Here is a 60,948-nt window from a genome sequence, read left to right as displayed (position 1 = left end):
CCTTCTGCTGCTACGAGTGTCCATGGGTGACAGTGCATGATCGCTTTCCATCAGGCGATCTGTCTGCTCGTTTGCCTTCTATTATAAAAAGATAAAGTGGCAAGAGATAAATGCCCGCATTATTGGAATTTAGGTGTTCACGGTAGGCCCTCGCTTTTGCGACATAGGTGACAGTGTAGACATTTTCAGAGTACTTCCTATAGCCTTATAAACATGTTGATATCACCACAGTGAAGTCGCTATCTCATGTATCGCGGTGGCTAACATGTCTACAAATATCATCAAAGCTTTCCTTTCGCCTGTGGCGAGACCTGGCACTGGCGGGCGAGCATGGTCGCGCGACGTGCTATCGGTTCTGAATCGGCCGTTATTTTTCTTAACGTCTTGGTCATTCTTTAATTACACATTTTGACAAGTCACAAATAAAAGGCTATCACGACTTTATAGTGCATGCTTAAATAGTTTATTTCCTTGAGCACCTTGACACGACTACATTATATTTGATGGCGACTGTACCTAGGTATCAGTAGAAATTTGCTATTACATACATACATACATACAATCACGCCTGTATCCCATAAAGGCGTAGGCAGAGCACATGAACTACTCAAGTTTTGCCACTCTTGGCAAAAAGAGGTTGAAGGAAAACTAAAATTGTGACAAATTGTGTAAATTTGCTATTAATATGTCAAAATCAGTTATACTCTGACACGCTCCACTTTGTCGGTAGAAAAAAGACGTGAAAAACACATTGTCATTGAGATGTTAACTCTGCGTGCAGGTATACTTTTGAGCAATTTTGGCAAAGTGGGTGCGCCAGACTATATATTGTATATTTCTATAGTTACTTACAAGAAATAAAAATATTTATTCATTCATTTGCCAAGACATGGTCATGTATATTAAAAAATAGAACTATAGGTATCGTCACGACACAGACGCGCAGTTCTATTTTTAAATACTTATGTAAGTAAATACGACATGTTTTCACAGAAAGTATACATGTCTAGTAAAGTACGTAAATGTCACAACCTACTAGAGCTATGTAAGACAGGGATGAAATTAAATAATGTTTACATTTATTATGTCTTTAATTTAGGATACCTACCGAGCTACCAGGGGCCCAATTCTCGAAGCTACAATTTACAAGTGGTTTACATTGACTAGGTATCATGCACTTGTAAATTGTAGCTTCGAGAAATGGGCCCCACTACTACTGGGCACTACACTACTTGCGAGCATACCTACTACGTACAAAGTGCTACGAAAATATAAAGTGCAATATCCCACCAAATATCCCAACTGTGTTGTAAAATTATACAGGATGTATATTTTGATAGCGTCAGTGAGGGCAGCTGTCAGATCCCGTGCTGCCAGGCGAAAATGGTTCTTCCTTTGATTTGGAATTAATGAATTGACGTTTACAGATTTTGGAAAAATCATACAGGGTGCGAGAAAAAGGTTGGTTTGACGAACGTTTTTTGATGCTAATCGATCCCATTCCTATTCAGGATCAAAAGTTTTTATGGGACCTAAGAAAAATTCCTAGCTAGAAAAGGCACAAATCGAGATTTTTTTCCCCTTACAATTTGAAAGAACTGCCCCAGTACCCAGTGTCAATTTCACTTTGGTCTGTTCCATCCAACCCAGATCACAAAACTGCACTTTGAAACTGAATCTCTTCAGGTTATACCTAAGACATTTATTATTCCCAAAAGAAATATACATTTCACGTATTGAGACTTACAAAATAGTATATTACATACATGACATGCAGTTTTGCCCATGAGTGTTGAGTTTATAATTATATTAGTAAATTTACGTTAATAAAATTTAGGTATATTAAAATTTAAAACTTACATATATCACAATAACAAAGTTGACACAAAAAACAATTCTCTTCAAATCAGAATAAGTACCAGAAAGGCCTATTCTTTCCGTTACGGGTAGAGTAAACATCACCGCATTTGAAGTGCATTGTTAAAAAATAATAAATCTTATTGTTAGTTAGCACGTGTCAGCGTGGTGATGCCGCGCCACTGACGCAGCGCCCACGCAGCCGCGGAGGTCAACGCATCCCATGAATATTCATCGTTTCAGAGCCAGTAACGTAATGCATATATTACCACAACAGTCAAGAGCGTCTCGATCAAAGCTTGGCGTAGGGTGCCGTAGTTGCCCGACAATTGTATTCATGTTCACCACCCGCTTTCCTTCAGTGGGTGTTGTAGGACTCGACTGATGGGTTAAATTGTGGTGTTAGCGACGAGCAACCTGTCACTGCAATGCTCGTATCACGATTTCGTTTTCTTCAACCCCTTAATTGCCAAGAGAACTTGAACACTAGCTGAAAACAATCACTGAGTTAAGACACATGTGGATGCGCTGCGCACGACTAGGTAGCACTTTAAAGACGCGGAGTAAACGCAAAGGTCCGCATCCGCACTGCGGCAAGCGGCTAATCAAGTCTGTGCTTACGCAGGCTAAAGGTTCCTCTCCATAGTTGACAACAGAACCCTAAAATTAGTACTATGGACAATGACTTGCTGAAAAAATCTGTCAATCGATCCATTTTGAGAGCAATCTCCAATCTGAAGAGTCTGTGCAGGTGCGAGTGTTGACAGCCGAAGGGCAGTGAAATTCTTCATCCGCTGCCTAATGGTTCTTGGTCATAATTGATTACGGAATCCTAAAGTAAGCATTTTTGAGAATTATCTGAAACGTTTTGGTTATCGATCCATTTCGAGGGCAATCATCGACCTGATAAGTCTCTGTGTGCCGACGCGAGTGTTGACAGCCGGAGAGAAGGGAACCTCGAGGATGCTGTGGCAGCTGGTGGTGGTGGCGTTAGTGTTGATGGGGGTGCACTACCGCTGGCGCCGGCGCGCCATCTACCGCCTGCACGCGGCACTCGCCGCCGACCTGCCCTGCAACCCGCTCGTGGGCCACGCTACCATGCTCATTGGCTCTGATGAAGGTGGGTAATAGACGACTTCTTCTTTCTTTCGTCATCCCGGCTAATTGTACAGCTCATGAGAGCTGAAGCACGCATTCGCAACTTATTCCAAGATTTAGCATATCATTGCATAATCATGAAACTCAAAAATCAAAATATATAGGCCCTGGGATTAACGGTTTCCTCACGATGTTTTCGTTCACCGAAAAGCGACTAGCAAAAATCAAAAAGTACTTCATACATGCACTCCGAAAACTCATTGGTCCAAGCCGGAGAACCCGCATCCTTCGGATTGACCACGCTTTTACCGCTTGGCTAGGGCTTTTAGCCAGGAGTCCAATTATTGACGCTTCGTAGCGTGCCGTACGTAACCTCTCCAATGCTCTTCGGTATTAGTGTGACAGAGTAGGTTGCGTACCGTTCGCCACGGAGGTTCAGCGTCTCTCGGCTAGAGGCCTAGCAGTTCTTGTGCACGCTGATGATAAAGCGAATGTCTTTGGTTCGCAGACCGGATGAAGGCGTTCCAGCTGTTCGGGCGCATAGCGCTGCAGCGAGGCGGGCTGACCGCCGCCTGGATGCTCAACCGACTCTATGTGGGTAAGACGAAATTTTCTACTAAATACGGTATATATTCCTCAACAGATCTTTCAATGAGATCAGACATTTAAAGGGCACATCGTTAGCATAGGATTTGATGTGTCTGTAAACCTAGCATATCAAGTGTTAGCATCTCAAGTTTTTTTTAGAGTTCTAGTAGCATCCCTAATAGTTCTACAGTTCTAGGTAGTTATTTTAAATAGTTCTATTAATTTACGCGAAAAAACTGGAATTTAAAAATGAGATGCTAACTTCACATTTTGACACTCCAGAATCCCAGCCGTTATCCACATACATGTGTCTGTACATAAATGTGTCTTTTATCTTATGTCCTGTCCTGTTTTTTATCTACTAACCATAGCTGCTATAATTATTTATTACTAATTACTAACACATGTTTTGTTTTGTACATTTTGTGAATTTTTTGTATATTTTAAATGTATATGGACCTGGTCTGAAATAAATGATATTATTATTATTATTACTACACAGTCTTGTAATAACATTTAAATATTATAACATTTCTAAACGATACATAATGAGTATCAAAACTGTATTTTTTTTTTGTATGTATGGGGTATGGGGCAGGTACAACCATTATACGATATTGCTAAGTTCTGAGCTCAACATCCCAGCCACTGCTGGTCGGATGCCCAGCATCTCAGGAGTTCTGGATAGCCTACTCCCTAATGCATTAGAATACACAGTTTTATCTTCTAGAACGAAATCAAGCAGAGTTCTAAAAGAATATGTCTAAGTTAGTACCAAAATCAAGAAATTGCTAAGTTCTGAGCATGGCATCCCAGAGTAAGCAATTAATGTACCCGGCATCTCAGCAGTTCTGTATATCAAGCACTTCAGTGCATTAGAAAACACACAGTTTTATCTTCTAGAACGAAAATCTTCTAGAAAAAAAGGCTAGTCTCATTTAAAAGTACCCCACGATTTTTCTGATGTCATTTACCCAATGAGCCCAATGATATATAATGTATATCAATCAAAATCTCTGAAATTGAGACCTCCTTGAAAGAAGTCTCTGAATGGGGTCGAATTAACTTAGTCCGATTTAACCCCACCAAGACACAGGTTTACGCGTTTACCGCAAAAAAGTTAGAGTTTGTCGCATCACCCTTTTTTGAGAGCACTCCCCTCACTGTCACAGCCAGTATAGGAATTCTTGGCGTTGACATTTCGAGTGCAGTCCAGTTTCGCGGTCATTTAGAAGGTAAGGCCAAACTGGCCTCAAAAAGCTGGGTGTGCTCAATAGATCGAGACAGTATTTCACACCGGCCCACCGCCTTCAGCTCTATAAGGCGCAGGTTCGCCCACACATGGAGTACTGTTCTCATCTATGGGCAGGGGCACCTCAGTACCAGCTTCTCCCTCTGGACCGCATCCAACGACGAGCGACTCGAATTGTCAACTGCCAGCATATCTCCGATCGGCTTGACCCCTTGGCGCTGCGTAGAGATGTGGCCTCGCTCTGCATTTTCTATCGCATGTATAACGGGGAGTGCTCCGAGGAATTGTTCGGATTAATCCCTACCGCTTCTTTCCGCCATCGCCCTACGCGACAACATTTCCATCGTCATCATCTAGATGGCTGGCAGTCCTCAACTGTGCGTTTCTCCAGACACTTCCTGCCCCGCACAGCTAAACTGTGGAATGAATTGTCGCCTGCGGTATTTCCGGACCGATACGACCTTCAAATCTTCAAGAAAAGAGCGTATACCCATCTTAAAGGCCGGCAACGCACCTCCAACACCTCTGGTGTTTCGGGTGTCCATGGGCGGCGGTGATCGCTTACCATCAGACGACCTGTCTGCTCGTTTGCCTCCTATCCCATAAAATATATACATATATATGTATATATATATAAGATACTAGATGCAGATGCCTCTTGCGTCCGAAATCGGCCACCAAACAGAAGGCCGTGAATTACATAACGAAATACTTCGTCCGATCGCGGCGTCTTAGCTAAGTATAATTTGTGTCGTTTCGTTGTTGGCCTAGCACTGTACGTGTACCTACTTTTTATATTGGCAGTGATAGCGGACGCGACGGCAGCGGGCGTGGTGACGCGGCGCTGCCTCGACAAGGACGAGGCCACCATGGGCTTCATCCGCACGTTGCTAGGCAACGGCAGCATCTTCGCGCCAGGTACACTAGCGTGTGTGTGTGTGTGTGTGTGTGTATGTGTGTGCCTCTATGATCTTCATTCTTCACATACCTACATCAAATTATTGAATGGTGGTGATAGGTGGTGAAAAAACGCGTGGTGACATGTTTGTTTGACATTACCTACTCGAACAATAGGCCAATGAACTTGATAGAAATAAATAATAAAATGTGCAATGGCACACACAGATTTACAAAGAAAGACAAAAGAGTTAAGTGAGCAGTTGTTTGAATTTCGATGATGTAATCGGTCGGGTCACCGGGTTAAGACGCTGCGACCATATTTATTTGCGATTTTTTTACTTTAAATTATATTTATTTTAATATTAGTTAATATAAACAAACCTATACAGTCATGTGTACATAATATACGTACATTACGTAATTTTATGTGAAGTAAGTACCTACAAATTTTATTTTGATATTTTTACTGGCTTGAGTAGATCGGGTGCTGTCATTGCCCCAGTAGTAGGTACATTAAGTAGAGGTGACAACGGCAACGGAGAGCATTAGAATGTGGCGCACTAGTCCGTTTATACCTTACCTTAGCTATTTCATTTCGTTTTATTCAAATTATATATTATATGTATTGCGCTGCATATTTCTACAGCTATTATAAACTCAATCCCGTCCGTACCTCGTAAGCTTCTCTTGCTTTGAATGTACGAAAACGTCGAAAATCTTGATTAGGTAGATATATAAACAAAAACAGCAAGGTTGAACCGAATTTACCCTTAACTCTCTCTCTTTGTCTCCATCTCTGGTCACTAATACGTATTTAATCAATTAATCACTTACATCTGTCCAATAATATATGCCTTAAAATAAAGCCTAAACGCACTGAAACACTCTTTCAACACCTATCTATAACACACACACACACACATACACACACACACACGCGCACACACACACACACACACACACACACACACACACACACACACACACACACACACACACACACACACACACTGCACACAACTAGCACGTTAGTTTTTCTTGTATAAACTGTTCGCAAAAGCGTTGCACATTTTATATTAAGGTACTGGCAGAATACCAGCGATGTGGCTTGCCGCATCACGACGCTGAGTCAGCGCCTTTTCTCTGCCACGATGCATGGCATAGGTATTAGTTAAAATAATGTTACTAGTTAAGTTTGCATGTAACTCTTTTACTGTTTTTTGTTTTAATTTTTTTTTTTTGGATGTTAAATTGTCAATGCCATGTATGTTGTGGGTATGAATAAAGAATATATCTATCTATCTATCTATCTATATCATCGTGGTTATCATCAAGTGTCTATTAATTAAAGAAAAAGGACTTCCGGTGCGAACGCCATCTTAGCGGTATCATGTTGTGAATAATTTATTTTTCTTTTGCTCATTAATGTTGTTTAAAGTGTAATATCGATAGCTTATTAAACAGTAAACTAATGTTCTAGTGAGAAGCTGAAGAAGAATTAATCTCGAAACGCGTATAGTCACTTTTTTGTCGTCAACGGCCGGTAGTCCACGTGCTCTTGTAAAATCTAGCTATCAATTTACAAGTGCTAATTCACCGTACACTGTCGTAATTACCGTACAAAAAATATTAATAATTAGCTCATATCACCTTGACACTGGCGAAATAGTCCCAATGGACTGAAGCCATTTAATTTTAAAAACTGAACTGAACTGAATTAAAGAAAAACACAATTCTCGATTGAAGCTCGCCCTTTGAAATGCAACCTTTATGTTTTACCTATCAGTGGAGATTTGGCGCCCTCGGCGCAAGACCCTGGCGCCGGTGTTCGCCGTGCGGCGCGTGGCGGCGTTTGTCGGCTTGTTCGACCGTCACGCCGCCGCCGCCGTCGAGCAACTCCGCGCACACGCCGGAAAGGGCGACTTCTCGCTCTGGGATACGCTCAGCGCGTACACATTCGACGCCGTTTGTGGTAACTATTCCAGCTCTGTAGGCCGACGTGTTAGATCATCATCATACATCGGGGTTTTCGGAGCGGGAACGTTTGACATTAGCCAAAGAGTAGGTATTTACTTAAAAACAGATCGTACTCTAGCAGGTTTCTACCGAATGAATAATTGATTGAAAAACAAATAAAGATTAATCATACATATAGGTACATATTTTATAATGGCCATTCATTATCAACCTCTTCAGTTAAGTCTATTCATTTATAAATAAGAAAATGCTTCATAGTTTATTCTGAAAATCGTGTCAACTATTAAATTTACAGCAGGTAATTAATTAAAGTTATTTTTATTGTTATCTTATAAGCAGAGATCGCATTTTAAATTGTGCGTCATCTCATACTAAAAGTCATTAAAATGACTAAGAATGTCGCAAATCCGTCCGATCTCTGCTTAAAAGTTATAAGACTTATACGGAAATTAAAATAAAACTTTGTCACAAATTGTAAACAACTCGCAGAGAGGTAGTTATTCATTAGGCATAATATGATATTTTCTTAGACTAACATATCTGTTTATCTTTACTCTATCTCAAATCATTCCCGCTCCGAAAACCCCGATGTATGATCATCATGCCGCCGTCGCGTAATTATGCGAGCACGCCGGCACGGGAGACTTCTCGCTGTAGAACACGCTCAGCGCATACACATTCGACGCCGTCTGCGGTAACTATAGTTATTAGTTTATTTTACATGAGCAGTTGTTGATGAGCAGTTGGCTGAGGGCCTTAGGGCCGATTTAGACGGTACGAGAACTCGCATACGAGTTTTATTACATTGCTGTATTTGATGGCTGTGCAAAATTGTATAACCTCAACAGCCCGCAATGTAACTAAAATCGTATGTGAGTTCGCACGCCGTTTAAATCAGGCCTTAATACCTAAGTTTGTTTCTAATATGAATGTTTACTCATACCTACCTACCTCACATGCATACATTGGGACCCAAAAGTTTTGTTCCGATTCGCAGAGACATCGCTAGGCGTGCAGTTTCGGTCGCAGGGCGGCACGCCGCACCCGTTCCTGCGCGCGTTCGCGGGCGCACAGCGCGAGCTGGCGCGCCGCATGTGTGCGCCCTGGCTCTACCCCGACGTAGTCTACCGCGCGCTGCCGCCCTACCGCCGCTTTGTGCGCAGCCGCCGCTATATACACACCTTCATCGACGAGGTAACACTTAACCTACTTGACTGCGGCGTATCACTTGTCTTGCTGCTGATCACTGGATGCCACAGAGATGGTTGAAACATAATTCGACAAGAGTGTGTTACACTTCACAAACGTAATTTCCTTCAAGCCGTACTTATGATTATTATAATCAACCTTTTTAGGGTTCCGTAGTCAACTAGGAACCCTTATAGTTTCGCCATGTCTGTCTGTCCGTCCGTCCGTCCGTCCGTCCGTCCGTCCGTCCGCGGATAATCTCAGTAACCGTTAGCACTAGAAAGCTGAAATTTGGTACCAATATGTATATCAATCACGCCAACAAAGTGCAAAAATAAAAAATGGAAAAAAATGTTTTATTAGGGTACCCCCCCTACATGTAAAGTGGGGGCTGACATTTTTTTCATTCCAACCCCAACGTGTGATATATTGTTGGATAGGTATTTAAAAATGAATAAGGGTTTACTAATATTGTTTTTTGATAATATTTATATTTTCGGAAATAATCGCTCCTAAAGGAAAAAAAAGTGCGTCCCCCCCCTCTAACTTTTGAACCATATGTTTAAAAAATATGAAAAAAATCACAAAAGTAGAACTTTATAAAGACTTTCTAGGAAAATTATTTTGAACTTGATAGGTTCAGTAGTTTTTGAGAAAAATACGAAAAACTACGGAACCCTACACTGAGCGTGGCCCGACACGCTCTTGGCCGATTTTTTAAAAATGTTTTTCTTTTGTTGGCAGATAATAAGAGAGAAGCAAAAGGAAATGTCAATATCAGAAAGTAAAGGCAAGTTGAGTCTTGAGAGTAATTTGTTTAAGAATGACATTGTTGAGTTGTTGAATGTAATTCCCTAGTTCAGTCTTATATCCCGTACGAGCAGCATCTTTAGTGCGTTTTCACATTATCCGATCAGAAATCGAATGTAGGACATTTAAGCCGCCATCTTTGATTTCTGCCTTTGAAATCCTTCCTACATCTGATATCGGATCGGATAATGTGAAAACGGACTTACTGTTTGCAGAGTCGTCGAGCTCGGATGCGGACAGCGGGCACAAGAGCTTCCTCGAGCTGATGCTGGAGAGCGGCGAGTACTCGTCGCTGGAGCTGCGCGAGGAGGTGATGGTGCTGGTGATGGCCGGCTCCGACACCACCGCCGTCGGCGCCGCCTTCGCGCTGCTGCTGCTGGCGGCCCACCCCGCCGTGCAGCGCCGCGCGCGCCAGGAGTAACTACCCTGAGTATACTGGTGATGGGCTGGTGCTGGCTCCGACACACCGCCTCTGCTGCTGCAGGTGGCACCCGCGCCAGGAGTAACCGCCCTGAGTATACTGGTGATGGGCTGGTGCTGGCTCCGACACACCGCCTCTGCTGCTGCAGGTGGCACCAGCGCCAGGAGTAACTACCCTAAGTACACTGGTGATGGTGTGATGATGGCTCGTGTAGGTCCAAGACTAACTTGACCGACTGGCAATTTTTCCAGGTAGTTGCTACTACTAGGCTACCAGCCAACTTGCCAGGTAAGTATATCTCGATCCCGATACAATAAGGCAGCTGTCGAAAGTTCAGTTTGAGCAAGTGCTTGTAAATATGTCTACATGGATGAATTATTAAGATTTGTGCCCAACAGGTTGGTGGAGGTGCTGGGTGACGGATCGGGCGCGATGACGGCGGCGTCGCTGGCGCGGCTCAAGTACCTGGAGGCCGTGGTGCGCGAGGCGCTGCGCCTGTACCCGCCCGTGCCCGTCACCGTGCGCGAGGTGCGCGAGCCCCTACAACTGTGTAAGTTTACTATGTTTGTCTTGCAACTAGAAACCTGTAGCTATTTTATTACTTACTTTATGTCCATTATTGGTCCAGCCTGCGGGCTGGTGCTGCCGGCGGGCGTGGGCGTGCTGCTGAACACGTGGGCGACGCACCGCAGCCCCGCGTACTGGGGCGCGGACGCCGAGCTGTTCCGTCCCGAGCGCTTCCTGCAGCCGCTGCGCCACCCCGCGCAGTTCATGCCCTTCGGCCACTCCACCAGGAACTGCCTCGGTAACTACCTATTGTCCTGTCACTCCTGTCTCCGGACTGGGGCGCCGGTTACACAGCCCTAACCTCCGCACAAGGGCGTCGTTAACTCCTGACCTACCCACTGCACTGGGGCGCGACGCCGAGCAGTCCCGTCCCGACGCCAAAGTCTTCAACTGCCTACCTTAATATATGGCGCAGTCGGTAGGATACGTAGTTACGAACCCGGAAGGGATTCTGATTTCAATTCAAATATCTAGGGTACTAAATGATTTCATTTCATAATCTTATACAAAAAATAGTATTTTGAGAAAGTCACTTCTTAAAGACGTTCTTATTAATAATTAACGATATTTAAAATTCTGAATAAAATATTTCTGTAATATGTTTGTTTGCAGGTTCCCAGTACGCGATGTTAGCGATGAAGACGGTGCTGGCACGCACGCTGCTGCAGCTACGTGTCTTGCCGGCGACTGACACGCCCGCCGCTGCCGTCACCGCTGCCGCCGACACAAATCACGCCGACGCCGCAACATATCACGCCGACGCCGCTACAAAACACGCCGCCGCTGACACAAATAACGCCGACGCCGGCACGAATAACGCCGCCGCTGATACAAATGACGCCGCCGCCGACACCACCGCCCCCGCTGACGACACCTCCCCGCCGCTGCGAGTCAAGTTCGACATCGCCATGAAGCACGTCGACAACTACATGGTTCGAATGGAACTACTGGAATAGATCAATAATCGTAGTTAGCCTCGTACCTGCTGGCTTGGTGCGATACAGCGACATCTCAGTGAAGCTTTAACTGTGCCTTAACGATGACGTCGAGGTTATCTTAAGGGAAGTTCTTATAAGTTATGTTATTAAATGATTCTGAAATAGGAACTTATGTTGTCATTTAGGCATGCTATTCAATCTATATACTAGTGCCCAAAAAATAACATACCTATAGTATTTTTAATCTGGTTACCTGCCACTTTAAAGGTCGGTTGCACCAAACAGCCTGTCATAGAATTTAGCTCCGCTAGCGTCCGCTAAATTTTGTGGCACGGGAATTCCTATAGACTTCTACTGCGTAACGTGTCTGTTAGCTTAGCTGTCGTTGATGCAACTGGCCTTTAATTGTATTTAACTGCCCAAAACAAGTCGAAACATTCAAAATATAAATCGAGGGTTTACTGGTAAAACCCGATAAATCGAGATAATTTGTCCTTGAAATAACAACATTGTGGAAATTACACATAGTTCGAATTTCAAAAAGCAGTCAACTTATCGGGTTTCACCAGTAAACCCTCGAAATACTCTTTATTGTATACCTCTATACAGAAAAACAATCATCATCATTATTAAGAGGGCCTCACCCTCTGTCGTTGCAGCATTTTCCAATCGTGCCTATTCTCGGCCTTCGTCTTGACTTCTTGGTATGTGTGGCTACAGCACCATTCCTTAACTTGCGCCATGTATGGCTTTCTAGGTCTTCCTCTGCCTCTCTTCGCCTCGATTTTTCCCTCCAGGATGGTTGTGTTGAGTCCTTCGTGTCTGAGTATGTGGCCTATGCATTTAGCTCTACGTTTTTCTATAACGGACATTAGGTTTCTCTTCTCTTTGGCCTTATCTAGAACCTCTTTGTTGGTACGTTTTTCCGTCCAGCTGATCTTCAGCATCCTGCGCCAACACCACATTTCAAATGCCTCCAAGCGCTGGCGGTCCTTATTTGTAATGTTCCAGCTTTCACAACCGTACAGAACCGTGCTCCAGATATAGGTTTTTATCAATTTTTTCCTTATGTTGATATGTATCTTGCCGTTGTACACATGCCTATTTGTGGTAAATGCCTTTTTTGCCATTGCTATTCTTGTTCTTATCTCCTTCTCGCTTCTCCCTTTCTCTTCGACAATACTTCCTAGGTAGGTGAATGACTTGACTTGTTCCAGCTTCTCAGAATTGAGCGTAATATTTACTTTAGGAGACTGCTTTTTGCTCGTTACCATGACTTTGGTCTTCTTGATGTTTACTTTGAGGTTGTATTTTCGGAATATTTCATCCATCTTTTGTATATTTGACTGAAGCGCATTTTCAGTTTCCGCAACTAGGGCAATGTCGTCGGCAAATCTGATCCAGTGTATGTTCTTTCCGTTGAATCGTATCCCCGTGGTGTGTTGTTTAATTTCTTCCATAGCCTCTTCTATATACAAGTTAAATAGCAGTGGCGATAGGCTGCACCCTTGTCTTACTCCCTTTTTTATTTTGGCGGTCTTTGTAATGTCACCCACTGTCACTTCCGTCTGCTGGTTCCTATACATTGACAAGATTAATCTTCTGTCTCTCCAATCCACATTTTTGCGTTTCAGTAGATCAAGGAGTTGATTCCATTCGACATTGTCGAACGCCTTTTCTAAATCTACAAAGCTGATATATGTAGTTTTGTTAACTTCAAGGCGTCTTTCGATAATGTTACGTATCGCCAAAATGGCCTCTCTCGTACCTTTATTCCGTCTGAACCCAAATTGGTCGTCGCTAAGGTTTTCTTCGACTTTAGTGGATAGCCTACTCTGCACGATTTTTAGAAGAATCTTGGAAGCATGTGACAGCAGACTTATAGTTCGGTAGTTGCCACACTCTACTGCGTTGCCTTTCTTAGGAATAGTAATAGTTTTACTCGTGTAAAATTCCTCTGGTACTTGCCCTTTGTTGTATATGTGTGTTATTAAATTGAAAAGCTTATGCTTTGTTTTAGGACCGCAGCATTTGAGTAGTTCTGCTGTTATGTTGTCTTTGCCTGGTGCTTTCTTTTCTGTTAATGTCTCCAGTGCGTTCTCAAATTCTCCCCAAATTATTTCTGGGCCTTTGAAGTCTTCTGAAACGTCAGATTCTTCCTCCAGTATATCGTCAGAGAGATCAGCTCCTTTGTATAGTTCTTCTATGTATTCGACCCATCTATCGACTATATCCATGCTATCATACAATAGTTTGCCATCTCTGTTTCTTATAATCTTGCTGTTTGTTCTTTTATTTTCTTGTAGTGATTTGACTAAATTATAACCCTTTTCCAATAACCCTCTCTTCATACAGAAGTCTATCTTGGAGCACTGAGCGTCTAACCAGTTCTCTTTATGATGGATACATAGTGTTTGAATTCTGTTTTTATAGACTTTATACAGTTTTTGACCTTCCGCAGACTTACTGTCCCTGTACTTATTTCTAAGTATTATTAAATCCAGAATTTCCTGTGTTATCCAGTTTTTCCTGGGTGCTCTTTTCGTTTTGTCTAGTACAGAAGTGGCTGCCTTTTCCACAGTGTGAGTAATAGATTTCCATATCCTCTCCGAGCTGTCTTCGGCCGTTGTCTCATCTGTTAGCATCTTATCAGTTTCATTCTTGTATTCCTTTCTGTATTCTGGGTCCTTCAGTCTTTCTACGTTTATATTATTTAGTCTATTAGTCTTGCCCTTCGGATTTTTGGGCCATTCCAGTTCGCATTTTGCCATAACTAGGTTGTGATCGCTGTCGATGTTTGCTCCTGGGTATGTGTGACTGGAGCGTATGTTATTTTTGTTATTTGATCTAGCTAAGATGTAGTCTATCTGATATCGTGCTACGTCTCCCGGCATCTTCCAGGTATATATCCGTCTTTTAGGCACCTCGAACATGGTATTGGTTATGCTTAAATCGTACTGTTTGCAGAAGCTAATAAGCCGCTCCCCTCTCTCGTTTTTATTGCCTAGGCCCCATTTACCCATGACATCGGATACTTTTTGATCTCCTACTATAGCATTGAAGTCGCCCATAATGTACAAAGTATCTTCCGCTTTTACAGACCTGAGAACTTCGTCTAGCTGTTCGTACATTTCTTCAATTTCATCATCCTTATGTGCTGAAGTAGGCATATAAACTTGTATAAGCACAGTTGTTGGTTTGGTATCTAGAACCACCATCATCATCCTGTCATTTATGTGGAGGGTATTAATCACTCTCTTTCCTATGCTTTTGTTCAGCAATATGGCCACTCCGTTCTTTCCCTGCTTTTCGCCGCTAAAAATGATTCTGTAGTCATCATACCAGTAATCCCCATTACCCCGCCATCGATGCTCGCATACTCCTAGAATGTCTATGTTGCTCTTGTCCATTACATGCAGGAGTTCCTCCAGTCGTCCTGGTTTAAGAAGCGATCTTACGTTCCACGTCCCTATTTTGCAAGGGTTTCGTATGTTGACGACAGAGGCAGCCTTGCGTCTGGCTCCGACATTCGCCTTTGATCGCATTGCTTCGGAAGGATTTTGCCCGCTGACGACCGATGCAGCCTTCTCACTACATCTGCCGGACTCTTGCCTCATATGAGGCCGTCTGTCTGAACTTTTCTTGTTTCTTTTGTACATTTCATGCTGCTTTTTTTGGAGAATATTAATGTGGTAGTTCCCCCTTGCTTTCCACATCGCAGTACCTCAGCCTTTACGTTGCTGCAACTTTGCCCGAGGGTTATCTGTTCAGGAGCCTTTTTGGTGGTGTCCACCTCTTCAGCCTTCTGCCAGTACTAGCACCACTGCTGCCTAGTGCTAGGGGTATGCTTATTGAATGGCGGCAATATTCGCCATGTCATAAGGCCGTCCATGGGCTTTTGTAGCATTTTCTAGGTAAGTCTTTCCCACTAGACTTTCCACTACGCCCTGATAGCCCTACCGCTGCTTGGTCGGGGACTGCTTATTCATTATATTCGCAGCTAACCACCATATCTAGTGGCCATTCACCATCCGCCACCTGTGACCCCAGTAGTAGCCTGCAGCTAAGCCCTACCAAGAAAAACAATACAGTACCTAATTATAATTATACAGATATAATAATTATGCACCTAACTTGCTCGGCTTATCTTGCATATTAACCGCCTATCTTATCATTTTGTTTGTTTCCATTCAATGAGTTATGTATTGTCATTACGCCATTAAGATAAAGTGACTTTATCTTCATGTTTTTGACGACCGGTCTGGCGCAGTCGGTAGTGACCCTGCCTGCTGCGCCGCGGTCCCGGGTTCGAATCCCGGTAAGGGCATTTATTTGTGTGATGAGCACAGATATTTGTTCCTGAGTCATGGATGTTTTCTATGTATAATATAAGTATTTATTTATATTATATACATATATCGTTGTCTGAGTACCCACAACACAAGCCTTCTTGAGCTTACCGTGGGCCTCAGTCAATCTGTGTAAGAATGTCCTATAATATTTATTTATTTATTTATTTATTTATTTATGTAGGCGTAATGATGAAGTTCACGGATCAATATTATTATCTAAACAATTATTGACTTTATGTTTATTAAAAACACGAAAGTGAAATGAATGAAACCTCAGCAGTTTCCGTGAAAAGGTGCCCTTGGACATTGATGGTGGAATTCAAGCTAGATTACTATGTCAGCAATTCCCGTTAAGTTTGTACGTTTGGATCACGTCTCCGATTTTGATAAAAATTGGTAGGCTGATGGACTCTTCCATGATGCTGAGCAAGATCCACTAGGTTTCCCAAAATGTCCTGGGTTGATTGTATGAAACTTTCCTTTTTTGTTACCGAAAATGTATAGAAATCTGGTAACAAAAAAGTAAGGTTTCATACAAACTACATAGGAAATTTTGGGAAACCTAGTGGATCTTGCTCAGCATCATGGACTCTATCAGCCTACCAATTTTTATCAAAATTGGAGACGTGATCCAAATATACAAACTTAACGGGAATTGCTCATGTTATCGTTAGGTACTTAATTAATTATAATTAATTAGATAATATAGACAGCTACTTCTAATCGTTGTCCATTATTTATTTCTAGTTTACAAAAGTAAGTTTGAAAATGTTAGTAAATATTTCTGCTCAACCGTTCAACTGTTCGTAGTTAACAGGTTGTTAGGTATATAGGTAATGTTTACAATCTCGCAATGAGATACACATTTTAGTCTTAATCAATGGTTTGCAATTTAAATGAGATATCATCAATATCATCATAACCATGACACTGAAAAAATAACTTATAAATAAATTATTTATTTATTTTGTGAGGTTAATTAGATAGGTACATATAACCAAAGCACTCCATTAGGATTACACTTATGCAAGTTTAGAATTAATAAATTGCTTTAGATCCTCAACACCCTTGGCGTTGCACTTTTGAACGGCTGGTAGTTTCTCCAAGGCCTTCAGCCACGCTTGCGTTTTCGGGTATCTGTGAAATACAACAAGTCTTACTTAACATTGTCTTCGGTTACCGCGATAGTAATTCATGAAATAAAACTGTAGAAACGGATTAAATCGCGTATATTTAATTCACAATTCATCCCCTTGAATGAAAAATTTCCTTCCTTGGGGGAGAAACACAAAAGATATGGATCCCGAGTCGGTGAAAGAGAGGTGCCTATTACAGATATATTTCTAGCTGAACGCTGGCTTCTCACACTGCTACACTACGCGCGGCGATAAAAGCTATCAGCTTATCAACGACAAAACTCGCTTAGCTATACTTGCCAAGATAATCGGAATAGTTGGAGGCTAATTTACACAATGTGTCATGTCATGGAATTGTTTACTTACTATTTGAGAATGTCGATGTTGCCATCGTTATTCGAATTGTATATGTACATGTAGAATAGGAAATATGTTCAAACACAACACACGACTTACTCGTAGTGCGTTTTCACATTATCCGATCTGATATCGGACGTGGGAAGGATTTCAAAGGCAAAAATCAAAATTGGCGGCTTAAATTATACAGGATATCGGTCCTAGATCCGATATCGGAACAGATAATGTGAAAACGCACTTAAGCGTCCAGCTACAGCAGTAACTCAAGGCTAGTGACAACGGCCGCGATGTCAGAAAACCATAATACGCCTCTTTAATAGCCTCTTCGAGTGATCCTTCCACTGCTGCACACGACTTACTTCTGAGCGTTGAGCGGCAGCAGCAGCTCGAGGCTGGTGACGGTGGCGTAGGCCGCGATGTCGGCGATGGTGACGTCATCACCCGCCAGGTGCCGGCTGCGGGAGAGGAACTCCTCCAGGAACCCGTACGCCTCCTCAATGGCGTCCAGGCCCTTCTGGGGAATCTCCTTCACTCCCTCTATTATTAAAGGGTACTGCGGGACAGACAATTTCCATCACAATGACTAAGCACGGATACAGTAATCTCAAGATGACTTTTGCTATCGTAATGACTATAAATAGGTACTCAAATAGAACATCCATGACTCAGGAACAGTTATTTAATACCCAGAAGAATTGCTATATGGAATAGTATAGATTTTTCCGCTGATGGCAACTAAATTGGTTAAGAGACAGGTATTATAATATATTGTTGTGTCAACAGGTTGCAAGTTAATGTTTCATCCCAAGCGGAGACACGTCTATGTAGTTGGCTAGCAGAAATAAAATAAAAGGCAGCAAATTTACAAGAGAACTATTAAGGGTCCCCCCATATCTAAGAGCGTCTCGAGACCATAGCGTCGGGCCAACTGCATGGCAAAGCCAGCGACGCTAGCGACTCGACGTCGACGTGGCCTCTTTTTTAAACAGTTAGCCCGACAGTACGCTCGCGAGACGCTAGATGTGGGGGGAATCGGGGCTTATTCTACCGATAAACTGGAAGTAGCATAATAAGTATTACATACCGTGATATTCCTCAGCCTCGGGAACAAGATAGAGCTGTTGAAGAAGAGCTTCTGGTTGACGAGCGCCCGCTGGCGGGGCTCGCGCGGGTACAAGGACTCCTGCTTGCCGTACGCGTCCGCCAGGTACATCAGGATGGCGTGGCTGCAACATTGCACGCGTTGGAAATAACTTGAAAATAAGAAGAGTTAAGCGACTATCTTTTGTTCGTTTCTATCGCCGAAGCGAAGCCGATAGCTCATCGCAGTCATCGCTCACTCGCTTTTGATGGGACCAGTGCCTATTGCCTAAGTCTCACCAAAATACCTACATCTGAAGTCGCTGCAACTATCATCTCTAAAGATAATGTGGCCAATGTAAGGCCACCTTTAATACTGGCAATATTAAGTCCTTGAACAGAATAGTGCCACTTCGATCTCTCATAACAGAGAAGACCAGTCCCGTTCTGAATGGATGATGGGAAATAAAAATGATTGACGATTTGAGCTGAGAATAATATTTACCTATTCAAGTTTTAATTTAGAGGACCGGTTATAATATAAGCGCCTCGGACAAGTTTTGAACTTTTAGAACACCGATCCAACTGGTCCTCTTCAACTAAAGCTATCGAAGTGAGACAATGGAGCAAGTTTTCATATTCCATCATTTTGTTAACATCTTCGTAACGACCGCTAGTGGGTAGGTATGTGGTAGGAACACGAGTATTCTATCCTAATGGCACATGAGTCTCAAGACTTTCAAGTCATAATAGTGTCTGGACCTCACGCAAGTTTTGTTTTTACAATGAGCGACATAAACAAAGTGCCTATTAGGTACCTATTTAGTTTCTTTGCGTTCCATCATCGTGACGTACGGTATTGTACCGTAATAACAGGCAATTTTATTACCACGTCAAGGATACTCCAGCTACTATTGTGGAGTCCGTCTATCTAAGCCAATTTCGCACCGCGATGACTGTGACCAAATAAATGATTATTTTGTCATTCAATAATAGTTATTTGTTATACAAGGGGGCAAAGTTGTATTTTATTAACGTCGAGTGTGGAATTGAAAAACGAGCAAGTGAAAGGATTCTATAGTTGAACCACGAGCGAAGCGAGTGGTTCGAGAATAGAATCCTGAACTTGCAAGTTTTTTAACACACGAGAAGTAAAATACATTTGCACCCGAGTGTAACACAAAACTTTTCCTCTCACTATAGCAAGGAAACTACAAGGCAAAAAATGCGTTTATCACTGCTTCCAGTAGTTCCACAGGTGGTAAATCATCTTTATTACTATATTCACCTACTCTTATCAATTTTAAAGCAGTTAATTTGACTTTATTCAAGGTCAAATTACTTTACCCACTAGTGGATAAAATGCGTTTTTACCCGCTGGTATTAAAGGACAAAACACGTGTTTCCGAGCTAGTGAGGGGAAAAAGTCATTAAACCGTCTCGTTCATTGAAATGTGAATCGCCTAATCATATGATATGATATGATATGATATTTTCGTTGTATGTAGGCCAATGTATAATGTTATACTCGTACATATAACAGTAGGTATCTTTCCACTTACCTGTCGTGTATGGCCAAACCGCCGTCTTCCAGGACAGGTATGGTGTGGATCGGATTTATCTGAAACGGAATTCGTACGTACTGAGACTACTGAGCGTTCAGCTAACAAAAACAAACAAACAAATATATAGGTACTTACTTACGCGAACTGTTTACAAGATGTAGGTACCAAGTGGCTAAAATTAGAATTGGGAGTATTTGGGACCTAATTCTGTTTAGTAAAACTGATTCTGATTAGGATCCTGTACCCGACAAGGATTGAAAAATTATCGGAAAACATTCGTACCTTTAAAAATTCCGGTTTCAATGTTCTCCCTGCAGCAGGTTGACGTCGACCAGCTCCGCACGCACGGCGAGCAGCTCGCACGCTCCATGCTGGCCGCGTCCGGCTTGCACAGCTCGCCATCAGCTCTCACCTTCAGGAACTCTGGCTGTAGATGTTCTCCCTGCAGCAGGTTGACGTCGACCAGCTCCGCACGCACGGCGAGCAGCTCGCACGCGACCATGCAGGCCGCGTCCGGCTTGCACAGCTCGCCATCAGCTCTCACCTTCAGGAACTCTGGCTGTAGATGTTCTCCCTGCAGCAGGTTGACGTCGACCAGCTCCGCACGCACGCCGAGCAGCTCGCCCGCGACCATGCAGGCCGCGTCCGGCTTGCACAGCTCGCCATCAGCTCTCACCTTCAGGAACTCTGGCTATAGATGTTCTCCCTGCAGCAGGTTGACGTCGACCAGCTCCGCACGCACGGCGAGCAGCTCGCACGCTCCATGCTGGCCGCGTCCGGCTTGCACAGCTCGCCATCAGCTCTCACCTTCAGGAACTCTGGCTGTAGATGTTCTCCCTGCAGCAGGTTAACGTCGACCAGCTCCGCACGCACGGCGAGCAGCTCGCACGCTCCATGCTGGCCGCGTCCGGCTTGCACAGCTCGCCATCAGCTCTCACCTTCAGGAACTCTGGCTGTAGATGTTCTCCCTGCAGCAGGTTGACGTCGACCAGCTCCGCACGCACGCCGAGCAGCTCGCCCGCGACCATGCAGGCCGCGTCCGGCTTGCACAGCTCGCCATCAGCTCTCACCTTCAGGAACTCTGGCTGTAGATGCTCTCCCTGCAGCAGGTTGACGTCGACCAGCTCCGCACGCACGGCGAGCAGCTCGCACGCTCCATGCTGGCCGCGTCCGGCTTGCACAGCTCGCCATCAGCTCTCACCTTCAGGAACTCTGGCTGTAGATGCTCTCCCTGCAGCAGGTTGACGTCGACCAGCTCCGCACGCACGGCGAGCAGCTCGCACGCTCCATGCTGGCCGCGTCCGGCTTGCACAGCTCGCCATCAGCTCTCACCTTCAGGAACTCTGGCTGTAGATGCTCTCCCTGCAGCAGGTTGACGTCGACCAGCTCCGCACGCACGGCGAGCAGCTCGCACGCTCCATGCTGGTCGCGTCCGGCTTGCACAGCTCGCCATCAGCTCTCACCTTCAGGAACTCTGGCTGTAGATGCTCTCCCTGCAGCAGGTTGACGTCGACCAGCTCCGCACGCACGGCGAGCAGCTCGCACGCTCCATGCTGGCCGCGTCCGGCTTGCACAGCTCGCCATCAGCTCTCACCTTCAGGAACTCTGGCTGTAGATGCTCTCCTGCAGCAGGTTGACGTCGACCAGCTCCGCACGCACGGCGAGCAGCTCGCACGCTCCATGCTGGCCGCGTCCGGCTTGCACAGCTCGCCATCAGCTCTCACCTTCAGGAACTCTGGCTGTAGATGCTCTCCCTGCAGCAGGTTGACGTCGACCAGCTCCGCACGCACGGCGAGCAGCTCGCACGCTCCATGCAGGCCGCGTCCGGCTTGCACAGCTCGCCATCAGCTCTCACCTTCAGGAACTCTGGCTGTAGATGCTCTCCCTGCAGCAGGTTGACGTCGACCAGCTCCGCACGCACGGCGAGCAGCTCGCACGCGACCATGCAGGCGCGCGCGGGCGGGCTCGCGTCTAGCTTGTACAGCTTCACCATCTAAACATTTACTTATGTATTTTTGATATAAGCATTTATTGCAGTCGGCTCCTATTGCCTACTAATATTTAAGAAGACAGTATCTGTCTAGTATCAAACCGGTTGTAACTTCTTTAGCCTACGCGGCTAACTTAAAAACAAAATTAATAGTGATACCAACTTTATCTTTCGATGTATGGCATCATGTTTGTTATTATAGTCAGTAGTTTATAAATACTTACTAAACACTTGTGTAGTTCAAAACCTACAAATACTAACGCTCCCTTCTCTATACATATTAGAATTAGCTATATTTGTCAAAAATAACATACATTTGTTCGAATATAACAAGAGCGCCCGTCGTAGAGACCAACTCGTCCTGCCAGAACCGATTTTAGATATATACAGAAGAGGACCTTACTATAGAGCTATACAGATATATAACAAGCTACCTCACCAGATAAAATGTGTAGATAAAACTTCCCTATTTATAACTAAGCTCAAGAATTTACTATTGAACAAGGCATATTACTCTATCCAAGAGTATATGGAAGATACACACTTATAATAAGCCTAATTAGTAATTAAGTTTAAATAGTATGTATAATAAAATAATAAGTATGTATTAAAAATTGCCATACCCCACCAGGGTGCCATGTGATCCTATGTACCTATATGCAAACAACTTTGTAACCATGGTTCGCAATAAATGATTATCTTATCTAGACAAAAACCACAAATCATGTTTTTCCTAACATTTATTAATCTACTATTGTAACGTATTTTCCTTAAAGGACGTTTTAAATTCGCTATTAACTTACGTTTGTGCAGTCTGGGCGTCGGGCAGCGACTAGCGGCTGTTAAAAATGTTATTTATAGTCCATCTGCGTGATAAGTGGTGTCCGGACTGCAAGGGCGTAACTGCAGCCAGTTACATGTCGCTTACGTCATTCTTCTCACCTCGCCCGCGATAATGACTAGTTGCCGTAAAGTCCAACAATGGTCTCAATGACTTGCCGTTTTCTGTTTGTGTACTGTTTTACTCTGGTTACAAACCTGCGGGCGGAGCACACTAGTGTGATAAGCCTTATCGCGTCGGTGCGTGAAAAGGACGGCCTCCTGACCTTACAGGCATTATCACGCGATCGCGCTTGCCCGCTTGGGATAAAACTTACATAATAAGGATGATATCGTCCTTGACAATACTAAGTTTCGCCTGAGGTGAAATATAAATTGATTATTTTATAGGTACCTACGTCATCTTTTTGGGTTCCGTACCTCAAAAAGGAAAAACGGAACCCTTATATGATCACTCGTGTGTCTGTCTGTCCGTCGTCACAGCCAATTTTCTCCGAAACTACCGAACCGATTAACTTGAAATTTGGCACACATATGTAAACCTGTGACCCAAAGACGGACATGTAATTTAAATTAAGAAAATTCTATTATAGGGACCACTTTTGGGGGGTAAAAGTGAAAATGAAAAATCAAAGTTTCTAGAACTATATTGTGTTACATATCAAATGAAAGAGCTTTTTATAAGTATTTCAAATATATTTTTTTTTTAATTTTTGGTAAAGTAATTTTCAAGTAATTTAAGAAAATAGGCAAAAAATGACCATTCCCCCCACCTTATCTCCGAAAGTACTAAGGTAACGGACCCAATCATGGACAGTTTAAGGAAAATTTTCGCCTGTTTTTGATATTTCACTCATAAATGTAAAAATTCTACCGCTAAGCGTGTTAAATCTTGAATGTCCTATCCTTCTTTTACATTTCAAGCGTATTGCAGAATGGATACTCCTATTAGTTTCTTCATACTTAACAAATTAAAACTAGGTGTTTTTTCTCCAATTATGGACGGCAGTTCTCCAGTAATGGATCCCCCATTATGGACAGTGAAATAAGTTTAAAATTTTACTTTTAAAGCCAACTGATACTCAATGAGTCAATTTTATATACCATAAATACAATTAGTTTGAGTTATTTTAACATAGGATTGTTTCTTGTAAATTTTGGTTTTGTAAATTGTTCCTTGTCCATCATAGGAGGTAGGCAGTTTTTCGGTTCCAGTAATGGACACTCGCAAAATAACGCCATTTCTTTATATCTTTGGAGCAACAAACTAGTATGTTTTATACTTTATCTCATGCTTAATGCAGTAAGTAAAACGCATTCAAGTTTACACCGAGTAATTTTTTTTTATTATTTTATACATGAACTCAACTCTCTTAGCAACATTACTAAGAATTCGTCTTGATATTTTTTTCAGTAAACTGATGAATTTTATCTTATCGCCTAATCCTTCAGTAATAACCGAATTAATTGAAACTTCAAAATGAAACAGCTCTACAACTCTAGTTTATGGTACATAGCCGTCAGTTATTAGAAACTAATTTTAGATACTTATTTTTAAGGATTTGTGTTTTTTTGTCCATAATGGCATCACCGTCCATTATGGGGTATTTCACCTTAAACGTAAAATTTTCAAAAAAATACACGAGATAGTTTTCAATCTATAGATTACAGGAAAACCTATTAGAAATCTACAGTAAAGCGTAAGTCGGACTTAAAAGAAAAAAATCAAATTACGAATTTCACTCACTGCCGCTGCAAGGAGTTACCAAATCTCTTGAAATTGTGTGAGCGCGTTTGAATATTACATATAAACTCATTTTTGTTTCGTTTTGTTCAAAATATCGATTATTCGCAAAAATGACTTAAGTTCCTACTAAAAAGGAGGCGCTTAAAGGTCTTTGCCCACTAGACCGTACCATACCATACTAGGAGCGTATACGGCACGGAATTTTACGCGATACGGTCTACCTTGCCCACTGAAACGTGTCGACGGCGTCTCAACCCGTATGAACCCCGTATGCAGGTACTAAAGTCTTTGCCCACTACACTGTACCATACCATGACCGTGCTAGGAGCGTAGGTATCCATCAAAAACATATTCTTTGCATGAAAACGTATGAGACCTTGCCCACTAGCCCGTTCCGTCACCGTCGCGTGCCATGCACGGCGCGTGTCCGCACCGTCAAAAATATTCTCGCCGACAAAAGTTGCCGGGCCGTGCATGGCCGGTGACGGAACGAGCTAGTGGGCAAGGTCTTAAACGTTTAAGTACATACAAAGAGTATTTTTTTGACGGATACGCTTCTAGCACGGTCATGGTATGGTACGGTCTAGTGGGCAAAGACCTTAAGCCCTTCTTGTAGTGTACGGAACCCTTGCAACGCGAGTACAACTCGCACTTGGCCGGTTTTTTTTTGTAAGACAGCTTAGAAATTTGTTCCTACTTTTGTATTTTGTTAAATTTTTTTGGTTTGGCTCATAGCTTACTAGCTCGCGGTGGGACCAGTGCCTTAAGCTGCCCGGTCGTGTTGTCAAGCGAGTGCATCAAAAACATGCATTACTTATGACCACGACCACGGACGTACTGACGGAGTGTACCGATGAAGCAGAAGAGGCATAATACACAATATTCACATTAGATGAGACAGACACGTATCTGACATATAATCATCTTCTGTGGCCTATTTCACCACAGTGACATTGACACTTGACACTGATAATTCTGTGCAAAGAATATAATACTCACTAGGAGAAAACGCCAACTCCATACAAAAAAATGCCCCCTTCCAATCACACACACACTTACACACCTTCACACGTTTATACTAGTGGCGGTCTCAATCAAAGTCCAACGGACATTAATGGAACTAAAATTGACAACCGGTTTAGCGCATGCGCGGATCCAGGGGGGGGGGTCTATTGTTTATTTATTCAACCAACTTATATTTACAGCATAGTGCTAAACATGAAAGTTATAGGTCATAATATCACTAATTAGAACAAGTAATTGAATTACAATTCAAATTAATATTTAAAATTAAAAATTAAAATCAAGATTAAAATAAATAGTATACAATAATTCAATGTTTTACTTGTCAACTTAACAATATGTAGTAATAGTTGCAGGTCTGAATAATCGCTGCACATTAAGTCATAATCGTAACATTTAATTAGTACTGTATTGTGGTAGGCGTGAGAATTGACTCGAGATAACGAGAAGCTGTGGCCAGAAATCTCGACTCCGTGTGCGAAAACAAGTCCAATATCGGATCATAGAGGAGAGTATTGTTGATGAGATTGCGATTTAAGGCCACGTCAAGGGAGAATTGCTCAAGTTGTTTTCGGCGTTGGTGACCAGGAATAGCGGCCGTTGGCGTGGACGGAGGGTACCTCTTATGTGTAGCGGTACTTTAAACGATATATATTGTAACAACGAAGGATTAGATGTAGTGCCTCGTATCAGCCTGAAGAAATATTTGATTACCGCAATCCGTCTACGCATTTCAAGGCCACGTCTACCATTCCTAGCACTTTTTTTTGTTTTTGGAAGCCTAGGTTGGCCGTACAAATAGACCACGTGACCCCCCCCCCCTGGACACGAAGCTGGATCCGCACCTGGTTCCGCTACTAATTCTATCGATAAACATAAACGATAAACACAAGGGCTCTTATCTTACTAAGAGAGTTAACAGGCCTTGATTATGTGCCTATTTCTAGATGTTAACCCATTTGATGCCCATCGTTTTGTTTATAACTTGATAATAACAATGAACTTGAACAATGAAAAGTTAATTATAACAATATAAAACTTAATAATAACTATACAAGCCTAAAATATAACTAATTGAACTAAATACTTAAAAATAAAGTTATAATAGATAAAAACAATACTAACAGTTAAATAATAAGTACTAATAACCTAACCACAAAATTAAAATTTTGAAAAAACCCCCGACTGCGACATAGTAGACCGATTTTCATGAAACATGGCTAAGAACACTCCCGACTAACTCAGCTTTCAGACAAAAAAAAACTAAATCTAAATCGGTTCATCCGTTCGGGAGCTACGATGCCACAGACAGACACACACACAGGCAGACAGAGAAACAGACAGATAGACAGATAGACAGATAGACAGATAGACAGATAGACAGACAGACAGACGGACAGACAGACAGACAGACAGACCCGTCATTTTGCGTCGGGGGTTAAAAAGAGGAAAAAAAAGTAATTTCTAGATTGATAAGTAAAATAATAAGTACTCAGCGTCAATATTTCCTTGTTGAACATGAACAGGCAATGAATGGCGAAGTGAAGTGTCATGGTTGAGTCGAGCGACAATCATTGTCGTCATTCTGAAATGGGCCACACTGACCGGTGGTGACGTGATACTTTTTATGGAGAATGAAGTGTCTGAAAGCCCCAGGCCGGGGCCGATCTAACGTGACTCATCCTTATTTGTAAAGATCCCTAATATTTGCTCTTTATTGACGTATTCTTCAAATTAAAGCAAATAAGATTTCATGAATATATTAGCAGTCTTTTTTTCGAATATGCTACCTCTAATATGTAACGATGTAAAATGTGGTGGAATAGTTGACACAGGTGCACGATTTGGTAGTGCAAAGGCTATAAAAGCGGGAGCGGCCGAGATTCGGCAGCACTCGGCCGGAACGGAAGGATGTGGGGGCTGCTGACACTCGCAGCCTGCGCGGCGGCGGCGGCATCCGCTGTCGTCCTTAGCGATGGTGAGTTATTTACTTACTATACATACATATAGATACAGGTATTATAATGGGCTTGTTTAGAAATTTGATGCTTACTCTATCTCACCCGTTTCATATTATTAATTAATTATGAATACATTACAGAATTGATTAAAACTACAGATTTTTAACAGAAAGTGTCATTGTATGTTAAAATCGGCATTAATCAAATATTACAAAACTTGAGTAAATAGCGCCATTAACATAGGTGTAGGGCCGCCAGGTTAAAATTGTGATATTTCTAAATTTTGAATATTTACATTTTTTTTTAAATTTTGGAATCGTTAAAATACAAATTTAACTAGGTAGGTAAGTACCTACTGAAAAACATACCTTTCATTAGTGTAGAATATAATATATAAGGGATACACATTCAGACTTGCCTACCTCCAGGTTATATGATAGCGGCAGGTTATTGAGAAATAAATAGGTACAAATTCCAATGATGATGACAGGTCATCGAAAGCACTCGAAAGGTTCCGATAACCGCGGTATGCTGATGTTCACCTGGTTACTCGTCATCGTTCATCTAAGTATCTATGATAAATATTACCTATTAGTGGCTTAGATCAACTTCGTGGTCTCCGCTCAAATCAACTGCTACGTTTACTTTAGTTCCGTTCTGGTTGATTAAAATCAGCATTTCCATTAGACCAAATATCACTTTTTAAATGTAGGTAAATGCTAAAATTAATATATATAATTAATATTTTACACATAGTTTTCATGCGCCTAAGCGCTTACCGTAATGCTGTCATGTTTGACAGTGCCGACGACTGAGTGCGGCATCAACGAACAGTACAGCTCGTGCGTGAACGGCGGCTGCGGCTACAGGAACTGCAGCCAGCTCGGCCGTCCCCGGCGCTGCGCCGACCCCGCGCCCGGCCACTGCGTCGGCGGCTGCGTGTGTGCGGCGGGCCTCCTGCGGGCAGCCAACGGCTCGTGCGTGCCGCAGGACCAGTGCGAAGCTTCCGGTGACAGTTTATTTCTTAACATATCGCTTTAAACTTTTTTGCATTTGTTCCACATGACATTTACTAATCCTAATTCTACATTGACATCAAAGAAAAAAAATGTCTTTTGATGGTTATAACAGCCCAGTGTGGGAGCACCATAATGCAGTGTATTGTTACTACAGATGTAGTGCGAAAAGGGTTTCCTTCGGAAACGTTCGTATTTGTCATGCTAGTTCAGTCAATGTCAATACATCTTGTACTGAGACTGACTGAAATAGCATGACACGTTCGTACGTTTTCGCACTATACATCTGTACTACTTTTCGTGTACGTGTAGGTACTTTACTTTGTAATAACGCCCACTCCGAACAATGTTTCGGTTTGCTAACACTAAATTGATATTGGACAGAGAGGTGTGAGCAGCCGAACGAGGTGTTCGACCCGTGCCCGGCGGCGTGCCCCGGCGACAGCTGCGGCGTGGAGCCGAGCCTCGTGCTGTGCGCGCGCGCGCCCGAGCGCGGGGACCCGCGCTGCGTGCCCGCCTGCACGTGCCGCGCCGGCTACGCCAGGAACGACCACAACGCGTGCATCCCGAGAGACCAGTGCCGTAAGTGCCTGTCTCTTAGCCGTCACAGAACAATGTTCACTACTAACTACCCCCCCTTTAGGTAAGGAGCCAGAGTCTCTTGGATAGAAGTATTAGTACTTGAACATGATAATATTTTTTCAGCCCCCAAAAACTGACGCCCGATGTCACCGATGCCCCTTCTACGACACTTGCATCGGCGGCAGCTCCGGCCGGTGTCGGATCGGGTACCCACCGGGCCGGCCGCTGTCGGACCGGCTGCCGGTGCCGGTGCCGCCCGGGCTTCTACCGGAACTCCCACAACACAACGCATGCGTGCCCGAAAGCGAATGTCGCAGGGACTAAATAACTAATACATGTTCGTTTCAAGTGCTTCGTTTTATATAATATTATGGATTTCTGAAAATAAATAATACCTCTATTCACATATTTGACATTGTTTTCTATATTAGCAACCCGTTCCTGCAATTAGTTGAAATGAAATGTAATTTATTGCGCAATTGTTTTATTTTGTCGTGTTAATTATCTCCTTAACTACTACCACATCTCGGTCACTGGCGATCAAATATATGAAAGAGGCGCGTTCCTATATATCACACGGTCGACTGTTCGCGTTTTTGACATGCGGTAACTGTGAGGTAACCGAGAGGGGGTGGGCGGCACTTTCAACGGGGAGCGGTAGTGGCCATACTGTACGATAGTACTCTTTATTATACTGTGCTACTACGCTCATGTTTACTCGATCATAAAGCTAAAAGACATATTTTAGATATCCTTTTGATGTAGGTATAGGTACATACATCCATGTACATTCGAATTCGCCTAATTAATAAATGCCCGAAACAAATTAGCCAGTTCGCGATGATAATAATTTTAATAAACATCATCAATTAGATTTGGATTGGATATGAAATGAAATGAAATGAAAATGAAATGAAATGAAATGAAATATTTATTTTTCAAGTAGGCATATTACAATGCGCATATGAACGTCCAATAAAGCTACGCCGGCTCTAACCCTACGCCTCAGCCTCGAGAAGATTTCAGTCCCCCCTCAGTTGGGAGGGGGGTATCCACTATGGGACCGGCAAGAAACTCGGCGGGCAACTTCTTTTCAAAACATTACATCTTATAATTAACATGCATTAAATAACAACATACAATTTAACATGCAAAAGTATTCATCAAAGAATATGAACAGACTAGGTACTCTATGGAAATCAATTTCAATAAATTATATTATTGCTTAATAATACGTCGTTCTTCTTCAGAGAAAACATATCAAATTGTCATAGAAGAAAAAGATAATATGAATCTCAATATCATTAAATATGTAATTTACCTACACAACATAAAATATAAAATATTTGATGTGCTTTCTTATCTGAACTGTGTCCTCTATACATAATACAATTATTTTAATTGCTATTCGTTTTTTGTAGTTTCTGGTTCGGGCCATGCATGTTTGTCTGTCAAATAGTCCTCGACTCTGTAATAAGCCTTTAACATCAATGATTTTTTTAAGTAGTTCTTAAGAGCTGGGAGGGGTAATCTCAAAGCAGTGTCAGGTAACTTATTATAAAAATGAATGCATTGCCCAACAAATGACTTCTGTACTTTACGGACACGAAACTTCTTTATGGCAAGCTTATTTTTGTTTCTAGTGTTATAATTATGGATATCAGAATTCTTAGTGAAACAGTCTAAATTCTTAACAACATAAATTATACTATCATAAATGTATTGGGAAGCTACAGTTAAGATATTAATTTCTTTGAAGAGTTCTCTTACTGATTCACGTGTTCCTAAGTTGTAAATAGAACGAATGGCTCTCTTTTGTAATACAAAGATAGTCTGTATGTCAGCTGCTTTGCCCCAAACCAGAATACCGTATGACATTACACTGTGAAAATAACTATGATACACTAGGCGAGCTGTCTCAACATTAGTCAGTTGCCTGATTCTCCTAACGGCGTATGCGGCTGAACTTAATTTGCTTGCTAGTTTCTTTATATGAGGACTCCATTGTAGATTTTTGTCCAATGTTAAACCAAGAAACAGTGTTGTATCTACCATCTCTAAGCATTCATCATTCAAAAGTATTTTTGTATCGATTGGTTTAACATTCGGCAGAGAAAATCGAATACATTTGGTTTTCTTAGAATTAAGAAGTAAATTGTTGACAGTAAACCACTGCAGTACATCAGCTAACGTGCTATTAATTACATTGTAATCCGTAGATTTTCGGTCAACATTAAAAAGCAGTGATGTATCATCAGCAAAAAGTACTATTTCACAAAAGTTTTTCACTATACATGGCAAATCATTTATATAAACCAAAAACAGGAATGGACCTAAAATTGAGCCTTGTGGCACTCCTAATTGGACTACAGTCCCGCTAGAGCGAGTTTTGTTAACAACTACTGTTTGTGTTCTATTGCTAAGGTAAGAAGACATAAAGTTTAGGGCATTTATAGACAAACCATAGTGTTCTAATTTCAAAATGAGCGTTCCATGATCCACACAATCAAAGGCTTTTGAAAGATCACAAAATATGCCAATTGCATCACAAGAATTTTCCCAAAAATTATATATATGTTTAATGAGTACCGAAGCAGCATCGGTCGTGGAACGGCCCCTTGTGAAACCGAACTGTTTGCTTGTAAGTAATCTATGTCTGTTGAAGTGTCCCAGTAGATCATTTAACATTAGCTTCTCAAAGACTTTACTTAGTACAGGAAGTATTGATATGGGACGGAAATTGGTTATATCACTCGAATCACCCGATTTAAAAAGCGGTATGACTTTGCTACATTTCATAAGATCTGGAAAGGTGCCTTGTGAAATTGAAATATTATATATTACGGCCAAGTAAGGTGCTATTATATCTATGACATGACTAATTACTTTAACTGATGTTCCCCATAAGTCTTCCGTTTTCTTTAAATTGAGTGACTTGAATGTTTTAACAATATTTACAGAGTCTACTTGACTAAATTCAAATGAATTATTACATTTCTTAACATTAGCACAAAGTAATGAATGGGCTTGAGCCGCAGAAGAATGTAAACATTTTGTGGTGTTAACGGCTATATTTGAGAAATAATCTTCGAATGCCGAGGCAACATCGCTGTTCGACACTATTTGTTGATTATCTGATACAATGTTGACTTGACAATCGCGTGATTTACATTTACCAGCTTCTTTATTTATAATACTCCAAGTTGTTTTCACTTTGTTGTCCGACACTTTCAATTTAGAACTAATAAAGTTTTTCTTGGCAGTTAAACACACTTTCTTGAAGATTCTTGAGTAGTTTCTTACATAGTCCAGGAATTCTGAGTTCTTGTTCAGCTCTCTCTCACCATAAAGTTCATAAAGTCTTTTTCTACTTTTGTGAATACCTACAGTAGCCCATTCACTAAACTTTGTTTTAACTTTTGACCCACTAATAGATTTCACTTTGGTATGATACGATATGGACGTGATCTGTCAAATGTGACGTATCCTCAAACCAGCTTCAAACAAACATGTTTGATCCTGACACCTCGAAGTCCTCGAATTCATATTATCCATATTAAAGCCCCATTTAGATGGTACGAGTTTCTCGCCTCGAACGTACGATTATCGAAGTACGAGAAAAAATATCGCATCATGTAAACTATGCGTACGATATCGCACGGGAGGAGGCGATAATCGCCTCGCCTTTGATGTTTGTATGTCTCCGTGTAAACAAAACACGTATGCGAGAATCGTATACGAGTTTATGCGCTACTCAGTCGAAATGAATTCTCTTTACCTAGAAACAGAAATCATGTAAATCATGGTATTTTTATATTTATAGCTAACTCTCAGTAACTGCTAAAACCAAAAATAAATTAGGGTTATCATTATCAACATTATAGAGTTAATGTTTACTGGCATTTTACCCCATATGGAGTATAATGCTATCATCTAAAATAAATCTTATCTATATTCTATGCTCAACTTTATATCCTAAACCTAATCGCAAGTATCGCAACTAAGATTTTATTAGCTAGGTAACGCTACGGTCGAATTCATTATTTTCCCTATTATATAATTATTATTTCGACCGTCATAAATTGTACTGTATTTGTACATTTTTTTTATTTATGTGCAATAAAGTTTAAATAAATAAATAAATAATTTATAGTGTTTTTAATATTATTGCGTACTATTCAACTTAAATTCAAATAAATCCAAAGTAAATTAAGTTCAATATTATAAAAAAGCATATAATATATGTATTTATAATTAATTAATTAGCAACTAAGCACGCAAGTTGACAGGCAAAACTCGCATGAAAATCGGTTCGCCCCGATTCGTGCGATAATCGCACGTTCGAGAAGAAATGTCATACGAGAACCGGTTAAAGCCCTATTTAGATGGTACGAGTTTCTCGCCTCGAACGTACGATTATCGAAGTACGAGAAAAAATATCGTATCATGTAAACTATGCCGTACGATATTGCACGAGAGGGGCGATAATCGCCTCGCCTTTGATATTTGTATGTCTCCGTGTAAACAAAACTCATATGCAAGAATCGTATACGAGTTTATACGCTACTCCGTCGAAATGAATTCAGTATAGAAATCATGTAAAACATGGTGTTTTTATATTTAGAGCTAAGTACCTCTCAGTAACCTCTCAGTCACTGCTAAAACCAAAAATTAATTCGGCTTATTAATATTATAGAGTTAATGTTTACTGGTATTTTACCCCATATACCTATACCTATGGGGCAACATGCTTAGTATCATTTAAAATGTTATCTATATTCTATGTTCAATAATATCCTAAACCTAATCGCAACCAAGATTTTATTAGCTAGGTAACGCTACGGTCGAATTAATTCTTTTCCCTATTGTATATTATTTAGACCGTCATAAACAATTTACCTATAGTGTTTTTAATATTATTGGGTACCTACTATTCAACTTAAATTCAAATAAATCCAAGGTAAATTTACCCCATATTATAAAAAAGCATATACTATATGTGTTTATAATTAATTAATTAGCAACTAAGCACGCAAGTTGACAGGCAAAACTCGTATGAAAATCGGTTCGCTCCGATTCGTGCGATAATCGCACGTTCGAGAAAAAATGTCATACGAGAACCGGTTTAGACGAGTCGAGAAATGTTATGGAAATATCGCCCGAAAATTCTACTCTCCGTCTAAACTATTTCGCCTGGCGATAATCGCCTGGCGATAATCGCCTGGCGAAACTCGCATACGATACTCGTATGCGAGTTTTTATTTCTCGCACGAATGTAAACGTTTTTGTACGATACTCGCCAGGCGATTATCGCATACGATAATGTCATACGAGTTTCTCGACCACGACGGGCGAGAAACTCGTACCATCTAAATGGGGCTTTAGAGTTAGACGAGTCGAGAAATGTTATGGAATTATCTCCCGAAAATTCAACTCTCCGTCTAAACTATTTCGCCTGGCGATAATCGCCTGGCGAGTATCGCATACGATACTCGTATGCGAGTTTTTATTTCTCGCACGAATGTAAACGTTTTCGTACGATAATCGCCAGGCGATAATCGCATACGATAATGTCATACGAGTTTCTCGACCAAAACGGGCGAGAAACTCGTACCATCTAAATGGGGCTTAATAAGAAGCAGGCCACGTTAGCTTTTCCTCAATGCGCACATTATGCAGCGCTCTATGTCCCAATCCCTTGGGTCCTCACGCTTCGTGTGCAGTAAGGAGGTTGTTATCAGAAGTCCGGTACTCGGTACTCGGTACGGTAGGAACAGGAACGGCGGGAGAAAAGCACCTTGTTGCTCTCCAACTCTTTACACCTGGAGCGCCACTTATTGTGTCTTCGACTGATATCAATCAGCAGAATCACCACGCTATACTCTGTACCTACTTTTAGGTGTACCTTCTTAAAAAAGTAAACATAATTTGTACATTTTCGGGTACCTAAGTTACATCATTTGTTGGTTAACCAACCAAATACAAAACATAGGTACTACTTAGCGGATCTGTTGTCTGATCTGTCTTACTGTTGTTGAAGTAACACTTCTATTGCGACCTCCAACTTCCTCCTCCTCTACTTCCTCTTAAACGTTTAACGCTCAGTGTTGCCAACTAGAATTAAAAAAAAATGCTAGACTGATGCCAGGAATATCTAAAAATATGCCAATTTTTGAAGTTTAACTCTTGAACTTGTCCGTATTTCATGAGTTTATGTTTCTGTTTTTCAATAATTCGAGCAATTACCAATGTAAAATATTTCAAACAGTAAAAAGATGGAAGTAGGCAAAAACGTGACAGTCACTTGACAGAATGTTTAATTTAAGGTTATTACGAAGTTTCACTTGTTCCGCGCGGAGGGACTCCACGCACCAACTCCACGCACTAATGTTCTTTCCTTTTTATTTGCTCGTGTAATCTTTTAATTTACCCTCAACTGGTTTAAGGAGCCTTTTGACGGTAGATATTGTTTACCTGTATTTATATACCTACAATTATTTATTAATTACATTTAATTATTACCTTCATCATAGCATACTTGAGAGAATTTTATTCTGACATTCAGAACGAAATATCCAGGAATCATAAATCGACCAACTTTTACAGCTTAGTCAGTAATGGTACCATGTGGGTACACCCAAAACAATTTATCAATTTGGACGTTCTTTATTAATAGAGTGCACCAGCCAGTGTTGTTTGCACACTCTTGGAGTATGTCCGGAGAAGGTCGGAACTCCGTATGAAATAATTCGACTTCAACCACTGATCGGTACACGGCGCACTGGTCAAGTGGTCACTCGCGGGCCAATTCGAACTTGCACTGAATGTTGAAAGGGCTACCAGCCGAAACAACAATCGTTGACGCTAGACGACGATCGAATCGAATTCTGGCCCTGTCACGCCAATACGGAAGAGCGTCAGCGATAGCTAGCTACGGTAACGAATAACGATATTATCGTCAGGCGTTTGTGCATTTGGCTACGTGCACGTTTATCTGCATTAAAAATACTAAGACAGCTGGCAATAACGGCTTTCGATAAGTATACATATATTTTTTACATTTTCTAAAAAAAGATTTTTTGAAGTGAAACTTCTAATGCGACTTCGAACTGACAGCCCGTAACACTTTGCGTCGAATGCCGCTCACTCAGCGCGTAACATTCTGTCTCACCGCGACTCACTCATTCCATTCATTTACTTATTCACTCAGTCAGTGACAGAACAGAATGCCCAGAATGGTTTTGAATGGTGGAATGAGTGGTTGGAATGTGTGTGTCTTATATTTAGATCGAGTGCAAAATGAGTTTATGTTTTGAGCAAATGGCAATGTAAAATATTTAAAACAGTAAAAAGATTGACGTAACTAAACGCAAAAACATGATCACTTGACAAAATGTTTTTGAGGTTATGTTATGAAGTTTCACTTCTTCCGCGCGGGGCGCGGGGAACTCCACGCACTGTTGTGAAAGATCTTAGGTACATTACGTTCGTAATCTTACAGTCATTACATGTACGAAATACACGGTGACTCTAAAAAGTAAGAAACAAGATAGAATTATTTTATGAAATTATCACCCATATAATCATTTTTGGTCATCGTTCCTACGCAAATCGGGATATTTTGCGTGCACACAGATGTTCTTGTCTCAATTCTTAGTCGCAGTATGGTCGTCGTTTAGTCGAGGCTATCCAAATGGGGACGATTGGCAACAGGCACAATTGGTCACAGAAATGTACACTACCCGTGCACAAATTGTTACAGTTTAGCGACTGTTTTCCCAAAATCATTCGTTCATTTCATTCTTTTCAAATGGCGAACTGTCAGAGACGTCAGAGTGAAAAATAAATAAAACTATATGACATTAAAACGTAATGGTGTAAGAATTTTTGCAAAAGGTAAATATTAATTATTTGCATTTGTATTATAATGTGGGTTAATTACCATGGGCAATTAAACTGCTCGAGTGATTTCATAAAATAAGTCTAAATTTATCAACGCGCCTCAATTCACCTCGGTTTAACGGGTTTAACCAGCAATTATATTATTTACTACACAGTGTTTGTGTACATAACTATATTGATTTGTTGTTTTTTTAGTGCTCCGGTGCATATACTATACTGAAATAATAAAAAGAATGCTTAGAAAACCAATAAAGTTGTTAAAAAATTGGTTAAGACTGGGAAATATTCCAGGTAAAAAACAGTCGAAAATTGGTCGCAAAATGGTCCTAGTGTCACACGTGACCGAAAGCAGTGAATACGTTGTTGGATTTACAAAATAGACAGTGACATTGACATTTTGTTACCGTAATGAGTGCGTACGGCGACTAACAAAGGGTAGTTAGAAACCGCCTGACAGTGACATTGACAGCCACAAATTCGTACACATTTTGTTACCGTCATGTGTGCATACAGCGACTAACAAAGTGAAGTAAGAAACCGTTCTGACAGTGACAGTAACAGTCAAAATTTGTACACATTTTATTACCGTAATGCGTGCATACGTCGACTACATTTTGTTATTGTATCACGACCGCGCATTGTGTGCACGACATTACCACGCGTTATGTCACATTTGACATTTAGTGACTAATTTGAAGATTTTGCGACCGAAATGGTTGTATGGGCATGCATGAAAATTCACAGATGTGTAATCTTTTCAATACATACATTCAATGTTTGTAAGTTTTATAAATACTTGCAGAGATTCCGAAGATAACTGTGGTCGTATGCCACGATTATAAACTTTAAGGTAAGTACATAAGTGGCATACGACCACGGCTATGCCACACCTCCTAGCACACAGTCTTAGCTCGTGTAGGTGAACGCGTACTATGCTTGTATGAGTGAAATATGACAGGTCGACTGTTCGCGTTTTTACAGGCGGTATCTGTGAGGTAACCGAGAGGGGGTGGGCGGCACTTCAGCGGGGAGCGGGAGTGGCCATAGGTACTGTACGATAGTACTCTTTATTATACTGTGGCTATGCGTTGCCGTAGTCGGGCAATAAAAAGGACCGTTCAAACTTTACAAGATTTACCATGGGACTAATGCTGAAATCGCAAAAATAATTTGGCTGGCGATTGTCCTGATGCCGCTCATTTCTATGGAACAGCCAATTTTTTTTTTTGCGATTTCAGCATTGGTCCCGTAATAGTGAAGTTGTTCGTTATGACCTCTAAAGTCACTATGCAAAGTTTTAACGGTTCTTTTTATTTCACCCTTTTGTATCTACTTACCTTGTAGTAAAACTAGTAAATTATGTACGATGTAGGCTTACATTGTTTTAAACTGAAAGTTATAACCCGAAAAACAGTTTTTGGTTTTAAATTACTAAACGTTGATGAAAACTAACTTCTTTTCTGTAAATTTAAAGCTCGGCCACACATGCGCGTTTTGAGAGCGTAGGCGGAGCGTTAGCGGAGCGTCAGCGGAGCGCATTGATACCGGCGCGCCGGACGAACGCTGGCGTTGCGCCCAGCGAACGCCGGCGGGAACTAACGAGCGCGGATTGCGAGCGGAATGCGCGCAGATTGCGAGCGGAACGCCAGCGTTCGTCCGGCGCACCGCTATCATTGCGCTCCGCTAACGCTAAGCTATCAAAACGCTTTATGTGTGGCGGAGGCTTTATATGGGATAGGTACTTACCTATATGGCACCGAGTCAGGGTGTCAATGATGGATATCATTTACCAGTTCGAATGGGCGGGTCGGCCAGAAGCTGAGCTTCAAATATAAGCCTCGCGTCGCTGACCGGTCAGTTGATGTTCGGTGCGCGCGCGCAACGCTATAGCGACATGAACACTCTTATATTCTGTAAGTTTTTTTTAATATACATGACTTTGATATGAATAAAGTATGTAACGCGTTTTCACGCGTTCTGCGTACATTGTCTGTGTTGACCACTATACATAGGTACTGTCCTTGTATTTGTAGTTTTTGCGATTAGTATTTATAATCATCAATTATTGTTTTAAACTGAAATAAATGTCATATACAAAGAAAAAATGACCAAGGCCTCCAAGTGTCCGATGCTGGATTCGAACCAGCGTACTCCGTTATAGCCACTGATGCCTCAACCACTCGGCCAACCGGTCACGGCGGCAAGGGTCGAAATTTTCAAGTATATGACACAATTACCGAAGGCTTAACGGCGCCCCCTGCCATCTCTGAGGTAGAATAATAGTAGTGTGTCTACTAAAAAACACAAAATTAAAATATTTCCTACGAAATAATTTAATTTGGTCTTAGAGTGAATTATTGTTTTGTTATAATCATCATTATCCACTTTTCATAAAACTACTTCGCTTCCTGGCTTGCAAAGTTCTCCAATGATAATGACAAGGAGAACATATAGGTATTTGTCTTACGAAATTACATTTGAAATTAACGGATTTGTCAAAGCGAAATTTCTCACGTTACTTTTTCGTTTAAATATAGTTAGACCTTGTACCGCGTATTTTGTATTTTTTTCTCAGTAAGTATATTTCAAATTTAAAACCTTTCCTTAAATATTTTTTGTAGATGTAGGTAGAGGTATTCATGTTTGTTAACTTTTCGGCTTATCGTTCTTTGCTTCGACAGGTATTACTGTTAGTTTGATAAATTACTTACACTAAAACTTATTTTTCCACACTATGTATGTACTCGTACTTACGCATCTGAACTGAAATATGCAACTGAACATCTCAAGTAAGATTAGTTTTATAGAAGAATTAAGGGTGATTCTTCAAAGTGTCAATTTTCCCCGTCCTAGGGAAAAAGTACCCGTAACATTGAAATAAATCATCAAACTATTTTTTTATCATTATAGTACCTCATAATCTAACTGCATAATGCATTTTTATTTCAGTTTAGTAGAACTAACTTAAAAAAAAACAAACACCCGAAACATCATTATCCTGGTGCGTCCATTCGTCTTTTTTTGAGTAAACTACTACAAAAAGAATAAGTCAGAGATTGAAATCAACTATAGTTTTAAGTTAAATCGTTACACCATTAGTTTATGACTTCAATTAAAAAAAATGGTCCCTGTGTTTACTGTATTTTCTTGAGCATCTGTAATGAAAGGTCTGTCCGGAGCTTAGATATCATTCCCTTGGTGCCTCACTAAACAACGTATGTACATACCCCTACTTAAACACTTTTCAAGGCTTTGAGCCCACCGTGCCTAACAAGCGTCCGTAACGCTCCCGACACCACGGGGAGGGGACATGACAAGTCGTAGGAATTGTGAGTGGCTGTGGTTCATTGTGATTATCATTACCCTGTATTCTTATATAAAATTTATTACTTGCAATAAGCTTAGCGTCTTTAGTGATAATGATAGTATATGGATGACTGCATGTCCCATGAGCCGTGGCAAATGCCGGGATAACGCAAGGAGGATGATGAGAGGATGATGATGGATGACTGCATGTCCCATGAGCCGTGGCAAATGCCGGGATAACGCAAGGAGGATGATGAGAGGATGATGATGGATGACTGCATGTCCCATGAGCCGTGGCAAATGGCGGGATAACGCAAGGAGGATGATGAGGATGATGATGGATGACTGCATGTATTGATTGTTTAGCTATCTTCATATTGATTACAGTTTCTACAAAATCGACAAAAAACACTTTTTTCTCATTCCCTTGGATTTTAAACAGGGTAATGATAGTTTCCCTAAGCATTTTGAACTAAATTAATTGAAAGTGACGCCTATTCGTTTAATATGCTTATTATTACATAGATACAATTTCATAATTTATTACAACCATAAAGAAATTTGTTTAAAAAAATACGCCAAGGTAATGACATCAAATAACAAATGACTGCGGCTCACTGTAGGTAAAATTACTATCCAGAAACTAATACTTACCTGATATGGACACGTTAATTTTAATAAATCAATAAAGTAATCTATATTAAAGAAAATATTTTGGTGGGTAGATAACACGTGTGACCCCTGCACTGCGATAGCGCAGACATCGCCTATCTACTTTAAATAAAGACTACCTAAAGTAAAATCCATAATCCTACGGACCAAATTGACAAGTAAGTGTGAACGAATGTTGCCACAGTTTGGCCAGTGTCGTTCTTATCGATATTAAAATTATGATTACATCGTAGATTTAAGGTGCACCCAGACGGAACAATGAAATTGGCAATTTGATCGGCTAATCAATATACCAACTTTTTCTGTGATTTCGACAGATCAAAAGGTCTGTAGACCGCTAATTAGAGATATTTTTTTTATTTCGAAGCAGCAATAATATTATTCGAAAATTATATAGATATTACTCGGAAACCTTTTTATGTTTGAAAACTAGTGGGTAAAAATGCATGGCATCCATCCACTACCTCGAAGATACATAGAACAAACCAAAATGTGTACCTCTTATTTGAAACTAATATACTTATTCTTGATTTAAACTTGTCTGTTGTATGTACTTTACATTTGTCGATATATTGTTATCGACATATACCCTTCCTATTTTAATTTTGCTGTTCCTGGTATCATTTTACCTGTCAGTCATTTGTCAATTTAGTCCGTAGGATTATGAATTTTACTTTAGTGTCTTTAACCAGGCGACTTTTACTAAACCTTAATGTCGATTTTCTGGACCAGTATAAGGTGCCCTCTTGGTGGTTAAAAGGCCTGTCGCTTGGTTTTCGAGATTTTCACACTTTTTAAAATTTTAATACTACCTAAAATTTTAAAAAGTGTGAAAATCTCGAAAACCAGGCGACTTTTACTAAACCTTAAAGTCGCTTTTCTGGACCAGTATAAGATGCCCTCTTGGTGGTTAAATGGTTGTCCATTAATATCCATTGAAATTTTAAAAAGTGTGAAAATCTCGAAAACCAGGCGACTTTTACTAAACCTTAATATCGATTTTCATGACCAGTATAAGGTGCCCTCTTGGTGGTTTAAAGGTTGTCCATTAATTACCGGGCACCCTGTATAATATTTTGCATTCAAGTTATGGTTAATTTTAATAGAAGTAACTAAATCTGATAGACATCCCACATTTGAGAATTTTATCAAATTATGAAGTGTTAATTTGGAATATTTACGTATATAAAAAAAAAATGTTTTTTGTTTAAAGCCTTGAAGTTTGAACCTACCTAAGACAAGTACATGTTTACAATTTAAATTTACTTCAATTGTTATCAACATTCATAATCGGTGTGTTATTAATATGTGTGTAGAAAATCATGCCGCTTTCTTTAGGTACCTGCTTACATAAAAAAAAACGAAATAAAATACATAGTAACAAAAACAAAGTAACAACATAATATATGTATAGCAATTAAGCTTCTTGCAAAGTAGGTCTCAAATGTTCTCAAAAAAAAAATGTTCTCACTGCTAAATTAAATATATTTGTAACAGTAAATGCAGCTAAAGTTACTCAAATCATCAGAATAAATATAATTAGCGCGAAAAAAAAATGTAGTAATTGCAGTACTTTAGTTCCGAATTAAAAATATATGGCAAACCATCAAATTTGTTCTAAGTAATTAAGATTAACTTGAGCCTTCAACTTCGGGCTGGTGTGACCAAAAACTATTGCGTGCGATATGAGTACTGTGTATTTTAGAGATAGCTAGAGTGTAACTGTCAGTAGCGCGGGAGGGGAGGGGGAGGGGGAGGGGAGGGGGCGGGGGCGGGGGCAGCTTGTCCTCATCACATAGCAACGACAAGGAGTTTTACTGCTGAATACTTGGCTAATTGCACATTCCTGCCCATTACACCACGAGAGTGATGTATAATCAATTAACTACTAATCAAACTTCTGATTGAATCTGAAACCTGTGATTTTGATAACAGGTTATGAGTTAGACGATCTAACTTTAGATCTACACATTGTATTGACACAATAGTATTTTATGTATGTACTTACCAGCAGCGGCTGATCCATACAAGCCGATTCCCACAGGCTTGTCTAAAATGTATAACTAGTAAAGTACCTAATGTAAAGAATTTATTGACTGTAAAGAATAATGTAATATGTAATAATAATAAATTTAATATTTAATTGATGCAATAATTGTACAGTAGATATAAGATATGTAGAAATAAGTACCAATTGTGACCTGTAATATGTTATTACCAATAAATGATGTCTATGTCTAAAGGTAGGTTTCTTTTTGCTCAGTGTTGCCTAGTAGAAATTTTCACCAGTCGCCACTGGTACTTACAGTAACTGTACAAATTGTATGTTATGGGGTGTCCTGATTTTATTGTATTAGGCCAAAGGTTTAGACAAATAAATAAAATCAGAATAGGTTAATAGCAATGTTCTGTGAAAACGAAGCTCTTATCGCTGAGCGCTCCGTGAAGTACGCGTAACGGAGGCAGCCGCAAGGCTGGTGCGGTGCGGCGGTGCGGCGGTGCGGTGCGGCGGCGGCGCGGCGTGCGGTCGCCAGGCGCGGGCCACGGCGCGCCTTCTAATCGATTTCAGGCCCCGTAGCCGAATGGCATTTCTCCGACGCTAAACGAAAGCGATACGCCGCTGGCTCTGTCGCGCCAATACGCAAGCGCGATAGAGATAGATATCTACTAGCGCTTCGTTTCGTGAGCGTTTCGTAAGCGATTGTGCCATTGGGCTAGCCACCCAGATCAGAACCGTGAACGCACTGAAAGTATTAGGTACTAACTATTCGGATTGTATGCGATATAAATAATTACAGTGACGATTTAATAACTCTATAAGAGTAACTATTTATACACGGTATGGCATGGGGAAACCGAATTTAACAGCGTGTTCCTGATCACATTACGAGACTAAGTGCAATGTCTTATAAACTTTTCTGGATTTCGCCTAGTTTCAGGGTTAATATCATTAAAAAAACTCCTTATTATTTTATATTCTTAGTACAGCCGAGTACATAAATATGTGTACATTTCTTCACCTAAACTTGTTGCAATAAGGTGAAAAAATGTACACATATTTATGAACTCGACTGTACAATACAAGATGCTATGATGACGCCAGCATGGAGCATAATCTATCCTCGTTGATAGATATGTCTAAAAGTGACAAGTAACTCATTGCAAACATAGGTATAACCTATTAAGTAAAAAAAATGCTAAATTCATTTTAAGTGGAATACCATTTTAATTTTTATGTGAAAATACATACTTCTACTAAAAAAATATTTAAAAAAATAATTATAATATTTCCTCCAGATTTATGTTACATCGTGTATAAGTAGTAAAGTATTAGGGTGTGAATAAAATAAATCGCGTAGTTCAAAATTCTTGATCTTGATCTCAGATATTTAGATATAAAGAAACGTGCACTAACATCAAACTATTGTAATCAGTTAGCAGACTCGCGCGTAATAATTCCCCTTCAACAGTTTTTTAAGAGGGCAAATGTTGAATAAACAAATAGGCAGGGAATCCCAGACCATAATAGTGCGTCGGCGCGCGGTGACATCACCACACAGTGGGTTCGTATTATGTGCGAGAAGACAATAATCACGTTCACAACTCGAACTTACTGACATCAGAATGATATTAGAATCATGTTATCAGGCTAAATCGAACGTGCGCCTGACTTGACATCATAAACATACTTTATAATACTGATATAACAGGTACATACCTATATACCTATTGCTGAGCAAATATTTACCGTCATATCAACGCTAAAAATAGAGATCCAGTTTAGGTCAAGTGTTTTAATTAAGCAGATTAATTTCAACGTAAAATGTGAAATCAAAATGTCAATATCGTGCAGCGCAAAAGTTAATATACTTAGTCACCTTCAAGTTCCTTCTTATGTTCGGAATTCCAAAAACGTTGTTCATTTGTCTATCTATCACTTACGATCTGCCTCGACACTTGCTCGACAGGTTTCCTCGTGTGGTCACTTCACATGTCAACGACATTGCAAACGAGGCCTTGTGTACTAATTATGCAGTTCTATGTCGCTTGTTTGACTGATAAAAGTAAATTGACAAAGCAATTGGAACTTTGTTTGTACAGTGTTGAGTTTATTTTGCTCGTTTAACGTTCAAAGCGCTAGTCAATGTTTCCTTGAGAGCGTGATGCTCATTTAGTATTTTTTACCAGCGACTTGTTGCCATGGAAACCACGAGGCCCGTTACTAGGATAGTGGCACCTGTTACAGCATTTTCAGAACAGTAACTTAAGAGTTCATCTATTTATGGTAGCTTTTTGCACTGATTTTAACAGAAAAAAGTGATGGAGCGTCATTATAATCGTCTTATTTTGGAAATTGCCTATAATGGTGCTATTTTTCCATTGCTTATTAGAATAGATTAGGTAGCTAGAAGCTACCTAACTCCTTTACCTTCTACAACAATCACTATGCATTGGTGAAGAGCGCATGCAATCCCTTCAGTTATTGTTAGACACAGACAGGTAGTTAGATACGGCTGGGCCTTTGTTTTATAAGGTGCAGGATGGTGCAGGATGCAGTTTTTATAAATTATTGTTACTTGCTTAAGTTCCCATACAATTTGTATGTATGGATCGTTACGTGGAGGATGCTGTGATGTTAAATCAATTGCCGCTAGTCTACCCATTTATCAGATTTTAATGACACATTCTAAGTACGCATTTGGTTTTACCTGTCGTTTTGTCTTAGAAAATTGTAGTGGAACACTGAATTGTACGCAACAGAATTTCCAACTTTATGTTTTTTGTATCAATCACATAATATTAAGTATTCAAAGTCCAAACGATCGAGTTCAGAAACATTTCTACAGACCAACGTTTCAGAGTTCATTTAAGTAGGTAGGTTTGATAAAACTAGGCGGAAAAACATTTAATTATCTGGAAAATGACAATATTTATTTGAACCAAGTATTTTATACACGTACTATAAGTAGACTGTATTGTTAAAGCATCAATAACGTACTTAATTAAATACTAGGTCAATACAATGTAGGTACGATTGTCGGATTCGGTTGAACAATGTCCACATTTATGGCCCATTTTTAAACTGTGAATTATGTTACTCCCCGTATAATATCCCATTAATCTAAACAATAATATTGTATTAGCTTCTAGTCAGAATGTCAAGAATATTTCCTGGTCCTGGTCTTCGTCCACCCCATACGTACTTGCTATTTAATCTCAATCAAATATATTTTTCTCCAATGTGATCGAGATTTTTACCGTATTTTAGAAAAACCGGCTAAGCGCGAGTAGTACTCGCATTGCAAGGGATCCGTACACCACAAGAAGGCCTCAAGCGTATCCTTTATGACACTTAAGTCATTTTAGCGAATAATCGATATTGTGAACAATTTCTAAGAAAACGAAACAAAAATGAATTTATATCGATGGCGAAGTGCCATGAACTCCTAACTAAGTATGAAAATGACCGTCGATATGTAATATTCAAACGCGCTCACACAATTCCAAGGATATTTTTAACTCCTTGCAGCGGTAGTGAGTAAAATTCATGATTTGAGCTTTTTTTCTTTTAAGTCCGACTTACGCTTGACTGTAGATTTCTAATAGGTTATCCTATTATCTTTAGATTAAAGGCTGTCTCGTGCATTTTTTTTAAAATTCGACGCTTAGTTTGTTTCGGAGATAATGGTCATTTTTTGCCTATTTTCTTAAATTAAGTACTTGAAAATTACTAGAATAAAAATTATTCATTTTTTTGGGAATACTTATAAAAAGTTCTTTCATTTGACACAATGTAGTTAAAAAAACTTTGATTTTAAATTTTCACTTTTACCCCCCCCCAAAAGTGGCCCCTAAAATTAATTTTCTTAATTTAAATTACATGTCCGCCTTTGAGTCACAGGTTAACATATGTGTGCCAAATTTCAAGTTAATCGGTTCAGTAGTTTTGGAGAAAATTGGCTGTAACAGACGGATAGACAGACACACGAGTGATCTTATAAGGGTTCTATTTTTTTTATTTTTTGAGGTACGGAACCCTAAAAAATAGGACAGAACTCTTTTATGGTCAAACTCAAAAAATCAACCATTATTGTTCTGTTCTAACGGACGGGAAATTGACTTGACTTAATGTCCTGTGTCCCCTAGATGGGGCAGAGGGCATCCACAGTGCGTCGCCATCCCGAGCGGTTTGAGCTTCGCGCTTTACTTCGCTCCAGGTCATCCCTATCGCCTTCGCTTCTGCAGTGATCGTCCTCCGCCAGGACTGCTTAGGGCGGGCACGTCTTCGCTTTCCTTGGGGATTTCAGTCTAGGGCTTGCCTCGGTATGTGGTCGGGGTCCCTTCGGAGCGTATGGCCAATCCAGTTCCATTTGCGGCGTTTGATCTGCTGGTTGATCGGCGTCTCACCGCAGCGTTCCCACAGAGCTGTGTTGGAGATTTTCTCGGGCCAGTATATTTCGAGAATGCGGCGAAGACAGCGGTTGACAAAGACCTGGATCCGTTGCGAGATGTCCTTAGTGACCTTCCACGTCTCACAACCGTACAGCAACACGGGTTTCACGTTGGACCGGAATATCTTGAGCTTAACTCTCCGAGTCAGTTTCCGCCGGACGGGAAATTAGTACTATAAAACTGTTTTAAAATGAGCATCTAACCTGTCCTCACAAATTTGTTCATTTCAATATCGACCATAATTCCAAAATTGAGTACGTTCGGTTCATTTAGTAAATATTACTAATCCCTATACTAAATTACTAAATTATACCATAAAAACCGGCCAAGAGCGTGTCGGGCCACGCTCAGTGTAGGGTTCCGTAGTTTTCCGTATTTTTCTCAAAAACTACTGAACCTATCAAGTTCAAAACAATTTTCCTAGAAAGTCTTTATAAAGTTATACTTTTGTGATTTTTTTCATATTTTTTAAACATATGGTTCAAAAGTTAGAGGGGGGGGGGGACGCACTTTTTTTCCTTTAGGAGCGATTATTTCCGAAACTATGAATATTATCAAAAAACGATCTTAGAAAACCCTTATTCATTTTTAAATACCTATCCAACAATATATCACACGTTGGGGTTGAAATGAAAAAATATATCAGCCCCCACTTTACATGTAGGGGGGGTGCCCTAATAAAACATTTTTTTCCATTTTTAATTTTTGCACTTTGTTGGCGTGATTGATATACATATTGGTACCAAATTTCAGCTTTCTAGTGCTAACGGTTACTGAGATTATCCGCGGACGGACGGACGGACGGACGGACGGACGGACGGACGGACGGACGGACGGACGGACAGACAGACAGACAGACAGACATGGCGAAACTATAAGGGTTCCTAGTTGACTACGGAACCCTAAAAAATGACAACAGGTTACGATAAAGGTATTAGAGAGTACCTTACTTTAAAACACATGGAACCAGGCCCCTATTTCTCCATCCTGACAAATGTCGGCGACATATGTCGGCTGACAATCCGACACATTGTCGCCGACATGTGACAATCTCATAGAAAAATTGTGACAGTTGTCCCCGACAAATGTTTCGTGAAACAGAGGGCAAACTTTTCCAAGTTGACACTTTTGTCGAAATGTCGGTAATTCTTGACAGGAATTTAGAGAGCGGTCGAGAATTTCTTGATAATTGTCGAGTTTTAGGGATAGTTGCAAAATGGCGTTATATAATTATACCTAGATATTTTTCTAGCACGAACGAAGTGACACTAGTGACTTTTAGTATAAGCTTGCTTGCTTTTAGTATAAATTTGCTTCCCTCCGATATTTAGTTCATAGATAATTAACTTACATTATAATATGTCATTAATTATTAGTATTATGTCGTTAATTATTGCCGTGGCACTGACTCTTGAGTAGTTTCATGTGCTCTGCATACCCCGTTTAGGGAATATGGGCTTGAATTTATGTGTATAATATAACAAACATTTTTTAAACAAATCAAATGTTTGTAAATAAATTAACAATAATAATAAAAATAACCATATTTTAATACTTTACATAATTTCTTACATGATTATTCAAGATTTTATGTATAGATATTATCATTAGGGGTAATTAATAACCTTATGTTATGTAAGGCTATTTGTCGATAAACGGATTGTCGATGTTTTTGTTTTGTCGAACACTAACAACGACGTTCGTGCCAGAAAAATATAAATTAAATTAATGTTATAAATTAAACACGTTTTCGTTACAAAAATATGACTATTTACAAATAGAAAAGATAGTTTATTTATAATTAAATAAATAAAAATAAAAATAAAATAAAAAGCCTGTTTATTCCGAAACCAAAGACCTTAAAAATATAAAAAATAAATTAAAAATACTTAAAAAAAAAATTAATTTGGTTTGGACCCCTTTCGGGTAAAGGCCTCCTCCAGCTCCAGCCATCTGTCTCTGGTTTTTGCCACAGTTGGCCAATCTGTGGCTATTTTGCATAGGTCGTCCGACCATCTTGTGTTGGGTCTGCCGTCTCTCCTCTTGCCACTAGGGCCCTTCCACATGGTAGCGATTCTTGTCCACCTATCTGCGTGCATCCTGGCTACATGACCCGCCCACTTCCATTTTGATTTTAAACTATATTCTAACGCATCAATTATTTTGGTTTTCGCTCTTATGTCTTTGTGTCTTATCTTTTCCTTGAGCTTTATTTCCATAATGTTGCGTTCTATAGCTCTTTGGCATGACGTGATCTTATGCCTTGCTTTCTGTGTATATTTCCAGGTTTGGCTGCCGTACGTCATTGTTGGAAGTAGGTACGAGTCTATAACTTTTTCTTCAGCGTAAGAGGGAGTTTGCTTTTAGAATTTCTTTCATGCTCCAAAATTTGTTCCAGGTTTTCTTTATTCTTTTGTCTATCTCCTCTATGTTGTTTGATGTTTTAAAGGATAGTTCTTTACCTAGATACGTGAAGTTTTCTACGTATTCTAACCTGCTATTTTCTATGGTTATCGACATTTTGTTGTAATTTGTTTATAATTATACCTATAAAGTTGTTATTTATAATGTATTTTAAATGTAAGTTATTTATAATTATACCTATAAAACATTACGCGTCTACGTTTAAGAAAGTAAAAAGAAATTTTTATTATAAGTTCCATAAGACTACCCGTTAGCTAATAGGTATTTACTATTTTGGCACTTCGGTAGCGTCACATTTGCTTTTATATATGGCCGGTATGGATGATTTATTCTTTTTGATGGCAATTTGAAATGGATTTTCATGATGCCGAATGTTACCTATAGCGAATCTATACTAATATTATAAATGGGAAAGTGTGTGTGTCTGTTTGTTTGTCCGTCCTTCACGAAAAAACAAAAAGGAGCGACAAATTGTCGTGATTTTTTAATAAAAAAAAAATCATTTATTTCAGACTCAAGGTCCATAAACTGTTAGTAGAACATTAAAACTCTAAAGAACTAATTTAGTGTTAGTAAGACACTTCCTAATAAAGACTTAAAAACTAAAACAATTCAAACTTAAAACCTACATAGCGACAGCGTGCAGCATTTGCCATCGGTTGAGCATGGGGCCATTTTCACGTGGAGATAGTTGAAGGGATGGAGAGTGACATAGGCTACTTTTTGTCTCTTTCTAGTGCGATTCGCTCGCCGCGGGTAAAAGCTAGTATAGGTATAAAGTACCGGGCAATGATAGTACATTAAGTATGACACAAATGTGCTAGTTTGGTCAATGTCAATACACATGAAATGATGTTGTGCGTGCAAGGGAAGCGAGTGCGCATAAGAGAGCCAATGTGTGTAATTTTTATTTATTTAAAACCTGTGTTTAAAACATAAATATGAATATGTGGTTCGTAGATCAACAAATCCTATCTAAGTAAATGACCAATGCACAGTATGTGTTTCATACGTTTTACGAAAAAAAAAAACAAAATTTACATATTAATTAGATTTTATTGGCTAAAACAGTAAAAGTCCAAAATGTGACACGTTGTCCGCCCCACCCGGCGCTTGATCCACGGGTATAATGTGAGTGTGACCAATTTTAAATGGAGCCGTATCCATGTATACTGTTAGCGGCTAGTTTCAATATCAAGTCTATTAATATATTTGATACAACACGTACCGTCAAGCGTAAAAATATGGGTATACAGTCAATTTTATAAATATGTGTACATTTTTCACCTTATTGCGACGAGTTAAGGTGAAGAAATGTACACATATTATTATTAATAAACTCGACTGTACACATCTTACCCAAAAATATGTCCCATAGAATCTCCGTCCGGCGTGATAAGAGGGTGTATGAGACATATTTATGAGACGATTATTTCGATACCTATTTTTGCACTTGACTGTACTATAGCAGCAAGAAGAGCGCGATTATTATATTTGTCTCGCATTAATAATTTGCGCGTATAATTAGAAGTATTAAAACGACACAGGCACATTGCGGTCCTAGTTGACCGGTTTTAACTGTCTACGGGTTAATTTATCGTGTGACAATTGTAGATTTTGGTGAAACCAAAACAATATGTCAATGTCAATTAGGGGCCAGTAGAAAAGTCCAAGAAAGATAATAGTATAGCGGCGAGAGGGTCTCGGGAAAAGTTGATGTGACTGGAGAGTATACTGCTGACAAGTGGTATCGTTGTGATCGGTACACTTTACTGAGTACGAAATAATGACTTGTCACTTTCTCAGACTGTGGGGGGGTTAACTATGACGTCACAAAGATCGCGGTCCCGGGTTTAATTTTTTTGCCAATTTGTCTAGAACCCCTTATCCAATTTTGAAAAATGAGGTGTCGATTGAAAGCGTATAACATGCTGATTAAGATTTATTATATGTGAAAAGTATAGTTTTGTTAGTTATTTTTTAATTAACAATAATGCAAAAAAAATACGTTTTTTACTCTCTTTTTGATTTTTGTGACTCAAAAAGGCAATGAAAACAGCCACTTAGCTAAAAAATATGTTATATAAATCATTTAACTACATTATTAAGCTATCTGTTGCTTTTTGAATTTCTACGATCGGATAATAAATGAGCAAACTACAACCACATACCTGTAGGCGGGGAGTACCGCTTGACACGCGTTCCCATACATTCGGCGTCTACCAAATTACACCTCGCGCAAAATTCGTTTCAAGCAGATATACCTCTAATCTTATTCATCGTAACCTATCAATATTGATATCATTTGAAAGCACAATTAAAGTACTTTAAAAAACAATGTCAATCATTTTTTTAAAATCAATAATCGCCAGTCTGTGGTGGTTACAAAGGAAAAAAGTGGGTATGCAATTTGACTGGTTTCCTAGGTTTGATACCTAGACGAGTTTAAAGGGGAGGTAAAGGTGACATATGGGTTTTTCTCTGGCCTAAAAAGCTACACAGAGGGTCAGGGGAGAAAAAACTAGGGTTTAAGTTTAGTTTTAAGTTATTTTTTCCTTTATTTGTTGATTTTATTGTGTTAAATTTTTTTGTAATTTTATCAAGGATACACGTTGGTTTCTTTTGCTAAAAGTTGCCTTTTTATGAGAAATGTTATGAATTTTATGGCTTTTTCCGATAGAGACTAAAATTAACTTTCAAATAAGGCCACATAGTCATACTTTTACTTATATAATATTAAGGGTATGACTATGTATCAGTAGGCCACATAGTCATACTTTTACTTATATAATATTAAGGGTATGACTATGTATCAGTATGACTATGTGGCCTTATTTGAAAGTTAATTTTAGTCTCTATCAGAAAATGCCATGAAATTCATAACATTTCTCATAAAAAAGGGAATTTTCAGCAAAAGAAACCAATGTGTATCCTTGATAAAATTACAAAAAAAATTAAACACAATAAAATCAACAAATAAAAAAAAAAATAACTTAAAACTAAACTTAAACCCTAGTTTTTTCCCTGACCCTCTGTATAGCTTTTAGGCCGAGAGAACAACCCATATGTCACCTTTACCTCCCCTTTTAAACTCGTCTAGGGTATCAAACCTAGGAAACCAGTCAAATTGCATACCCACTTTTTCCTTTGTAACCACCACAGACTGGCGATTATTGATTTTATGAAAATGATTGACATTGTTTCTTAAAGTACTTTAATTGTACTTTCAAATGATACCAATATTGATAGGTTACGATGAATAAGATTAGAGGTATATCTGCTTGAAACGAATTTTGCGCGAGGTGTAATTTGGTAGACGCCGAATGTATGGGAACGCGTGTCAAAGCGGTACTCCCCGCCTACAGGTATGTGGTTGTAGTTTGCTTATTTATTATCCGATCGTAGAAATTTAATAATGTAGTTAAATGATTTATATAACATATTTTTTAGCTAAGTGGCCGTTTTCATTGCCTTTTTGAGTCACAAAAAATCAAAAAAGAGAGTAAAAAAAAAAAGTATTTTTTGCATTATTATTAATTAAAAAATAACTAACAAAACTATACTCTTCACATATAATAAATCTTAATCAGCATGTTATACGCTTTCAATCGACACCTCATTTTTCAAAATTGGATAAGGGAGTTCTAGACAAATTGGCAAAAAATTGAAACCCGGAACCGCGATCTTTGTGACGTCATAGTTAACCCCCACAGTCTGAGAAAGTGACAAGTCATTATTTCGTACTCAGTAAAGTCTACCGATCACAACAATACCACTTGTCAGCAGTATACTCTCCAGTCACATCAACTTCAAAACTAGACGACTTTTTTCAATTCCGCCGCCTTACTTATAAGGAAACAGTCTACCTTTCTCATCATGCTCAAGTTCGCGAAGATCAGGAAACCACAAAAGCAAGAGTAGTCTTTGACGCGTCCTGCGAAGTAGGTATCTAATGGAGTGTCCACAACTCCACATCATGTTTTTAAATATAAATATAAATAATAATAAATAAATAAATAAATAAATAAATCATGTTGTTATTCGCGAAGATCATGAAACCACAAAAGTAAGAGTAGTCTTTGACGCGTCCTGCGAAGGATCTAATGGAGTGTCCACAACTCCACATCATGTTTTTTTCGCGAAGATCATGAAACTACAAAAGTAAGAGTAGTTTTTGACGCCTCATTCGCCTATTCAACAACGAATAGCAAAATTGCATTTTATCCGCTAAAAAAATTCATACAAATTTTAACATGATGTCTTAAGCTGGCTGGTAAATTTTACCTATAAATGATGATCGCTTGCTCGGATATCAATATTGGTACTTGCGGTTAAACAACAGCCCCTTGTAAAACAAATAACTATTAAACACACAATCACGCATACCTAGTAGGTACAATTTTAAGTAGCAAAATTAGACTGTTTATTTGGTTTTGACATTCCTCCTCTTGCAGTTGCTTGCGCCGTGCGCGGCAGGCGACGGCGGCGGCGACGGGGGCTGGGGCGGCGGGCGGCGAGGAGAAGATCCTGAGTGACGGCAACGACGTCTTCACCGCCAACATGTTCTCGGTGAGTCGCATTCAATGCTCGCTTAGGGATTAGAGTCTATATTGACATTGGATTACATTTTATATATTTATGAATTTAATGGGATTTATAATGAATTACCCTGGCAGTAGGTTCTAAAGGCACTTAGAGGGGATATGAATGCATGTGTTTGTTGTTCGTGTTGGCAGGAGGTGTTGAAGGAGAAGGGCGGCGAGAGCGTGGTGATGTCCGGCTTCTCCGTGCTGCAGCCGCTGGCGCAGCTGGCGCTGGCCTCCGTGGGGCCCTCGCACGACCAGCTGCTCAAGGCCATCGGCCTGCCCAGCGACGATGTGGTAACTACCCTCTGACTAAAATGTACCACCGACTCCTCGAGGAATATAATATGAGGTTAAGAGTTACCCCATGTCTTGGTCTACAAGTTTTAAGCTTGAAATTCGAACAATTTTGTCGTCTGTTCGAGGTCATGGACTAGAAAGCAGCGGGCAGCGGGGGGACGACCGGATCATTCGTATAAATTGCCTCGGTCAAATTTTTGAAGAATTCACGCACGTCTTTGAGTGTCCGAACCTTAAGACTCTTGTCTCATTATTACAATGTCAGCTCAATCCCATTGTCCCGTATTTACTTCCAAGTAAACATTCATTCATTCATTTATTCCTTTATAAAACATAGTTTTACATGTCAACAAAATTACTACATAGTTAATGCAAACATGCTGTCGAAGATACATTTCAATTTCAAACTTAGGACATGTTCCACTATTTTCAGGCGAAGGCAGTGTTCCCCAAAGTGAAGTCTCAACTCCGCGCAGTGAAGGGAGTGACGCTGAAGATGGCCAACAAGATCTACATCCCGGCCAACGCCGAGGTGCAGGACGACTTCTCCGCGCTCTGCAAGAGGTCTTCGGCTCCGAGTTCAAGAACATCGACTTTACCAAGAATGTGCCCGCAGCAAAGGAAATCAACACATGGGTAAACATTGGCAAACTCATTGCCATTTCACTGCCGCTTGACATGAAGGCATAATATTGTTGTGTCCATAAACACAAATAATCACAGTTATCAAAGATATCTCCCAAACTTTTTCAAGCCTGCTTTCCAACTATTCCAAGGATGCCTTTATGTTAAATTGCAGTTTTGTAGCAGATCGTCTGTGTCGGCTTTAAGATACTGATAATGGTCATGTAAATATTATATCTTTGGACCACTGAATTGTAAAGATGTTTGTGAACCCAATCGTACCTTAAAATGTTCATAATGATGCTTAACTTGACATAAAAAACTGATTTTCATGAATAGTCTTTTAGTTTTTAAAATGAAGTTTGTCTCTATTCAGGTGGAGGATCAGACGAACCACAAGATCAAGGACTTGGTCGACCCGAACTCCTTGGGCGCCGACACGCGTGTGATCCTCGTCAACGCTCTCTACTTCAAGGTTAATGACCACCGTCCCACATCTAACTTTGTGTATAGCGACATTAGCGACTAACCGATTTCGCCTGCATTAAAGTGAAAGGTTTAACAAAATATATTAAATCAGTTGTATAATCCTACTACAGGGTAAATGGGACAAGCCTTCAGCAACCTGTCGACGAGCGAGCGCGACTTCCACGTGACCAACGACAAGACGGGTGAAGGTGCCCACCATGTACAAGAAAGACTACTTCAAGTACGCCGAGAGTGCGGAGCTCGACGCTAAGGTACTAATACCAACTTGTTCTAACTCCTTTTTGTCATGTCTTGTTTGTATAGTCGTTCCGTTTCTCTAAGGCAGAAAAGCCATAAAACTCGTTACAATAGCATTATTATTTGCAAAAGGTAAGAAGTTGTAAAACGAGTAGTGATTTCGACCTAAACACAGTAAACATAAAGCTTAAAAGTGTTAATGTGATGTTTATCGGTGTTAAACAAAAAGAAAAATGTTCACACCTCTTAAGCCTGTATAGGGTTGCCGCATGTCAACAAAGTAACACAACATTAATAAATCTTTCCAAACTAAGTTTTGTGTCGAAGTAAGTTTTGAATAAGAGAACTCATCTTCCATCGAAACCTTTCGAGATGCACGACATAGAAATAAGTAAAATTGAAATAGATTCTACATAATATAAGTATTATTCAAACTATAAAGGTTGCCTGGAAGGGATCGCTCTTTAGCGATAAGGCCGCCTGTTGATTACCTTTGTAATAAAATTTATTGTAATGTGTGTGTTCGTATGTACATTTCTGAGGTTGTGCAATAAAGTGAATTTGTAATGTATTGTATTGTGTTCGAATTCTTTACTAAATTTTTTCCGTTCCGTGGTTTTACTATGAATAGGAACAATTATACATCCTCACATAATTGCCATATAAGTTTCAATAGTTACAATTTATTGATTCACTTCACGAATGATCGATTACAGTCATGTATGTAGTCACATTAAAATTTGAACACATTTCCTACTAGTACGATACTCCCGATGGTAAACTGGCAACCCTACCCTCCAATATTTTTTAATGCTATAATATTGCAATATTAGTGACGTTCATTTGACATTGAACCTTAAACATATTATTACGTTAGCTTTTTGTACATGTAATGAATGACTTCAGCTATTTTTACAACAGATTACTTAGCCCGCCGGACAAACTATACCTTGTCCTTCGTTCGAAATGCATTGGCATGCGGCGTGTAAAGGCTATAGCATAATATAGTCATCATTTAGGTACTTAATGGTCACACAGCATTATTTTATTCGTCAAATATCATTAGATATCTTTTACTTATTATAGTTTTGTAATGTAATGTAATAATGTTTATTGGCTGTTGATGTATATTTTTATGTCCTAAAGACTGTACACGATGAAATCCGGCCATATATAATATGGCAAATCTTTTAATAGAAAGTGAATTTTCAAGCAGGACCGTTTAGAAATAATTTATGGATACGAATCTACAAATTAAAGATATAAACATACCATAACGTTAGTTGGCCCATGAATTTTAGCAGTGGATATCTCATGGTACCAATATTTTTTTAGTCCACTGTCTTTTGGCAGTCTTTACAAGATTTTTAATGTTTAATTATAGTAGCCGAAATATACCGGATGGCATACTGATTTCACAATAGTAAAGCGTTTTGAGATTGTAATCATATTAAGAAAGTTCTGAGGCTACCTATTGCAATACTTGCAGACTATTTTTTGACTATTTTATGTTGGTGTTTAGCTGTTGGAACTGCCATATGAAGGAAAGGAGGCGTCTTTCTTGGTAGTGCTGCCCAACCAGGTGGAGGGGCTGGCCCTGCTCCAGGACAAGCTGCGGGACCCCGCCGCGCTGAACACGGACGTCGCCGAGATGCAAGAGGTGGAAGTCAACGTCTATCTTCCCAAGTTCAAGATTGAGACTACTATCGACCTGAAACATGTTCTGCAAAAGGTATACCAAGACATTAGAACTTCATTCATTTCATTTGATATACATATTATAATTATACTTAGTACTTACTTCCCCTCCTGGTAAGCTTCGACCGGTCCGCTACCATTATTAGTCCTAATACAGACTTAAGACAGAGCATACACTGACATTTGGTGTACTGGAACTGGTTGATGATGATCAGAATGGAACTCTTCATCGATCGTCCTTCGTCGACGTCAAGAAATTTGCTCTCCTCGTCATGTTGGGTTTTCGAGTCACATCGAGTCACACTGGTGATGGGATCCATGAGGAATCAAGGGAACTCCTTAAATTTGACTGGCACACTAATAGTGACTTCTTTGTATTTTTATCATAATTTCAAGAACTTGTACACTGGGAACTTAGTGGCATTTTATGAAGTAGAAAATGCTGATGATGATCAGAACAGAACTTTTCAACGACGCATGGTTCATGTTAAGAAACAGTTCTTTTCGTTATGTTTCTTAAGCACGTTGGGAGTTCAAGAATTTCAAGCTATATTTTAGTCGAGCTCGAGTTCTAGTAACGGAAGGATCCATGAGAACTTTCAAATATGATAGTGATTTTTTATATTTTTCCAGAAAACCCATAGTGGCATTTCTAGAAGTGGAATTGCTGATGATGATCAAAACGGAATCTTTAATGTCACATAGTTCATATTATTTGTTAAGCATTTGTTGGATTTTTCAACCCACAGTTTTGTCAAGCTCGAGTTCTAATAATGGGATTCATGAGGAATTGAGGGGAACTCAGTCAAACCTTAACGGTACCTAAATGCTACTGCTTATGATGATCACGAAGGAACTCTTCAATAACACATAGCTCATGTGAGGTGATTTTTTCTCTTCGTTATGTTAAAATTTTCTTCCCTTTCTAATAGTTATCGATTTAATGAAAAACTAATTTCCCAATAATAACCCAACATTCAAAAGGATCATTCACCAGTCTCGCCAAAATAAGTTGGTTTACTTTGTTAAAAATGTATGATATTATACTTGTCGTGTCTGAAGGTGTCGTGGTGTGCGTTATTGTCAGTAATGGTTGTACTGTTGTAATTCCAGATCGGCGTGGTGGACGTGTTCGACGGCGCCAAGGCCGGGCTGCGCAAGCTGCTGCAGGGCGAGCACGAGCTGTTCGTCAGCGACGCCATCAGAAGGCCTTCATCGAGCTGAACGAGGAGGGTGCCGAGGCTGCTGCGGCTAATGGTACGTTTTTACAATATTCCTTTCGACAGTCATTTTACTAAAGCTTCTTTTTTACTTTAGTGAAATTATACAACTTACATTAAGTACTTACTATACTATTATTGGTTTCTCAGGTTTTGTGTGTGTGTGTGTGTGTGTTTTCATGTGTTATTTTAAATTTTGATGATTTTTTGGGATTAGGATTAAAGATTATTACAAAATAGTTTCTTTATTTGGATTTTCTACCGTGCAAACGTTTTTTTTTTTCATTTCTTTTTTGCACTTGGACAATAATATTTGCGAAATCTCACTTTTTTTAAATAAATCTTAGGTAAATATTTGTTTGAAAGTGGAGGAGTCATTATGAAGATGTTGAGGCGGGTCCGAAAGCAAAACCTGTCTCGGGTACGTGTTAAAGCCGACAGCATAATCTGATGTCTTTAGATGCCTACTTGTGTTCCAATCAATTCTCGCGGAACCCCTGTCAAAGACTGCTGAATTTGTATATAGTTTCTTTTATAGATAAATATACAAATTCGGTTGTTTTTTTTTACCTACTTTTGTTTTGACTTATTTTTTATAATGAGTTTGTATATTTATTGTTGATAATATGAAGTGGCCTAACGGAGCCGACATAGTCCCATGCCGGACCAAGGCTCCTAAATATATTTAAAAAAAAAACAGATTAAAAAAAAAAAAAAAAGATGCCTACTTGGAAATCAAATGTTAATTTATGTGCCGACGAGTGTCGAAGTTGTGTGTTTTTGTGTTTGTAACGCATCATGGGGATTAGTATGTAGGTGCATGAGCCAGAAAAAATATGCAAAATGTGCAGTTTATTTCTTATAGGTTATTGCAATAAGTATTAGATGAACTACTAGTAACAGTTAAGTTTTACAATTTTTCAAAGTTTTGCTATTAGCCGGGACAATAGCGCATACAATACAGCATAGCGCCGCGCCGGGACAATACAGCAATAGCGCGCGGCGCGCGTAGTGACTCGGGCGGGGCGAGGCACTCTACATAGCACGGTTGCGGCGCGAGGAAACTACTTACTCGTGACATGCCCTCGAGGAAACTGCCTCGTGCGGCGCGGCGCTCCGCACGCGGGCTATTGTCGTGCAGCTGTCTCGCAAACAATCAGTGTTAACGAAAGTCGGCTCCTTGGCACGTGAGAAACTATTTTCCTATCTACAGTTTCTCCGATACAAAAACAATTTATTCTTCTGTCATATTTTCTGACATTGAATATTGTAATGCTTTGTAAGTGTGTGTATCACTACTAATATAACCGATACAATTAATTTTATCTACTCACGGGATTGGGATTTTCGTTAAAGGACAGCGACGACATAAAATGAATGAAACATTTCAATGCTCGGCTATGTACTGTACGCTACCAGCTACTGCGGGGCAATTCGCAGGTGTGTAAGCTCGTAGCTCTACGCCTAGCAGCAGCTGCTGGAAGCGTGTGAGTGGTTATTGATTACAGCATAAACTACTAAAGACTGTGATATTAGCCTCATGAAAGAAAACAATGATGTTTTATTACCATAATGTCTAAAAAAACCTCTCCTTCAAAATTAACCCAACCCATTTCAATAACATAGTACACTAATACATAATGAAAAAATCCTTTTTAATACAGTTGCTCAAAAAAGTGCCCGTTTTTTGGGCTGTTTTAGCGTGCGAGTAAAGTTGTATTTCCACGAACTAGTTGCGTAAAAAGTATATGACGTTCCATTTTACGACTACTTACTACTGAGCTGTTTTCATATT

The 60,948-nt window shown here is 39.9% G+C and overlaps 4 protein-coding genes across 8 annotated transcripts; 3 read left to right on the top strand and 1 right to left on the bottom strand.

Moving 5' to 3' along the window:
* The first annotated feature begins 1,262 nt into the window (after positions 1-1,262).
* On the top strand, positions 1,263-12,134 carry LOC125226371 (cytochrome P450 4C1-like). 3 transcript variants are annotated; one of them, XM_048130337.1, is made up of 10 exons: positions 1,813-2,977; positions 3,464-3,553; positions 5,600-5,713; positions 7,482-7,667; positions 8,670-8,866; positions 9,605-9,650; positions 9,886-10,087; positions 10,490-10,641; positions 10,720-10,896; positions 11,271-12,125. In XM_048130337.1, the coding sequence occupies exons 1-10, from the start codon at positions 2,821-2,823 to the stop codon at positions 11,612-11,614; spliced, it is 1,665 nt and encodes a 554-aa protein (XP_047986294.1). In that variant the 5' UTR covers positions 1,813-2,820; the 3' UTR covers positions 11,615-12,125. The 3 variants fall into 3 exon arrangements, with proteins under 3 accessions (XP_047986296.1, XP_047986294.1, XP_047986295.1); XM_048130338.1 differs by having other exon boundaries at positions 1,816-2,694; XM_048130339.1 differs by lacking the exon at positions 10,720-10,896 and having other exon boundaries at positions 1,263-2,977; positions 11,271-12,134.
* A 4,762-nt stretch (positions 12,135-16,896) lies between these two features.
* LOC125226518 (glutathione S-transferase 1-like) lies at positions 16,897-23,031 on the bottom strand. Of its 3 annotated transcripts, XM_048130503.1 has the most exons (6): positions 22,880-23,031; positions 21,942-22,079; positions 20,084-20,142; positions 18,526-18,667; positions 17,801-17,994; positions 16,897-17,085 (listed from the first exon to the last, which is right to left on the bottom strand). In XM_048130503.1, exons 2-6 carry the CDS (start codon positions 22,077-22,079, stop codon positions 16,971-16,973), a joined length of 648 nt encoding a protein of 215 aa, XP_047986460.1. In that variant the 5' UTR covers positions 22,880-23,031; the 3' UTR covers positions 16,897-16,970. The 3 variants fall into 3 exon arrangements, with proteins under 3 accessions (XP_047986460.1, XP_047986458.1, XP_047986461.1); XM_048130501.1 differs by lacking the exons at positions 21,942-22,079; positions 22,880-23,031 and adding an exon at positions 20,499-20,735; XM_048130504.1 differs by lacking the exon at positions 16,897-17,085 and having other exon boundaries at positions 17,797-17,994.
* Positions 23,032-27,514: 4,483 nt separating this feature from the next.
* On the top strand, positions 27,515-29,653 carry LOC125226517 (inducible metalloproteinase inhibitor protein-like). The gene is made up of 4 exons (XM_048130500.1): positions 27,515-27,664; positions 28,450-28,656; positions 29,048-29,245; positions 29,369-29,653. Exons 1-4 carry the CDS (start codon positions 27,598-27,600, stop codon positions 29,380-29,382), a joined length of 486 nt encoding a protein of 161 aa, XP_047986457.1. The 5' UTR covers positions 27,515-27,597; the 3' UTR covers positions 29,383-29,653.
* Positions 29,654-35,870: 6,217 nt separating this feature from the next.
* On the top strand, positions 35,871-59,190 carry LOC125226088 (alaserpin-like; the record flags this gene model as incomplete). The annotated part of the gene is given in 13 exon segments (XM_048129940.1): positions 35,871-35,876; positions 39,038-39,060; positions 54,457-54,571; positions 54,739-54,882; positions 55,319-55,439; positions 55,442-55,521; positions 55,886-55,984; positions 56,109-56,121; positions 56,124-56,179; positions 56,181-56,249; positions 57,758-57,967; positions 59,047-59,131; positions 59,134-59,190. Coding segments are annotated over 13 exon segments (1,078 nt in total), but the record flags the coding sequence as incomplete, so codon positions are not given.
* Positions 59,191-60,948: the final 1,758 nt, after the last annotated feature.

The sequence above is a fragment of the Leguminivora glycinivorella genome, chromosome 5, assembly GCF_023078275.1.
Source record: "Leguminivora glycinivorella isolate SPB_JAAS2020 chromosome 5, LegGlyc_1.1, whole genome shotgun sequence".
NCBI classification, from domain to species: Eukaryota; Metazoa; Arthropoda; class Insecta; order Lepidoptera; family Tortricidae; genus Leguminivora; species Leguminivora glycinivorella.
This window is presented reverse-complemented; position numbering and strand designations above follow the sequence as displayed.

Excerpts from the sequence above, each read along its gene's own strand:
- LOC125226371 (XM_048130337.1), top strand. The coding sequence starts at position 2,821 with ATGCTGTGGCAGCTGGTGGTGGTGGCGTTAGTGTTGATGGGGGTGCAC. Across the intron at positions 3,554-5,599 it reads GCTCAACCGACTCTATGTGG|TGATAGCGGACGCGACGGCA; the intron begins GTAAGACGAAAT and ends TTATATTGGCAG. Across the intron at positions 10,088-10,489 it reads CAGCGCCGCGCGCGCCAGGA|GTTGGTGGAGGTGCTGGGTG; the intron begins GTAACTACCCTG and ends TGTGCCCAACAG.
- LOC125226518 (XM_048130501.1), bottom strand. The coding sequence starts at position 20,720 with ATGGTCGCGGGCGAGCTGCTCGGCGTGCGTGCGGAGCTGGTCGACGTC. Across the intron at positions 20,143-20,498 it reads TACAGCCAGAGTTCCTGAAG|ATAAATCCGATCCACACCAT; the intron begins GTGAGAGCTGAT and ends ATTCCGTTTCAG. Across the intron at positions 18,668-20,083 it reads GGTTTGGCCATACACGACAG|CCACGCCATCCTGATGTACC; the intron begins GTAAGTGGAAAG and ends GCAATGTTGCAG.
- LOC125226517 (XM_048130500.1), top strand. The coding sequence starts at position 27,598 with ATGTGGGGGCTGCTGACACTCGCAGCCTGCGCGGCGGCGGCGGCATCC. Across the intron at positions 27,665-28,449 it reads CGCTGTCGTCCTTAGCGATG|TGCCGACGACTGAGTGCGGC; the intron begins GTGAGTTATTTA and ends CATGTTTGACAG. Across the intron at positions 28,657-29,047 it reads GGACCAGTGCGAAGCTTCCG|AGAGGTGTGAGCAGCCGAAC; the intron begins GTGACAGTTTAT and ends GATATTGGACAG.